Raw genomic sequence first — 72089 nt, 5'->3', positions numbered from 1 at the left:
AGTGACAAGGAAGTCATAACCAGCTCAAAAGGAGTGAAACCTGCACAAGTTCAAAGTTGAGTCAAAAAAGCGCTGACAGCGAAGAAACAAACGTGGACGCGGAGCGTCCACCGCTGAGGCGGTCTTGTTTACGCTCTCAGTAGTGGCAAAGTTCAGAGAGTGTGTTTTGGGCTTAACAAGTCACCGCTTCCCGCGGTGAAATTGTGTAGCAGCGGTCATTTTATCGCCCTCAACAGAAGCCAAATTTAGAGGACCAAAAGTTGAGCTAAAAGTTGAAGACCGCGGTTCGCGCTTGATTTTGCGCGGTCGTGGTAGTCATAGCGCTGCAGCAGTCTATATTTCGCTGTCAGCGGTACCTCCGTAGGGGCATTTTTGTCCAAAATTTAGTTGTGTACAAATAGTTCTTTTTCAGATTTTTAGGTCATCCGTTGTTGAGAGGAACACGTGAACAACCATTTTTAGCCTTTTGAGTAATTTTAGAGCTTGATTAACCATTAATCTTACATTCTTCTCTTGTAATTACTTTTTATGAGTTATATTTCATCTAAATCTTTTATTTCTTCTTTGAGTAGCTAAACCCATTAGCTAGGGTTGTGGCTCAACCCCATTGTGGGTATTTAATGGGTCTTCAATTTTAGGGCTTAAATGTTTATGGGTGAATGATATTTGGCTTGATTTATGCTTTAAATGTTGAATTGGTGGTTGCAAACACTGATTTGTGCCTTTTTGACTTAGGATCTTCTTGAGAAAGGGAGACTAAGTCTAGAAAATTCAAGCTTTGGGGTTCATTCAAGAGATTGATAGCCTCAATTAAAGGGTTAAACCTAGAGATAGTAATACCCGACTTGAGCTATATTTGCTTGCATTGTTTGAAAGCCAATTGGGGATTGAGAAAGTCAATTAGGGCAAAGTCACTCAAACTACCGAGAGGTATAGAGCGAGTAGTTACGTGCAATGGCTATATCATGATCCCAATTATAAAAAGTTTGCCCTAAGTTTTAGATCCCGTTAGATACCCACCTAGGTGCAAGTTACTTCCCTAGTGCCTTTAGACCAATTAAGAAAACCCTACAAAAATACCATACTTAGCTTATTTTCATGTATCATTAGTATTGAAGTAGAATAGTAAACAAACAAAGAATTATTGGAAGTGTAATTAAGAACATCGCACATTGCTAGATTAGGTAGCAACCCAATTCCAAACATATCTTAGCTCCCTGTGGATTCGATCCCGACCTTTTGGGTAAAAGCTGCATCGACCGCTCTTGCCACTCTATAGTGGTATAGGGTTGGAACCGATCATTGGATTCGAGGCACTGAATTCAGGAGCACTCTGATTGTCTTGTGAGCCTGTGGTTTGGGCATGTCGTTTGTCCGGAGAATAAGACTATTGAAGGCTTGGGATATCCCTAGTTACTTTGTGTTGGGCCTGTAATTGCTTTAGTAGTCTTGTATTTGCTTCAGCCTATGCTTCGTCATTTTCAAGTCTATATTATTTCATTCTTGGGCCTGTAATAATCTGTAAACAAACAATTGGGGTACTAGTGAAATTGAAAAAACTGGTATATTCTAATTCTTTCATAAAAGGGTAGAGGACATGCGTATATGGTCTATGTGGTCTAATTGTTCAACATGCCTTATATGCTATTTAGTTTCATGTGTAGAAAGCATGCCTATAGGAATCACGCACACAGGACACTTCATTTGTCAGATATGTTGCACTTGTTTCTATGTCTACTATTCAACACTCTTAGATAACATGTCTATACGACATAGCAATTCAACATTTTTACTTACATGAATACCATGACTATAGGATCTTAACTAATTAATCAATTACTTCGGGTTGTTTTTGTACCGTTTCATTTAGGCAGCATGCCTATAAGATGTTAAACGCATGCCTTGCTGATATCTAGATACCTGATAATAGGCTACTAGATAATAGGCTATACTCATGTAGTTTAGCGATCATTTACGCCCCAACTTAGCTATACTTTATTGCTATATGAAGGTTAAATGACAACAAATGGCTCTAATTATGAATTTTGTGCTTTGCAGGAGCAAGTCCTGATTATAAAGACATTAAACAGTGTTTGGAGTTAATTTGGAGCAAGGAAGGCCAATCGAAGGTGAGTGCGCATGAAAGAAGAAGGAAAAAATGGAAGACAATTGAGCTCCATGAGCGTAGTCCAACCACGGCCGCACTCAGGCCGCGCTCGTCAGGCAAAAAAGAATGCAATATGCGCGGTCTGACCGCAGTCTAAGCGCTGTCGTGCTCGTCACTCCAAGGAACTTTATTTCAGGGGTAAATTCATAAGTTCAAGGGCAACTCTCCTTAACTTATAAGAAGCCCAGTACTCCCACAAAGAAGGTATCAAGGTTTTTGAAGGATTATTGAAGGCAAGAAGAGGCAGGAGGCAAGGCGAAAGATTCGGTATAGAGTTTTACCTTTCTTCCTCTTGTTTTAATCATTAATGATGAATTCTACTGCTATGATTATGAAAATGATTATGTGTAGCTAAACTCTTAATCTAGAGTTTTGATGGAAGCTCTTGGAGGATAAATTTCTTGATATGTTAATATAGATTTGCCATAGTATTTTCTCTGTTTGTTCGCCTATATTGTGATTACTATTGATTGAAGGACCCTCAATCGGCTGTGCCTATTTAGTATGCATTACTTGGGAGAGAGTGTATATTTAGGTAGTTGTTGAACAACACCACTTCTAACGTATATTAGGGATCAATACGAAGGGTTTAAAGGTGGGATTAGGGATAACAAAACCTTGGGTGCGATCTAAGTGAGCTGTAACTAAAGCCGGCTAGCATAATTCGGGAGAATATGTCTAGTATATTATTGTAATTACTCGAGAGAGAGTTACGACAGTCAGAGTGCTCATGATCGATAGAGAAGACTTAGGCAAATTTATAGCAAACACATCGGAAAGGATTCCGAAAAGAGGGGAAATCAGAACCTTAGACCATTCTCATTCTTGCTTACAACCAGTTTATAGCTACTTTTTAATTACTGCATTTCTATTACATAATATTTAGTTAGTAAGCACCCAATTTCTTACTCAAATATCTCTGAAGATTGAATACGTGAATTTCTGTGAGTCCAATAGCTGTGATCGATAGGTTAATTCCCTGTGGGATTTGACTCTGGACTTGTTAACCGAAATATATTTGCAGCGACTGCTTTGTCCTTTTTATAAGGCATATTTGGGCGCGATTAGTTCCATGCCTATAGGACTTCAAATAATCAATTGATCAATTGCTTCTATTACTTCTAGTGCACTACTCATTTAAATATCATGGCTATAGGATTCTAATATTCCAATCGAGTATTCCTGTTATTTTCATTACACATTCCCCTATCTAAAATGCATGTCAATAAAACCAGCATTAGTAATTCAGACTGATTGTTTTCATTGCCTATTTATGCAAAACGATTAGATAACATGTCTATAGGACTTGCAACATTCAATTTGCCTATACGTTAGTTCAGAAATTACCGCACTGCCCATATAATACTGGAAATCAGAATCACATAGAAATCCTGCCTATAGGATGCAACGAATAACATCATATACTGCCAAATCTAAAAATCTGTGACTGATCGCGTGCTTTTTGTGCTTATGTGTGGAGGCTAAGTTGAGCCTTTCATTGTTATTATGTGCAGTCCTACCTGTTTTGAATGTCGCCTAGTTTTTATCATTTTGAGCATCCTAAGTAATGTTTAGAACCACTCAAATAGTAGGTCCAAAGCCTTATGGACCATAGGTATGGAACGGGTAATGCACGCATAGGACACGACTTAGAATTGAATTAGAGTGCCTTTAAGTAAAAGACTTCAACATAATAATTGGGTAGCAGGAGATGATAGTATGTGCCCGCTGAATAATATGAGCAACCCCCTACATTAAGGAAGTTGCGAAGTATTATTTATGTTGCACGGGGTGATTCTTTAGGCTAAAAAACTTAGGACCCCCCCCCCTTTTCCTTTATACATTTGTTACCTACACTTAGTTAATATAGACCAATGTAGTTGTATCCTTGTAGTCATATTAAGATTTGTACCAATTCTCATATGTTATAATAAGACTCTTCGACTTCTAATCTCTCTTTATTTATTTGATCACCTAGCCTAATTACATAATACACATAGTTTAAACTCCAGCCGGGACTCATAGTTGTGGACCTCGAAGAGTGTCTAACACCTTCTCTCCGAGGTAATTTAAGCCTTTACCCGATCTTTAGTAGCGTTGACTAGTCAAACAAAATTATTCACAAATAGGTGCCCTAATGCACCTTAAAAATTGTTAGGTGGCAATTCTTTTTTTAATACCCATTTAAAAGAGTTGTCACATGTCGAAGCCCGCTTTCACGAGAAAAGGGGGCGCAACAATTCTATTTCAATGAGGGCATATGGAATTCTTAGTGCTTCTATTATCCCCATAATCCTATAACCAGAATCCAGATAGTGTTTTAACGATTAGTTAAAACAGGAAAAGAACTTCAAGCCAGGAAATAAGATTTGTGAGCAGAATTAAAATATAATTGTAACGCTATTAGAAAAACTCCCTATATTACACCTTTTGGTCCTTTTATCAGATGTTTCCTAAGGCATGGACAAAATTTTGAGCAACCCCTAATTCATGTGATTTTGCTCATAACTTTCTAACCCGTAAAATGAAAAAAATATAACTTGACTCCTACAGAGAATACAAAATGTTTATCTTGAAATGGTATTAACAATTATATTTAATTTATGGTTCTAAAAATACGTGATTTATCTTAATACTAGTTGTTAGGTGAATGTTAAGTGTAAATGAGCAAGAAAGATAAGCAAACCCATATAGTCACAAGGTTGAGGGCCTCGAGCTCAGCGATAGAGGACCTCGAGGGCAACCTTTAACGGTTGATAATAAGCAATAAATGAACAAACTGAACAAATGATGAACACAATGAATGATGAACGCTAAAGCCGTAGAGTAATTGTTGAGCACGTTTAGGCAAGAAAAGTAGAGAATGTTCTATTATATTCAATCTTCATGCGTGTTACAAAATGACAAGGGTTATATGGGGGGTTGGGGGTCCCAACATAGTACATGTCTAATAATAATGAGAAAATGCTATTTGTATAGTTGTATAATGGCTTAGTACGGATTTGTACTATTCTTGCAGACTTGGTCAGCTCTAACCACATGTACTTGGGAGCTTTCCCTCCTTTCCATGACGATCATCGATTTGTACTGTTCCAAGATCGACCATAGTGAACCTTTTATATGTTCCCTCGAGGGACGTACCTCGGGGTCACACTTCACATTCTGCTTTGAGCTTCTCGACGTTGGGCGTGGAGAGCCACAGTAGCCCCTAAGTCGAACTTCCCAATATTGGCCATATGCAGATAGTCCCCGCATTTTTTAGAATAGAATGATATAAAACGATTATGACCTCGATTTTCTCGAGCCTCTCGTGATGACGTCATGCTCATGACGTAAGAGTTCGAAGTGATCGAGACGTCCCATCGATTCGTCTTCCCTGAAGCATTAAATATACTGCCGGTACATTTTCCCAAAAGCATTGACTATGTCGTCGATCCGTTTCCTTAAAAGCATTGATTGCGCCGTCTATCCTTTTCCAAAAGCATTGAATACACCATCAGTTGCGTCATTGTCTCTCTATAAATGAGGGATTGCTTGAACCAAAACTTCACTCATTATTTCTTCAATAGCCTTTAGTCATTTCCCTTCTCTATCTCCTTTTCTAAACTCCTATTTTTATGGTTAAACCCTGTGACCACAAGGTCATACGGCAGCAACTTTGGCAGTTATGCCATGGCTGTTTTTTCAAAGCTTTTCTCCACTGAGTGGGATTATATTGAGTTGTTGTTGTTGTTGTTTTCGTTGTTGTTGTTGTTGTTGTTGGCCTGAAATAATGAGAGAAAGGCACCAGGTTCTTTCCGTACAGAAGATATGTGGCCCTTATATCGCTGCTCATCTCTCTTAACTTCAACCTGGTGTGGCGCTTCATTCTTTCCATGGAGTGAGGTGGAAATATCTATTAACTTTTGCATCCCACACTAATACAATGTATTAAGAAGTGTCTTCACAATAGTAGTACTGACGAGACCCATACTTGCCAAGTTTTTCACCAGGTCACAATTTTCTTCGCTTGTTAAAAGCTTTTGCTCTTTGATAGGCTATAGCCTTTTCTTCATCTATTGCTGTTTTGGAGGAGGTTCTCGAAAACGCCGCTTTAAATAGCGAAATGGAGTCCCCGAGGAAAAGTTTCTCGAAGATATTGCTCTTAAGGATATACCCTCGAAAGTAGATTAGGCCTTTTGGCTATTGTTTTTTGCTTCTTTGTTCCTGTGTAAAGGCTCTTCGTGAGCTTTGTAAACATCTTTTATTAATATAAAAATTTCTTCATTTTGCCTTTGATTTGTGTTGAACTCCATTCTGCCTCCGTTTGTGAAAGTTCCAAGTATATGATTCTAATGATTAGTCCGAATACTGGACCCGGAACATAATAAACCCTTAGGTTTTTCATCGATTAATATGATGCTTCTTAAAGTCCCTTATTGTCCCTCGGACTAAGCTTGGATTGATTTGATGCGAACTTAGGTCACCGGGACTTCTGAGTCCGAGTTGAGTGAGAGCTGGGTCTCGATTTTTGAAATAAACCTAGATTTTGTAGGCTTCATTGATAGCCCTCGAGTGGGAGTTTTCTTGAGCTCAGGTAGCCTTTGGACTTGGCAACCAGGTGAGCATTTGCTCGATCATCTGAAAATAAAGATATCCCTTAAGCTTTTACAAATAGACTCCGAGTGATAGTTTGCTCGAACTCGGGTAGCTCTTAATTGAGTAAAAATCTGCTTGAATTTGATATAAAGATAGCCCTGAGGCTTTATAGATAGTCCCCGAGTGAGAACTTACTCAAACTCGGGTAGCCCTTGGGCTTAATAGTCGAGTGAGCATTTGCTCAAACTCAAAATTAGATAGCCCTGAGGCTTTGTAAATAGTCCCCGAGCGAGAACTTACTCGAACTCGGGTAGCCCTTGGGCTTAGTAGTCGAGTGAGCATTTGCTCGAACTCGAAATAAAGATAGCCTGAGGCTTTGTAAATAGTCCACGAGTGAAAACTTACTCGAACTCGGGTAACTTTTGGGCTTAATAGTTGAGTGAGCGTTTGCTCGGGCTCGAAATAAAGACAGCCTTGAGGCTTTGTAAATAGTCCCTGAGTGAGAACTTACTCGAACTCGGGTAGCTTTGGGGCCTAGTGGTCGAGCGAATGTCTACTCGAACCTGACTCGTATATTGTTCTTAATAATTTTAGACAAACTGACTCCCGATGCTTAGGTCCTGAAGTTAACATCATGACATAAGGGTTAAAGGAACTGAAGGGTTGCTTTTTGTACGATTCCTAAAATCATTAATTTGAGGCAGCCTACGGTCGGCCTCTTGGCTTCTTTAAGAGGGGTGATGCTGCCGCTGCAAATACTCGGGTTAAGACAGCATCTGCTGAGGCAAGACTCAAACTAGCTCGAGCCCTTGACCATGCTCGATGGGAATCTCAAAGGCAGGCTCTCGAAGAGATGCATGGATAGAGCATCGATTTGTCTGCTGAAATAGATAGGGTGAGCGACCTAGAGGAAGAATCAGCAGCTTTGCTTTCTTCCGATGATGTTTCAGCCAGTGGTTCGGTCAGCGGCTCAGACGAGGATGAAAATGAAGGTGAAGTCCCCGAGGGGGAGGAGGCCGTCAATGTTCCAGGGGTCGAAGGCCAAGCTGTTGAAGGCACAACTTCCGAGGGAGCTGTGTCCGGTCAAGTGACACCGACGGTAGATTAGGTTTTTGTTTGTTCCTTTTTTTTTTGTATGGGCTTCAGGCGTGAGCCTCGCAAATATGTCTTTGTGAACCTTTATTATATATATATATATATATAAGGTTCTTTGCTTTTCATCTTTTCTTGCCTTTCCTTTGCCTTTTTGGGATAAACTTTGATGTTTGTTGATAACCAGCCTGATGTGTTGGACTTATAATATAAACCTCTTAGGTTTTCATGCTCGATGAATGATTGATAATGGTTGACTATTCGAGGTTCTATCCTCGAGTAAAATTTCGACCCGGGGCTATCGACCCTCAAGTTTTTATCACATTGACCCTTAGGCTCTTTAGATCGGCCCTTAGGCTCTTTAGGTTGGCCCTTAGGCGCTTACGCATTGGCTCTTAGGTTCTTTATGTTGGCCCTTAGGCTCTTACATATTGGCCCTTAGGCTCTTTAGGCTGGACCTTAGGCTCTTGCGCATTGGCCCTTAGGCTCTTTAGGCTGGCCCTTAAGCTTTTACGCATTGGCCCTTAGGCTCTTTTAGATTGGGTCGAGGCAACCTCTAATATGGGTATTGTTTTCCCTCGTTTTGGCTAAAGACTTTTGAAGCTTTGATTATGCCTTGGCATGTTTTATGTTCGTCTGACTCTTCGACGGCTCAAACGAGAACCTCGATTATGAGTCGATATGTGACGATAGCTGAGTACCTCGGGGGTTTGCTCAAAGGCAGAGTTTTCGAAACCTTTTCATTGAAGGCTGATTGTTTCGAAGCCTTTTTATTGTTTGAAGCTGATATTATTGAAGCTCCTTTTCTTATGCCGAGGGTAGCCTGATTAACCAGGTCTTTTCGAAGTATTTGAAGGCCTTTAGTTTTATGGCGACAGTCGAATGTCTCTGAGCTGCGTTAATTCGGTCGTAGTCTTTTAGTTCGACCATAGTCTTTATGTTCAGCCGTAGCCTTTAGTCCCCGGGTGCAGTAACTTCGGCGTCTATATCGAGGGTATGCCTTTTTAAGGGTCTTACAAGTTCGAATATATAGCCTTGGCCTTAGTATCAGGGTTATGCCTTTTTAAGGTGTTATAAATTTGAGTATACCTCGTTGAGTTCTTATAAGCTCGGTATTGCCTCATTGAGGTCTTATAAGTTTGGGCATGCCTCGTTGAGGTCTTACAAATTTGATGTCGCCTCACTAAGGGCTTACGAGCTCGAAGTTGACTGATCAAGATCTTACGAATTCGAGTTTTCGATGGCTCGATAAGCTGACTATTGATGACAGTCCCTGAGTGTTTTGAAAGTTTCTAGCCCTTGAGCCGTCTTACGAGAAAGTAGTGAACTCCTTCAAAGCACAAAGTGTTTTGATAAGCAAATAAGCTTCCTCAATTACCTGACATATGCGTACATGTTTTTTGCTTTTGGAGGCTCTATTATTCTATATGGACACAGTTCATTTGACCGTTTGGTCTAATACAACATTCTCCTATCGAGGTCCTCCTAGGCATAGTTCGATTTCTTTGAAGAGGTGACCTCCCGGGGTGATGCCCCCCAGTATTTGAGGTTGATCGAAGAGAAGCCTTGAATACTTGATGAATTCTTCTTAGGTAGCATTTGGATGGTGCCTCATTAAAAACCTCACCGGTAAAACCTGTTTGGAATAAAACCCGATCAAAGGGAAAAAGAGTGCAACGCATGCTTTAAAACTCAAGGTTTTCGAGTCGGATGGTGCTTCAACGTCTCCTATAGAACACCTATAAGAAATTAGTATGGGACATATTATACCTTAGCAATAATAGCGTCTGAGCATCGATATGTTCCAATTTCTTGGAATTTGCTCGTCTTCCATGTAGCCAAGTTTGTAGGACCCTTTGCTACTACTCCGAAGACGTGGTACAGTCCTTCCCAGCTTGGGCCTAGCTTCCCTTCAGTTGGGTTTCAAGTGTTGAGGGTGACTTTCCTTAGGACCAAGTCCCCGACTCCGAAGTGTCGGAGGTTTGTTCTCATGTTATAATATCTCTCGATCCTCTATTTTTGGGCGATCCTCTGTTTTTGGGCGGCCATTCGGACTAGTGCGGCCTATCACTTTTTATCTAGTAGCTCGAGAGCTATAGTCATGGCCTCTCTATTTGAGTCCTCGGTGGCATGTCAAAATCTGGTGCTTGGCTCTCCGACCTCGACCAGTATTAAAGCCTCGGACCCATATACCAAAGAGAGTGGAGTCTCTCCTGTGCTTGACTTCGAAGTTGTTTGGTATGCCCATAGTACTTCGGGCAATACCTCTCTTCATTTTCCCTTCGCATTTTCTAACCTCTTTTTCAAGTTTTGGATGATGGTCTTGTTTGTGGACTCATCCTGTCCATTTGCATATGGGTGATAGGGCGTTGATAGGATCCTCTTTATTTTATGGTCTTCGAAGAATTTCGTCACTTTGCTGCCTATGAACTGCTTCCCATTATCACATGTAATCTCGGAGGGGATCCCGAATTGGAATATCATATGGTCCCAGATGAAGTTAATGACTTCTTTTTCTCTTATCTTCTTGAAGACGTGTACTTCCACCCATTTCGAGAAATAGTCAGTCATAAACAGAATAAATCTAGCTTTACCTGGTGCCGTTGGTGGGGGGCCGACGATGTCTATCCCCTATTTCATGAACGACCATGGTGATAAGTTTGAATATAGTTGTTCACTGGGTTGGTGAATCATTGGCGAAAACCTTTGGCATTTGTCACACCTTTGAACAAATTCTGTGGTGTCCTTCTCCATGTTGTCCCAATAGTAGCCTGCTCTGATCACCTTTCGAACCAAAGAATCGGCGCCAGAATGATTTCCACAAGTGCCCTCATGGATTTCTCAAAGTACATAATCGGTGTTCCCTGGTCCCAAGCATATTGCCAGAGGTTCGTCGAAGGTCCTTCTATGTAGTGTTCCATTCTCGCCGAGTGAAAATCGAGTTGCTTTGGCTCGAAGGGCCCTCGATTCTTTTGGGCCTGTGGGCAGCTTCCCATTTCTCAAATAGTCGATGTATTTATTCCTCCAGTCTCATGTTAGACTTGTCGAGTTGATCTCTCCGTGGCCTTATTCAATCACCGACTTGGATAACTGCATGATAGCCCCCGGGAGTATGTCATCTTTCTCGACGGATGATCCTAGGTTTGTGAGTGCATCAGCCTCACTATTCTGATCTCGAGGAATGTGGACCAGAGTCCGTTCTTTGAAGCGATGCAATATGACCTGAATTTTGTCTAAGTATCTTTGAATCATGTCCTCTCGAACCTCGAAGCTCCTATTTACTTGGTTTACTACCAGAAGGGAATCACATTTTGCTTCGACGACTTTTGCTCCTAAGCTCTTGGCCAGCCCGAGACCAGCAATCATAGCCTCATACTCGGCCTCGCTGTTAATGAATTTCAAAGTTTTTATAGATTGCCTAATCATGCCGCCCATAGGCGGTTTTAGAATAATGCCAAGCCCGAACCCTTTCACATTCGAGCCACCATCAGTGTACAGGGTCCATACCCCCGATGATGTGCCCATTTTTAGCAAGAGTTCTTTCTCTACCTCAGGCACAAGTGCAGGTGTAAAGTCCGCCACGAAGTCTGCCAAAATTTGGGAATTGATAGCCATACGGGTTGGTACTCGATATCATACCCTCCGAGCTCAATGGCACATTTGGCCAATCTGCCTGATAATTCAGGTTTGTGCAAGATGTTTCGAAGAGGGTACGTCGTTAAAACATATATACGATGGCATTGAAAATAAGGTTTTAATTTTCGAGATGCACTTATTAATGCAAGAGCTAATTTTTCTAAGTGTGGATACCTCGTTTCAGCATCTCCTAGAGTCCGACTTACGTAATAAATAGGGAATTGCGTACCTTGTTCTTCCCGAACCAACACACCACCTACTGCTACTTCGGATACGGCCAAATACAAGTACAACATTTTATCTTCCTTTGGGGTGTGGAGCAAAGGCGGGCTCGAGAGATTTCGCTTTAATTCCTCTAAAGCATGTTGGCATTCCAGAGTCCACTCAAAGCTGTTTTTTTAGCAAGGAGAAGAAATGATGACTCCGATCCGACGATCTCGAGATGAATCGGCATAAGGCCGCTATCCACCCAGACAGTCGTTGTACGGCCTTCACATTGTTCTCCACTGTGATTTTTTCAATGGCCTTGATTTTGTCGGGGTTGATCTCGATCCCCCCTATTCGATACCATGAAGCCTAAAAATTTGCCCGATCCTACTCCGAAGGCGCATTTCTCGGGATTGAGTTTCATGTTGTAACTTCTAAAGAAATCGAATGTTCCCTGCAAATGAGTCAAATGGTCTTCTGCGAGCAAGGACTTAACTAGCATGTCATCAATGTAAACTTCTATAGATTGGCCTATTTGATGTTCGAACATCTTATTAACTAGGCGTTGATACATAGCTCTTGCGTTTTTAGCCCGAAGGGCATTACATTATAATAATATGTACCATATTTTATGATGAACGAAGTTTTCTCCCTGTCCTCTGGGTTCATTTGAATTTGATTATACCCGGAGTAGACGTCGAGAAAAGTGAGGATCTCGTGGCCGGCCGTGGAATCGATCAAGCGATCAATGTTGGGCAATGGGATTGAGTCTTTGGGTTTTCTTTATTCAAGTCTTTATAATCTACACACATTCTTAACTTATTTCCTTTTTTGGGAACCACTACTATATTAGCCAACCATTCGGGGTATTTTACCTCCCTAATTGATCCTATTTTGAGGAGTTTTGTTACCTCATCTTTGATGAACGCATGTTTTACCTCGGACTGAGGCCTCCTTTTTTGCTTCACCGGTTTGAACTTGGGATTGACACTTAGTCAATGGGTGGTTATTTCCGGCGAGATCCTTGTCATGTCTAAATGGGACCAAGCAAAGCAATCAATGTTGTTAATAAGAAATTGGATGAGTTTTTTCCTGAGTTTGGAGGTTAACCTCGTTCCCAAGTATACCTTTCGATCTTGAAGATGCTTGATCAAGAGGGCTTGTTCGAGTTCTTCGACCGTTGATTTTGTTGCATCCGATTCCTCGGGGGCAACGAAGGTACAAGGAGTGAGGAAGTCTTCTTCGTCATCTTCGTTCGAATGATCATAGACCACCTGTTCCTCGGGGGTCGGCCTGTTTCCTGACTCATCCTAGATGGGGAGAGTTGATGTTGGTGTCGTGTCGCTGATCACGAACATTTCTTTCGCTGCATGTTGTTCTCCGTAAATCATTTTTATACCATCTTTTGTTGGGAACTTCATCATCTGATGAAGAGTTGATGGTACTGCCCTCATGTTGTGAATCCATGGCCTTCCAAGTAGGGAATTATACATCATGTCACCTTCGATGACCTGAAACTTGGTGTCTTGTACTGTACCAGACACGTTGACTGGGAGGATGATTTCTCCCTTAGTTGTCTCGCTTGCCATGTTGAATCCTTTGAGGACTCGAGTGATGGGTATGATCTGATGGAGCAGTCCGAGCTGCTCCACCACCTTCGACATGATTATGTTGGTCGAGCTACCTGGATCCACGAGCACACGTTTAATTTGAACATTATTCAAAAGAAAAGAAATTACCAGTGCATCATTATGTAGTTGGGACAAGGCCTCGATGTCTTCTTCTCTAAATGTAAGGACAACCTCGAGTATATGGCTCCAAGTCTACCTTTCTGTTGCGATGGACAGTTTAGCTCGTTTGAGCATGGGTCCTTGTGGGACATCGGTTCCTCTAACGATCATGTAAATGATATGTTGAGGTTCTTCTGATCCATTCTTTCCGTTCGCCTCTCTTTCTTGAAAGTGGTTCTTGGCTCGATTGCTGAGGAATTATCGAAGGTGCCCTTTATTGATTAGTCGGGCCACCTCCTCTAGGAGCTGCCTAAAATCCTCGGTCATATGACTGTGAATGCCGTGGTACTCGCACATCAAGTTAGGGTTCCTTCAAGAAGGATCTAACTGTGCGGGCTTTGGCCATCTGGTATCCCTGATTCTACCTATGGCCGATAGAATGCCTGAAACATCGATACTGAAGTTGTATTCCGATAATCGGGGTGCCTCTATTGGCCTTGAATTCCTGTCAAACCTGGTATTGCTCATCAGTCCTCGGGAATTTGGCCTCGATCTACTCCTCGATCATTTCGAGTAAATTCCGCCTTGAAGTATCTCTTCGATCTTTAAAGTATGGCTGATACATTTCTTTGCCTGATCTCAACTCCCTTTTTATAGACCTTAGTTCCTTTGCTAGAAGCCTGCTTAGATATATTGATCCAGAGGGGGCTCCCAATTGGTCGTCCTCGACCATGATCTTCGATTGATATATGTTGTGTACATCTGCCCACATCAAGGCAGGATACTCAACCAAGTTCTACTTTAGCTGCTTCGAAGCTATCGAGCTTTGCTCCTTCAAGCCCTGAGTGAAAGCCTGCACCGCCCAGTCATTGGAGACAGGTGGCAATTCCATTCGCTCCATCTGGAAATGAGATACAAATTCCCTTAACATCTCGTTCTCCCTTTGTTTGATCTTGAAAACGCCGGACTTCCTTGTAGCAACCTTGATGGCACCAGAATGCGCCTTCACAAAAGAATCTGCCAACATGGAAAATGAATCCATCGAGTTTAGGGGTAGGTTGTGATACCACATCATGGCTCCCTTTGATAGTATTTCTCCAAAAAAAATTCAGCAAGATGGATTCAATCTCGTCATCCTTTAAGACATTCCCTTTTACAGCACAAGTATAAGAGGTAATGTGCTCATTGAGGTCCGTGATCCCGTTATACTTCAGGAAATCGGGCATTCTGAATTTCTTAGGGATGGGCTTCAAAGCCGCACTTTATGGGAATGGTCTCTGCAGGAACTTCTTTGAATCTACACCCTTCAGAATCGGAGGTGCGCCTAGGATCTGATCGACCCTCAAGTTATAAGTCTTCACCTTTTTATTGTTAGCCTCTATCTTCTTTTCTCCTGACTCAATTCTTTTCGTCAATTCCTCGAGCATTTTCATGATAAAGGGGTCAGTCCCCGAGCCATTTTCATCGGGTCTTTCTAGCACTGGTTCGTGTTGTATGATTGCTGGTTCGGCGGTATTAGGGGTTTTGTTCTGACTTTGAAGTTGAGTGATGGCGACTTTCTGAGCTTGTAACATCTCGAATATTACTTGGAAGCTGACTCCTCCTTCTTCCATTCCTTGTGCTTCTTAACTTCCAGCCTGGGCTTCCCTGCGCCCATTCCTTATGGGGTCTACGCCTACTTCCGTGTTTGGAGCGTTGTGGAAGCTGATATCAACTGGCTCCACGTTTGGCACTCCCTCAGGGTTTATAGGTGGTACATTGAGCACCTATGCCGCTGTTTTCTCCAAGTTCCTCACTGTCTGAAGAGGCGCATTTTGTGTGCTAGACATGATTAAGCCTGAAATCAAAGAATCTTTGATAAGAAAAAGTGTGAAGAGTAACATGTGTTATCAGAAAACTAGCACCAACATAATCACTATTATTTTTAGCCCCACGGTGGGCACCAAACTGTTTATCTTGAAAATGGTATTAATAATTATATTAAATTTTTGGTTCTAAAAGTACGTGATTTATCTTAATACTAGTTATTAGGTGAATAATGCTAAGTGTAAATGAGCAAGAAATGATAAGCAAACCCGTATAGTCACAAGGTTGAGGGCCTCGAGGGCAGTCTTTAATGGTTGATAATGAACAATAAATGAAGAAATGATGAACAATAACTAAAAAAATGATGAACACAATGAATGAGGAACACTAAAGCTATAGAGTAATTGTTGAGCACGTTTAGGCAAGAAAAGTAGAGAATGCTCTATTGTATTCAATCTTCATGTGTGTTACAAAATAACAAGGGTCCCCTTTATAAAAGGAGGGAAATCCCAACATATATGTCTAATAATAATGAGAAAATGCTATTGGTACAGCTGTATAATGGCTTAGTACGGATTTGTACTATTCTTGCAGGCTAGGTCAGCTCTAACCGCGTGTACTTGGGAGCTTTCCCGCCTTTCCATGACGATCATCAATTTGTACTGCTCCGAGATCGACCATAGTGAACCTTTGATGTGTTCCCTCGAGGGACGTACCTCGGGGACACACTTCACATTCTGCTTCGAGCTTCTCGACGTTGGGCGTGGAGAGCCACAGTAGCCCCTAAGTCGAACTTCCCGATATTGGCCGTATACACAAAGCAAATCACTGACATACTAATGGTAATAGAAACAGAAAAGGAATATTAGATAGAAAAAATAATTTTTAGTTCCTGAACAACAAAGTTATAAGTCATGAAATAAGTCTTTCGATACGTTTGTGATTTTAAATGATCGGATTTTCGGATACAAAAACCAGCATTATCTCGCTTCAATTATCCAGCTTGCTCCTTATTCCTTATGATTTGTTCCTTGAGATAAGCTAAGAATCCACAAAAACTTACTTATATTTCTTTTGCTTCTTCATTACATATACTCCATCTTGATTCTTATGATTACCAATGTATATTTGTGCTCGTCCGGGACTTTGTCCAGTCTAAGCCATCTATAAATAAAAAATCAAATCAAAATTATTTACTACTTAGAAATAATTACATAGTAAGTTAATTTACTCACCATTTCAGCCCTTCTCGTAACGTTGGCTTTGGAGCCACCTGTGTGTGGAATCGTGTACTTTTTTCTATTTTCAACATTTCTTTTATGCATTTCCTTATTAAATTATAATTGAAACTCAATTAGAAGAACAAATAATATAATTACAAAGACGAGTAAAAGCAGTTACATAAGTACCTTTGTTGAATCTTTATATTGGTAATCAACAAAAGTAATTCATTGATCCCGCGGAATTTCATCCGGCACATTATCAATAATCTCATATCTACTTTTAAGTGGGTCTTCAGATGCACTCCACAAGTTAAGCTTATTTGCAGCCCATTTCTTTCCAATAAATTTATAAATATGGTGTCGCGTAACTAACTCGGTTGTCTTAAAGAAGAACTTGGGATTGAAGAATAAAAGAGTGGTTAGCATATCTATTACATGCAAATATAAATTTCAAAGGCATAATAAAGATATAGTTGTCCTTCCCCAAAAAACAAAAGTAGTGATATAGTTGTAAGAATGGAGCTTATACCTTTATAATTTGATCGAAGATGCAGTTGAAGTATGACATAGGTAAACTCGATCATTTCTCATAGTGAATTAGAAATAAAGCGCAGTCACACTAAAATTCCACAAAAGCCTGAAAGTAGGCCGCGTGCATCTCAAAATGGTTCGTCCAAGTAATCAAAATCAACCACAATACGTTCTTCACCCATTAAATTTAGCACTTCCTTGACTTTCACTTTGAGTTTGACATTTTCTTCTAAATTTGTATAAGAAAAAGAGATCAGATGAAGTGGTGAGAGAGAAGAACAGTGGCTTAATAGGGACTGCTGTGTACTAATAGTCAAAAGTATTTACCTATTGCTTCTACAGTCCAATGGCTCCCAGAACGCTTTCTAGATGCGGTTTGAATTGTTGGAACTGGCTGTGATGAGTCCTGTTCTGTTGGAGCCGGATGTGATGTCGAGTAAACTGACCGAGATGGCTTTGATGAAAAGTAAACTCCTGGCACCGATTATGATGCGGCCTGGTCCATTGGAGCTTGATGAGATGTTGAGTGAACTGATCAAGATGGTTGTGATGCTGGCTAAAATGTTAGAGCCGCCTGCGATGTGGGCTGATCCGTCGGAGCTGGATGAGATGTTGAGTGAACTGATCGAGACAGTTGTGATGCCAGCTGAAATATTGGGGCCGCCTGCGATGTGGGCTGAAATGATGGGGCCAGATTTGTTGTGGCCAAAAATGACATGGTCAGAGGTGTTGGCATGCATGGCGTTGATTGAAGAAAAGAAGGTGTTGATTAAGTGCCTTGTGAAGTACGTACTGATTGATCTGAATTTTATTTTTTCTGCAAATGCTTGAACCTTGGCATATTTGCAATTCAATGATGAATCTTGCAGCAGGAAGAATGAATTTAATAAGCAGGCAAAGGAAATCCGCAAAAAACTTCAAGATAGAAGAATGATGTGCAAGTCATAATCTAATTTAAGGAAATACACATCAATTTACTGAAGTTCTCTTTCTCATAGCCGGTATTATAGCATGCTCACAACCACAAGGACAATGATATATAGGCAACTGCTATACATTCAACAATGCCACGATGGTTTAACAAATAAACCAAAAAAAAGAGTCAAGAACTTCCTGTAAGGTATTAATACTGCCAATTGTCCTAAAGACTTCTCACGCAAGCAGGCTACCTCAATATTAGCAAATAAAACAACACCATGAAGCATTGCATAGTCTCTAAGGATCAAAACATTAATCTGCATACCACAATACTGTTGGATTTTGTTATTAATAACAAAAGAGGTGTGAATGGAAAATGGTAAGAAAAGAAATGGAGGGAAGTGAAATTTTGAATTATTTCACTTTACTAATGCACATTGCCCCTCATTGGAAGAAGGAAAGAAAATATTTGTGTATAAATATAGAAGCTCATCTTATAGCTCTTAAAGAGTTAAGAAGAAGTGGTGTCTCACGCCGTCGTCGTTGTCGCTTGTTCGGCTTCAGCTTGATATGGTTGATTGATAATTTTTTGGACCAAATTTATTTCCTTTTCCATTATTTAGCATTTTCTTTTCTAAATAATTTTCGCGTTGGAAGATCGCGGAATCCTTTTCGCGCATTGGAAGATCGCGGAATTATTTCGCGACCAACAGCTGAAACGTTCTATTCAATAGTTGAATAGACACCTTATCATTGAATAAGCACCTTTGCACCTATTGGGACTCAACCTTGCTGGCTATAAATAGAGAAGTTTAGCCTCATTTTCACCACCAAAAAATCTGAAATAACTCCCCTCAAACTTCTGCATTCTGCATTGTTTTTCCAAAACCAAAAACGTAAGCATTTTATGTGATTTGCTCCATCATTTAAGTTCGCCGAAATTCTGTGATTTGAAGTGCCGCTATCACATAATAGTTATTTCGTTCTATCTTAGGAGGAATTAATCCGTAACCTTGGGCATTGTGAGGGGATTAAATTCCTTAAAGAAAATACAAGAAACTTATGGGCTCAGAATTTTCTGCTTTCGTTTTTTAAACTAACGTTTGTTCATTTACTGATTTTGAATACAGAGTTCTAACAAGCTTAAGGAATTTAACGTTTTATTTCTATATTCAATCTTACTTTCTGCTTTGGGAGACTAAAATATTATTGATTTTCTCCTCCCGTTTTGGAGATTAAAATCTTCGGATTTTCTACTCCAGTTTGAGAATAAAGTCTTTGCAACTTTCTACTCAATCCGAGATATAAAAACTCGGTTGTTTGTATTTGGTTTGAAGATATAAAATTTTCACTGAGATACTAATTCTATTTGTCAATTTCTTTTACAAAAATATGACAACGAGTGCAGAAAAACATAATGGTTCTGTTGGGACTACTGCTGTAACGACAAATGCGTCTTCAAGTCGCACAACTCCTGCACCGGCGCTGGCACCGGTAGAAAAACCTGAAAAGTTTTCCAGTGTGGACTTTAAGCGTTGGCAGTAGAAAAGTTCTTCCACCTGACCACACTTAGTTTGCAGCGCTTTATCAGCGAAGACGTTCCAGTTCTGGGAGAAGAATCTCCTAAAAATGAACGATTTGTGGTCACTGAGGCATGGAAGCATTCTGACTTCTTATGCAAAAACTATATTTTAAGTTGCTAGGAAGACGTCTTGTACAATATTTATAGTGTCATGAAAACATCAAGAGAATTATGGAATGCTCTTGAAAAGAAGCACAAGACTGAAGATGTTGGACTAAAGAAGTTTGTGGCCGCCAAATTTCTGGATTTCAAAATGGTTGACGGTAAATCTGTCATAACGCAAGTTCAAGAATTGCAAGTTATTATTCATGACCTCCTTGCTGAAGGTATAAAACGATTCAATATTTTTATTCAAGATATTGCTTATTGTACTAATTATAAATTTATGATTGAAGGTATGGTCATAAATAAAGCGTTTCAAGTTGCGGCATTTATTGAAAAGTTGCCTCCGCTGTGGAAGGACTTTAAGAATTACTTGAAACATAAGCGCAAGGAGATGATGCTTGAAGACCTTATTATTCATCTATGGATTGAAGAGGACAACAAGGCTGCTGAGAAGAAGTCTCGTGAAAATTCAACAATAATGGCTGCAAATATTGTTGAGGAAGCTTCAACGAGTAAAAAGAGAAAGAAGCCGTCTGGACCAAAGAATTACCCAAGCAAGAAGAAGTTCAAAGGTAATTGCCACAACTGTGGAAAGGTTGGATACAAGGCTACTGAATGTCATGCACCAAAGAAGGACAAGAAGAAAAGTCAAGCAAACATGATTGAGAAGAATGATGAAATAGATGGTTTATGTTCCATTCTTTTAGAATGCAACCTAGTCGAAAATCCTAGAGAATGGTGGATTGATTCGGGAGCAACTCGACATGTTTGTGCTAACAAGAAGTTATTTAATTCTTATTCTCCCACTAGACCCAACAAGGCAGTGTTTATGGAAAATTACGTTACTGCAAAAATAGAAGGAACGGGCAAGATAGCTTCCCCCCACAAGTTTGAGGTAAAATGCAATCCATTCCATATGAAAAATGAAAAGGAAGGAAACTCAACTTAAATTCTTTTAAAGTGTGGGGGTGTTTGGCTAAAGTACAAGTTCCTAAACCCAAAAGGGTAAAGATTGGACCAAAATCATTGATTGCATTTTCATAGGATATGCAACAAATAGTAAGGCATATCATTTTCTGGTTCATAAATCAGAAAATTCTGACATTCATATTAATATGGTTGTCGCACCACCTTTTTACCGCGCCGCGAGGCACGTGGGGAGTTTTCTCCAATTAAAGGACAGTCGAAACGGGATTTATTTAATTATTTAAGAGTCGCCACCTGGGAATTTTAAGGCGTCCCAAGTCACCAATTTTAATCCCTGAATCGAGGAGAATATGACTCTGTTTATTATTCTGCGAACCAGAAATCCTGAGTAAGGAATTCTGTTAATCCGGAAGAAGGTGTTAGGCATTTCCGAATTCCGTGGTTCTAGCACGGTCGCTTAACTGCTTTTATTATTGGCTTAATTATCTTGATTTTTACTAAATACGTTTTTGTTGCATGATTTTACTACCGCTTTTACTTATTGTGATTAAAGACCATTCTTTTGAATCGAATTACGCGTATGTATATTCGTGTTATAAATTAAAAAGATGCGGAATTGTGTCACGCGTACGTGTACACAATAACTTTTGATAATATATTTATTAAGCAATCATTTTTCGAGATTGTGTTGAATCAAGAATATTTATTTTTCTTAAATATTGAACCGCACATCGCGGGTTTTTATGAAATTAATTTAACGTCCTCGGAGAAATCCTTTAAAATATTCGCTCGAAATTGCGCGTACGCATAATCCGAATTTGCTTTTAAATATAATCAGGGTACGCGAACGTATCCCTAATTGCGCAAAATACTGTAATGGTATTATGGAATTTCCACAAAATGTTTATTATATCACGAGAAATCTCCATTTAAGATACCCTTTAATTCTTGAAAAAGAATCCACAATTTATTAAATGTTGCCCGTCGATTAGAATTTCCGCGTATAATTTATGTTTATCCAAGGCTATTCAAATTCAAAATAAAGAATAAGAACATGATTAATACTATTCTTCACAAATACAACATATATATACATATACCAAAGAATGAGGGACATATGAAACTCACAAAATAATTTATGAAGGGAAGAATATTTTTTCAAGAACTTTTATTATTTCTATTTAGTGCAAGTCCTATTTCTAATTGTCGTTGATAAAAAATGTTGCAATTTGTATATCTCATCTTATTCTCATATACTTGCTTTTAATCTAATAGGCCTAATTATTTATTTAGGATGGTAAATAGGCATCAAATTGATAATAAAGGGAATTATTGTACAAATTGATTAACAACATTGCCTTACATGCCACATATTTGTATGTCTTGAAACATTCGTAGCACTTTAACATCATAATGAGCCATAACAACTCAACTTACCATCCACTGATGGTTCTATAGATACCTGCTATCTTATACATGAAAATAATACCAACACCATTTAACCTTATTTAACAATAGATATTACTACTGTAGTTTTCTTGATACTTCTACATTACTTTCTTACTTAGCTAACAACAAAATTAAATAATGACCAACATTCATGCCATATTCCCTACTTTGACAATTCAAATATAACTATACTAATGAGACTTCGAAATGGATAATATTATTACAAATTTTTACGCGAATTTCAAAATAAGATGATTAACTAATAGCCATAGTGTTGAATTCACTACTAGTTAACCAACATGAAATAAAACAGAAATTTAAACTAAAGGACTTAGATGAGTAAAAAGCAAAATTATAACTCCAAACTTCATTTATTTGCCGTGTTGAAGCTTTTTACAACCTGAGTTTAAAAGGTATGTACCTGGAAATGGAGGTAGAAGAAGTAAATTTCAGCAGTAGCAGCAGTAACAAAATCAGCAGAATATACCAATAACACAACAAGTCTGAACAAGACCCGTTAACCCAGATGAACAGTGACAGAAGCTTGAGGAAAATTTCAGATTTGAGCCGAACAATATTCACAAGCAAACAACGGACAGATTCTAGAAAGATAACATTTCAGATTTCAGTTTCTTTCCTCTACCCGTTTCAGATTCCTATTTCATATTTCTTTCTTTCTAAATCAGATTGTTTCTCCTCTTAAAATCTACCCAAAGTCTCACTTTTCCTTGTTCTAATCTCTCTGAAAAACTGAACTCTAAAATTTCTGTCTAAAAAAAAACTGATTTCTCTCTCTCAAATTCCCTCTTAAAATCTGATAAGTTCTCCTAAATTCTTAAAATCTGCTTTCAAATCTGATTTTTTTTCTTCTCCTCTTAAAGTCTGTTTTTAAACTATCTCTAAGCTCTCAAAGTCTGTGTGTAAAACTCTCCTAAATCAGTCCCAATCCCCTCTATCTTATACAGGTCTGTCCCCCCTTTTTTAAGTGCTGCCCGGACCCCCTTTATCTTTTAAAAACAGAAAATTTCCATTAAAAATCTGTTTTTCCACTTTAAATCCCATTAGGCTAACTTTTCCCTGATTTTCAGCAGCCCCATTATCCCTTGTTCCCCATTAGTATCTTAAATTATAACCATTAACTTCCACTTTCAGCACATTGCTATTAACATATTATCCTCATTGTTCTATCCCAAAAATGTCCCTGACCTACTGTTTTACACTGGTATTACTGCCTTAAATTCAGCATCTTAACAATACAGATTTTAAAATCTGTATAAGCTTGATTATTAATCTGATTTAATACAGCTACAACCAATCCTAAAGTTTGGACTGAATCCTGATTAAGAATGTAACCTCCTAACACAATTACATCCAATCAAACATTTGTAGAATCATACTGAATTCAGAACTAATCATCATAACAACATATTACACTGAGTTCAGTAAATAATTCAACTGAACTCAGCTTTTGAACTAAGATCAAACAAACAGGAGCATTGTCAATATTGACAATGTTCTGAACTTAATGTTCAGAAAACAACACACATATAACGTCCATTTTATGGATTTATTAAACAAGAACCAACTGATTAACAATAACTAATTAATTGATTATAGCAAAATAATCCATCCAAAACAGGTTATTTCAGTCAACATTTTCAGAAATGAAAATTCGTAATATAACTAATCGACGAACTTAATCGAGTCGATTACACACATTGTAATTAGTCACAACCAATAGAAACAATTCACATTCGAATCAAGTAGATAGGTAGGAGACAGAAATGACAGAATTAATCAAAACAAAATATGAAAAATTAACAAGCTATTAATACAGACAACAATACACGTAGAATACACAAAAGAAATAGAAAAATACCTCTGAATCTTCAAATTTATTCAGACACAGACTCAACTTGGATTCGGACATTTTTGAGGTTGAACAGACTTTATTCGAAGTATTCTCAGTTGAGAATACCTCGATTAAAGTCTCTTAGACCTCAATCCTTCACTCGAATCGGAAAAATTCCAAGATTGGAAAATTCTTAGGGTTTCAGATTTTGGATCTTAAATCCGAACACTTCTAGGCAGATTCGAAGCAAACCAATGGTATTCTAGGCACGAGGGAGGTCTAGGGGTCATTTGGTGTTAATTTGGAAGGAATCTGAGTAGGGTTAGGTTTCACTCGAATCTTCAAATGAAGATTCGAGCAGTTCTATGAAGATTCGAACCATGCTACTAACAGATCCGTGATGAGGATGGACAGGGGAAGCTCTGGTGTTATTTTGGAGGTCATCGGAGACAGTTGGTTCTTCAGGCCAACCTTCAATCGAAGATTCGAGACATTGGGGCCTGATTCGAGGTATATGGGTTATGGATTTGGAATGGGGAGGTTGAGAGGAGTCGAGGGTGTTAAGGTGGGGTGGTTTGGACTACCGGAACCGCCGTGAGGCGATTTCCGGTAGGTGGTGCACGGTGGTGGAAGGTGGAGTTCATTTGGTCTCTTGAAGGAGACGATGAACAGGGCCGAAGGGTGGGGTGTTTGGTCTGGGGGGCTGGGGTGTGGATTGGATTTATATACGAGTGGGGTGGATTGATCTCATCCGTTGGATCAATTAAGATTCACGGTTGAGATCAATTCACTTAACCAAATGTCGTCGTTTGGTTAAAGGTCGGGGTCAGGCTGGATCGGGTCAAAGTGTCGGGTAAGGATTATGGGTTAGGTTCGTGGGATCTCAGCCATTGGTTGGATTTAATCCAACGGTCTTCGATAAACTAAGACCAAACGCTGTCGTTTTGCCTTGTTTGAATTGGACCGGTACCTGGGCTGTTTTGGATTGGGCTGTGGGGGTTAAAATGTTTTGGGCCTGGATTTTAATCCAGGTCCGATTTTGTATATATATATATATATTTTCATTTTTTTCTAATTTAAATTTCTAATTTTAATTGTAAAACAATTTTAACTTCAAAAATATATTAATTACTCTATAACAATTATTTAACACATAGATAAGACATCAATCACACAGTGGAATATTTAAAATAGAACTATTGCATATTTTTTGTAATTTTATTTAAATTATCTTTTAAATGCATAATTAAATCCTATATGCATGCAATATGTATTTTATTTTATTTTTTCATTTTATTATGACAAAGTAAACACTTACGGACATAACACAAGTATTTAACACTACGCAAATTCAAAAAATTACACAGTAAAAGAAATTTATTTCATTTTTTGATTTTATTCTGGAGTAGTTTTCGTAAGGCAAAAATCACGTGCTCACAGCTGCCCCTCTTTGTGCGGAAACTCGAAGAGTTTTTGTGCAAAGATAAAGTGAGCGGATACGAGCGATTTTTGCCCGTTCGAATACTCCGTGGGAAGCATTTTTACAAAGATTTGACCGAACCTCTGCTTCAAAGGTTTCCTACATATCCTTGGCTATAAAGGAATCAGGTCAATGTAGTTCGGGAATTTTGGGTAGCTGGGACTACCATGGGACTGTGATGTTACTGCTTGCTGACCTCCTTATTACACCTTACTTCAAAGGTAATAAAAAAAAACTAAACTAGATTATGGTACAGGAATTATAAAAATCTTATCTAGATCATGCCCTTGCGTTTCTTGCTGTCTTGATATCTTGGTGACTCTTGGGCATTTGGCTTATTCCGTATTCCTTTTCATTTTGTCCCATATTTTCTTTTGGAACTCTTGTTATTTCTTGCTGGGGATTCTGTTGGACTCCTCTGCTTTATTGATTCTAAGTGTGCTCCTTTTTCATATGAGCGGGCTTTTGATTTCAACACTTCAATTTCATTCCCTCGTTCTTCAGGTGGGTGCCTTGACTGCTTCTTTTCTTTCTTCATCCTCATTCTCCAGGTGGACGCCTGACTTCCTTTTTTCTTCATCCTCATTCTCCAGGTGGACGCCTGACTTCTTTAATTCTTCATCCTTATTCTCCAGGTGGACGCCTGACTTCTTTTTCTCATCCTCATTCTCCAGGTGGATGCCTGACTTCTTCTTTTCTCATCCTCATTATCCAGGTGGACGCATGACTTCTTCAATTTTCATCCTCATTCTCCAGGTGGACGCCTGACTTCTTCAATTCTTCATCCTCATTCTCCAGGTGGACGCCTGACTTCTTTAATTCTCATCTTCATTCTCCAGGTGGACGCCTGACTTCTTTTAATTCTCTGTCCTCATTCTCCAGGTGGACGCCTGACTTCTTTTAATTCTCATCCTCATTCTCCAGGTGGACGCCTAACTTCTTTAATTCTTCATCCTCATTCTCCAGGTGGACGTCTGACTTCTTCTTTTCTTTGTCCTCATTCTCCAGGTGGACGCCTGACTTCTTCAATTCTCATCCTCATTCTCCAGGTGGACGCCTGACTTCTTTTAATTCTCATCCTCATTCTCCAGGTGGACGCCTGACTTCTTTAATTCTCATCCTCATTATCCAGGTGGACGCCTGACTTCTTCAATTCTTTGTCCTCATTCTCCAGGTGGACGCCTGACTTCTTCAATTCTCATCCTCATTCTCCAGGTGGACGCCTGACTTCTTTTAATTCTCATCCTCATTCTCCAGGTGGACGCCTGACTTCTTTAATTCTTCATCCTCATTCTCCAGGTGGATGCCTGACTTCTTCAATTCTTCTTATCCTCATTCTCCAAGTGGACGCCTGACTTCTTCTTTTCTCATCCTCATTCTCCAGGTGGACGCCTGACTACTTCTTCTTATCCTCATTCTCCAGTTGGACGCCTGACTTCTTCTTTTCTCATCCTCATTCTCCAGGTGGATGCCTGACTTCTTCAATTCTTCATCCTCATTCTCCAGGTGGACGCCTGACTTCTTCAATTCTTCATCCTCATTCTCCAGGTGGACGCCTGACTTCTTCAATTCTTCATCCTCATTCTCCAGGTGGACGTCTGACTTCTTCAATTCTTCATCCTCATTCTCCAGGTGGACGCCTGACTTCTTTAATTCTCATCCTCATTCTCCAGGTGGATGCCTGACTTCTTTAATTCTCATCCTCATTCTCCAGGTGGACGCCTGACTTCTTCAGTTCTTCATCCTCATTCTCCAGGTGGACGCCTGACTTCTTTAATTCTCATCCTCATTCTCCAGGTGGATGCCTGACTTCTTCAATTCTCATCCTCATTCTCCAGGTGGACGCCTGACTTCTTTAATTTCTTCATCCTCATTCTCCAGGTGGATGCCTGACTTCTTCTTTACCAGGTATTTCCTGACACCGATATTGTATTTGCCCCTGTTTTAAATCAAAGAAAACTTTGTTAGTTTAAAGCAGGGTGGTTAATTGGGGCATTATTGCCGATGGTGAGGCTTCTCTTCGTTTCTCTTTGTTGCCTTGGAATGGTTGAAAAGACTGTTTTGTCCTTGTAATTGATCCTTGACTATAGGATTCCCCTCTGTATGTTTTCCTTCAAACCCTTTTAACTGTACTCATATGTCCCTTCTGACTTTGCTGATCCATTTTTAATTTCACCTTTCTTATACCCATATCTTTTATCTCCCACCTTTCGTGGCTGTATTTTGTAACCTTGAATCTCGGTAGTATACCTTGACATTCCTTCTTATTTGTTTGGAATAAAACTTATCTCAAAGCTTTTAGAAAAGTAAGATTATTAGTGACGAAACACGTTGATTTCGACAATTATAGAATGAAAAGAAAAATCCAATTTTGGATGACTGTTGGAGAAAGAATAAAAACTTATCTGATTGGAGTTACTGGCACCAATGATCAGGGTATGCATTTCGGATTAATCAACCCAGTCTTTTAATCAATCTCCTTTCAATTGTCTCATTTTTGTTTTTGCCAAAATTTCCATAACCCAACTTCATTTTTCATTTCACAGACCTGTTGGACTTGTAACGTCTTAAAGAGTTTTCACCGATAAACTTTCCTCATTTGTTCACTTCTCACTTCCTTTTCGCCTTATGGTGCCCACGAAAGTTTTCACCAATAAGACTCTCTCATTTTACTTTTCTCTCAACTTCCGTCGCCTTATGGTGCCCGTGTGGGTTTTCACCTATAAGACTCTCTCATTTTTACTTTCTTTTCTTGTTTGTACCCGAGTGTTATGAGCCATCTTCATTTGCTTGACTCAGCATTTTTCTAAGATTGATCGAAAGGTCTTTTTGGTATGGGGTTAGAAATGGAAAAGGTATTAAAAGTAAAATAGCTTTGGTATGGGTTAAAAATTACAATTCTTGGAATCTTTCTCTTAGTTGCAATACAGTTTCTCTGCCCCAGTTTTTGATTGGGGTTGCTTGACATAACTTTTTGTGCACATTATGTATATTGTGCACCCTATGACCGAGCCGTGAGGCGCCTACGTATCCTTCTTTGAGGAATCAGGTCAAACGTAGTTCACTTAATAATAGTGATTTTTTTTTAAAAAAAATTTCATTGCTTCCAAGAGGGGGGTAAGAAAGAAACAAGTATGGCTCAAAGGGAAAGCAAATGGTATAGTGTTTGGATAGCAGAATAAATTGCCTTTGTCATTCCAATCTTCGAAATAGTGCTAAATACAAACATTCAAAAAGTTATGCATAATATCTCTTTACCGCGTCAGAATTGATCGACATATCTATGCATTTGCCTTCAATATCTGTTAAACATAGTGAACCATTCGATAATACTCTGGTCACAATGAATGGTCCTTGCCAATTCGGGGCAAATTTGCCTTTTGCTTCAACCTGATGTGGAAGAATACGTTTCAGCACATGCTGACCTACTTCAAACTTCCGGGGACGCACCTTTTTGTTGTATGCTCTTTCTATTCTTCTTTGATATAATTGACCATGGCATACTGCGGTCAATCGTTTTTCATCAATCAAGTTTAACTGTTCTAGACGGGTTTTGACCCATTCATCATCATCAATCTTTGCTTCGGTGATGATCCGAAGGGAAGGAATCTCAACTTCTGCAGGAATTACTGCTTCAGTGTCATATACCAACAAATAAGGAGTTGCTCCTACTGAAGTGCGAACAGTAGTGTGGTATCCCAATAATGCAAATGGTAATTTTTCATGCCATTGTTTTGAACCTTCTACCATTTTCCGAAGTATCTTCTTTATGTTTTTGTTGGCTGCTTCTACTGCTCCATTCGCCTTGGGCCGATATGGGGTAGAGTTGCGATGTGTAATCTTAAACTGTTGACATACTTCCTTCATTAAGTTGCTGTTAAGATTAGCACCGTTATCTGTGATGATCACCTTCGGGATTCCGAATCGACATATGATATTTGAGTGGACAAAATCGACCACAGCTTTCTTGGTCACTGATTTGAATGTCTTGGCCTCAACCCATTTGGTAAAATAATCGATAGCTACCAGAATGAACCTGTGTCCATTGGATGCTGCCGGCTCAATTGGTCCAATCACATCCATGCCCCAGGCAACGAAGGGCCATGGTGCCGACATTGTGTGCAACTCGGATGGTGGAGAATGAATCAAATCTCCGTGTATTTGGCATTGATGACACTTGCGCACAAAACTGATACAATCTCTCTCCATGGTAAGCCAATAGTAACCGGCTCGGAGGATTTTCTAGCACTTCTTGGCTTGCTCATTTTCCTTCCCCCTTTTTTTCTAATCATCACTCTTTTCTTACCTCTCATTTCTTACATCTTATAATTTCACCTCTCTTTTTTTTTCTTTTTATTTGTTTCCTTCTTTTTTTTCCTTTTTCTTTTAATAAAATAAAAAAATGATTCGATCGAACCCTATGTAGGTTGCCTACGTATCATGACGCCGCATAAATCAGATCTTTGTGTAGTTCGGGAAGATCAGGAATAAAGGAAACAAACTAACATTCTCATTTTCTCTTTGTTTTTTTTTTATTACCTTAATGACTACTCTGATGAGAAAAGAGAAATAAAAGAAGCAAATCCTTTTTTTTGAATTTTCTAGACTTAATGTTCTATAGCCTATTCTAAACTCAAGCTTAACGAGCATATTTTTTTTTTTGAAACAAATACTCTATGGGAATTATTAAGGAAAAACCCTAGAAGAGAAAAATATTTTCTGATTCTTTTTTTAAGGACGGAAGTCTAAATAATAAACCAAAGAAATCTTTTATTTGGTCATGTTTATTAGTTACTAGTGATTATTGGTTTTACTAACTTGTATACATTGCCAATACTCTTTGACTGCTCCAATAAAGTATATCTGCCCCAACATCTCTTTCCTCAGTCCAATAAAGAAAAGGAAGACTGCAATGTTGATCTAAATTTGAGTTTCAAGTACACGGAAGCTTGAAGAATTACACTTATTTACTTACAGTACTTAATAGAACCTAGATTTATAGCAATGTCTTATTCTGGCATGATTTTTATACTTTGTGTTTTTTTATGCAGCCAAGTGATGCGGAGAGTAGACCCTTTTCGCCCATGGATGCAAGAAGATCATGCGGTGATAGTAATTCTAGTGACAACCATTGATTTTATTGTAATTATCTTAGATAATTAATTGTGACAATATAGTTGTGTGGTTCGAGCGGATGTTAGAATATTGGAGTGAATGTTTTGTGTTTAAATTTAGTTATTGAGTCTAATGATGCTACTTAATGTTGACAATTTGGTTTTAAAGACTAATGATATTTTATGATAATATTTTATGTTTTTACGATATGTATCGATTTCTCTCAACTTTAAAATATTTTTTTTGCTTTGAGTATGATTTACAACTTAATTAGTGATTTTGTCAATAATATATGAATTAAAAAAAATTCAATGAATCACTGAGGTTATGACTGCCGGGAGCTGTAAATATAAACTAATAAAAAATAAAAAATTATATTGCGAAAGTTTCAAACCGCCACAATTCATAACTGAAAATTATTTTAAAAAGATTCACTTTTAGTTTTTGCTGGGGTCAAACGCCGCGAAGTAACCTCCGCTACTTAGTTCTGACGGTCAACAAAAAAAATTCGCAAATTGATTGCGGCGGCCCTTATTGTGGGGGTTTTAATGACTGTCGCAACAACATATTGCGGGGCTTTCATGCCGCCACAAACCTTAAAAATAACCCCGCAATAAGGGCTTTTTTGTAGGATTGGGAATGCAATATGGCTTCTCCAATTGCTCTAACAAGATATGGATCGTCTGGACAAATGAGGTTGACGTGAATATTATCAAGGACGAAGAACAATATATTCTCATCAGAGTGGCACACCTTAATGATCCTGATTTTTTCCAATCAGTAGTCTATGCCAAATGCTCAGGAAACCTCAAGAAAGAGCTATGGGATGACACGAGAGGTAGTACTGACAATATTCAAGGGCCATCGGGAGTCATTGGGGACTTTAATGTGATTACTACCAGTGAAGAAAAATGGGGGGGGGAGGAGAAGCAATAGAATTGAGGACAACTTGGATTTCGTAAATTGCTTGGAAGATTGTGGTCTTCAAGATGCAAGATATAGTGGTTCTATCTTCACATGGTGTGATAACAGGAATCCTCCTACCACCATTTGGAAGAGGCTTGACAGATTGGTGTATAATTAAAACTGATTTGATGCTTTTAACTCTTCCTCTGTTACTCATTTATTCAGAGCTTGCTCTGACCATGCCCCTCTCATGGTTAGGATGAACAATGAGACTGTTAACACTACTAAGTATTTCAAATTCCATAACTTCTGGACTGAACATCCCAACTACATTAAAACAGTCCAGAATGTCCGGGAAGAAGTTCATGGGAATCCTCTTTACATTCTCTTCCAGAAACTCAAGGGCACCTCTAAGACCCTCATTATATGGTCTAGATACACTTTTTGGGACATCTATGAGGAACCTAAAAAGCTTGAAATTTAGATGAGGAACTTAGAATAGAACTTCCTGACTGCCAACAATGTTGATAATAGGAATGAGTTGTCTAAGTGTAGAGCTGATTATACAAGGTACTTAAAGCTCCAGGACTCTATCCTTAGACAAAAAGCTAGAGTCAAATGGATCCAAGAAGGTGATGCCAACACAACCTACTTTTATGCCATCATCAAAGACAGAAGAAGAAGGCTATCCATTAAGAAGATCATGGATGAGCAGGATCAATGGATTTAGGGTAATGATGCTATAGTTGAAGATGCAGTTGTTGGACCAATTTTGACCCTCCCTTTTTAAATTAATTAATTTATACTTAATAATTCAGTGCATTTCCACCCTCTTCTATCTAATTGTTTGTTTGAGTGATATGTACATGCTGTTTTTTTTCCTATTAACTGCAATGTTTGTCATTAGCATATAAAGTGTTATCCCAATTCATGTTTAAGTGTTGTTGATCTGTGATCATTCCTTATGTTTTCAGACTCTTTTAATTGGTATTGACATAACTGTTACATGACTCTAATGACCTGCATCTCTGAGCCTAAACAATCTACATAATTAAGTTCCTTTTATGAGCCTTAATAACTTTCAGATAGCTAACATGATTAAGTTCCTTTATTATGTTTTGATGACTCCTATTAGGGATGTACATGGACCGGGTTGGTTCGGTTTTTATCAAAACCAAACCAAACCAACTATATCGGTTTGGATTGGTTCGGTTTTGTCGGGTTTTTCGGGTATTCGGTTTTTTTTTGTTACATGAATATTATTTCAATCTTACTTTGTTAAAATTATAGATAAAACTTTGATAAGTGAATATATGTTTAGTAAATATGGAAAAAATTGACAAACATATGATCTATAAAATTATTGTAATGGGAGAATTTTTTTAGTAACACGTGATAGTTGTTTTCTTAGTCGTCTAACAATAATTTTTCGTTAATAAGCTTTCAAGGTTAATACATGAGAGGATCCCAAATATTTCTACATTTTCTAAAAAAAATTCACTATAAAGTCTTAAAAATATAAATAAAATTTATATATTTATATGTCGGTTTGGTTCGGATTTTTTTACTCAATACCAAACCAAGTCAAACCAAACCTAGTCGGATTTTTTAATCGGTTTGGTTTGATTTTTCGGTTTGGTGCGGTTTTTCGGTTCGGTTTTTAATGTAGTACATATATGTAAAAATCTCTTAGATTTTATTTATGGAATTAAACATTTACCCCAAATAAATCATTACCTGAACCAAACAAGAACTGACAAGAGCTTGGAGGTGGAACATGAGATTATGGATTTTTGTTTGGATACAATTAATTAGGAGAGCTACCATTAAATACTTGGGAATCCTTTTGAAAGGGAAGCAAGCTTCTTGGATGGTGAGGAACGTATTGAAGCTATATACCAGAAAATGAGAGATAACTATCAAAAAGTTCCATGGATAAGGCTGATTAGTAACATTATGGTGCACCAAAATAGATTTTCATACTCAACCTGGTAGCTGATGGAAAACTAAGCACCAGAGATAGGGTACTGTGATAGATACATTTATATGTCCTCTCTGTAACTCTGCTAATTCTATACTTGGAATAAAATATTGCTCTGGCAAAGCTTAACAAAGAGGGTTATGAGTTGGCAACATGAAATGTCATGGACAGAAGCTAATCGGAGACGTATCAGAATGCAGGTTTAGAGGTGCTTCAAATGGCTATTACTGGAAGTGTGTATTATATCTCTGGCAAGAACACAACATGAGAATATTTCAAAACAAGCAAATGCAATCTTACTATCTTAATACACGTAAAAGGGGTCTTTTATTCCTTTAATTTGAAAAGTAGAAAATCTTACAAGTAAATAGAAAGTTTTACATGTTCTAGGAAGGTGTTTTACTAAGACTTTTGAACTCAACGACTTGTCTAAGGATTTTTTTTTTTTTTTTTTTTTTTTTTTTTGATATACAGCATTTCATTAGATTGGTAACTAAACATGGTGTTCATGTAGATACGTAAAATAAGCATGGTTTTTTTTTTCCAAAGAGATCAAGAAAATAGATAAAGTCGAGGGCTGTAGAAGATCAGAAGGGAAATGATCATAGACGCAAACAATGTACGTCCCCTGAAAGTTTGCTTTGAAGGGCCTTTACAATGTCTTCAACATTTACATCGAATCCATTCTCCATCTGCAAGGAACGTAAAATAGATTAATGATTCAACATAAATGTTTGATTAATTTCAAACTAAATGACAGATAAAATAGTTACTGCCAATTTTCTTTTGGCATTTAAACGGTCCTTTTCAATAAGTATACCTCAGAATCATCTGACGCAGATCATAAAATCAAATTTGTGAGGTTGACCTACCAACTTCTTGAATTATTGTGTCGTGGCAACATAGGGATAATTGAATCCTTTTGAAGATTAGTGTGGTGAACTTAATGATGTTTTAAGCGTCAATACCACATAAGAGGGGTGATTTGTGTGGTACCCAATTTTCGCTTAACTGAACTATAGAAGAAACTGGTTCTTCTAGGTGTTCCAACTACTACTGTTTGCGGAATAATAAATACAGAAAATAAAGAATACAGAAAATTTTACGTGAAAAATACCTGGCTCAAAAGGTAAAAGAACCATGACCTACTACTTAGTAGGATTTTCCCAAACTTCCACTAAAATCACTGAGCCAAAATAGCATTGACAAAAATCCTTTGTAAACCTAAGGATTAACTCTAATCCCGTTGTGGCACACAACCTCAACTGTTGCGACAACTTCAAGTTAGCTATAACTTGAACACTCTAGGTACCTAATACAATTGCTTCTATGAAAGTTGAAAGGTACAATTTTAAACCACCTACTACAATTGAACTAGAATAAAAGATAGACACAATCGAACTGGTTCTTCTATCTTGTTCAAGTAGCTTCAGGAGTGCACACTCAAATCACATATAAATTGCTTGGAAAATCGCCTTGCTCTTTTGCTCTCAATTTAGTTTAGCTTCTACATATGTGCATTACCTGTAAAAGAGAACAACAGTTACATTTAATATATTAGTAATTAGAGTTTGATTGGGACTCAATTGTTGCTCTTCTATCGTGGAAGAGTTCATGATGATCTCAAACTCTAACACTATCTTCATCCTAGATTGTATTCTCTTCATATAAGGAGACTTTTTTCCCTTATCCAATATGCAACCTTTTCGATCAGATCAGGAGATATTGCTGCTTGATCAGTAGGACTTATCTCCTTCACGTGCATCTCACATGTATAGGTTGATCATGATTGTTGCTTCACAAGATGGACCTGGTCCATGACTGAGTTCTTTTGTCAATCTTCAAAACTTCACCTGTTCTTGGGCCAACAAATTCCCCCTTGTTGATGATGACAAACTCTGTGCTTTTTACTGATTTGGAACATGTAAGAACTCAGCTTAACCATAAATATTAAACTTAGAAAATTCACTTATCATCAAGGACCAGGTTAATTAGGTTATAAATATCACTTATTTCAGAATATGTAAAGCACAATGTCTCTTTTCCCTTTTGGCATCATCGAAAAGTTGCATACAAAGTGTGATTCCCAGATTTTAATAAGTACTCGTGGCTATTGGGGCAACTGCAAGTGCAATCATGGTGTAATCATCAGTAATCAAACAAACATATTTAAACTATCAAGGACAGATTAATCATTGAACAAGAGCGAAACAGTAGTTATCATTGACAGAGATATGTTGCCACCAACAATCCACAAAAAGAAAGAAAAACATCCAAACCATGAGCAAAAACAAAAGATAGATAAATCCCTTATCTGGGTCACTGTGGCACTAAACAAGTTCAGGAGACAAAAGCTAGGAGTCCTAAGGCTTGGAGGAACTAGAGGGTTAGGTTTGGGTTTGGGGAAGATTCAGCATGTTGTGAAGAATTCCATCATTCTTCTCCTTTTCTTTGGCAAGCTCAGTTCTAAGACCGTCCCTCTCAGATTCCACTTCAGTCACACAAGCCTTGAGCCTAGCTATTTCAGCATCCTTGGCTGCACATTCCTGAACCAGAGTCCTAACTTTGCTGTTGATGGGTGCCTTCTGGGATGAACCAAGTTCATTTGGGATGACATTGACTGCATAGTCACAAGCAAGAAGAGTATTCATGCCAAAGTGATCCTTGCTCGAGGCCATTTCCCATTTCTTCAGAGGCACATTGAGCATGTCCAGAACTGTGGTTAGAATAAAGCCATAGGGAGTAGCATGAGCCTTGGAGCCATTTATGACCCTGTCTAGTAGCTTGATAATGAAGGCATGCCAGTTGATTTGCTTTCCTCTCTCCATGCACTCCATAAGAACTAGATCCATGTAATTTGCAATGTGCCTTCTCTCCTGTTTGGGCAATAAACACTTGTTGACAAATTCAAACAAGACCTTGTGCTTAGGCCTCATTTCACTTTTCTGCACAGCCCTGGCTTCATACATATCTTCTGAATCATAAAACCTCCTGGTGATTGCAAGAGCGGTAGGGAGGGAGTCCAGGCAGGGCCACCTTTGCCTTGTATAGTCATCAAATCCTTCAGAGGGTATGTCCAGGATCTCTCCCAGTTTCTTTGCATCAAACTGCACTTGAACTCTTTTCACCAGGCTACTAACATTGCCATCCTTAACCGCATCATTTGCCATAAATTCAATTAGCTCATTTCTGGCTAGCCTACCATCCATCTGAAGGACCATGTCCTTCCATCCCGGAGCAGCTAAAACATCCACCAATCTCATTATTCCTGGCTCCACCAGGTCTTTCAGCAGTCTACCCTTTAAAATCTTTTGCCAAACATGGCAAGCTTATCCTGTTCCTTCTCAAAATCATTTTCTTTTTATTCTTCTCCTCCACTCCAGTCATCATCTTCAGAAATTTTTGATTGTTTGTTTTTCACTGCAGATCTTGTCCTCTTGGCTAGTGTAGGTTCAACAACCTTAGACATAGAGGAAGACTTCTTGGAGGAAGTCTTGAGCTTTTTGGGTTTGGGGGTAGGAACCTCCACTGATGTATCCCTTTCTTGATGGACCAGTTCCATCCCCTCTTCCTCAACAGCCTCTGAGGATTATGCAATCTTTCCCTTTCCTTTATCCATTTTCATTTTCTTTTTCTTACTTTCAGCCAAAGCCCTTTGTAGATCAGCTTCACTCTGTTTCTCCCTGCTTCTTATGGCTCTACCCTTTGGCAATGAAGATGTAGTAGGTGTTGGGGAAGAAGCCTTTCTTTTCTTGGAAGGCTTATGAATATTTGGGGCTTTTGTTGTGGGAGTTCTGCGTTTCTTTGGGTCATAGCTTGCCCCAACCTTTTTCAGCAAGTCTGCTAGAGTCTCTTCAGTAGATGAAACAGGTTCATCTCTATGTGTGCTCAGATGAACCAACCCCTTAGCAGCTTCCCCAGAACCACTTTCCCCTGACTTCATGCCACTCTCTTCTACCCTTCCTTGTGCAAACCCACAAATAGCAGGCACTACTCCTTTCCCATTTCCCCTCTCTTCACTATATGCACCCTCTCTCTTTTTTTCTTTTTCAGAATTCTTTTTACCTCCACTCCTTCGTGACCCTGGTAATTCTACATCCTTAATAGACCCAACCAGAACAAACCTAGTTTCTAGATTTTCAGACATAGAAGAAATTACCTTAGATGGAGATTCTTGAGTCTTTTCAGAGTTAGAAGACCCAGGTTCTTCCCCCTCAGTAGCGGATTGATATAATTCAGAATCATAACTGGAGTCGGAGTTTTGGGCATGGCTTGACTTCAACTTCTCATTTAATTTCTTCCTTAGAGCCCCAGATGCTACAGTCTTTCGAGCAAGCATTTTCATCCTTCGCAGTCTAGGCTTTGGAGATGTATTGAGTGGAGGAGGTGTGGATGAATTTGAGGGAGTTGGTGGTGGAGGAGTTCCAGGATTGTCTTGTGGGTTAGTCATGATCATTGGTTTCTTGAGAGAATTTAAGAATTAGAGTTTTGGAGAAGAAGGAAAGTGAAAGTGAAAGTGAAGAAATTTTTTTGACGGTTTGGAATTATGAAGATGGCAGGAGAAATGATGAGTATTTAAAGAGAAATACACATTTAATAGGTAACGACAACTTTTAGCAGTGGTCAATTAGAGGTCTAATCAACCTGAAATTCCAGATTTTGAATGATCGGTTTATCTTCCCTAGATTTTAGGCAAATTTTTTGGTTTAGAGTTCTAGGCAGACGGAATTGGTTCAAAGCTAATGGATAGAATTTTCTAGGAATTGAACAATTATAGGACTTCTGCTCATGATTTAAATATTAATCTTTCTAATTGTGCAGAGTATAGAAAATATACCTTAGCTTTCATATGAACCCATACTGATGAACCATGTTATTCATTTAGAAGTCTCTTGAACATGCCTCAAATTCCATACTAGAGAAAATTTTGTAAGAGATCAGCGAGTCATATAAACATGTCACATGAGTATACTAATTAAAGTATGAAGCTGAGTACGAATTAATCTGGATATTTACACAAGTTTAGAATTCCTAGCCAATTTTTTTTTCATTTTTCAAAAAAAAAATCTTATTTTTTTTCATTGTGCATTCTGAGCTGGACTTATTAGGTGATATTAATCATCCCTAATTCCAACCCGTTCCTCTCAAAGTTTTCTCCACTCAGTGCTTTAGTAAAGATGTCAGCAATTTGTTTATCAGTAGCATAAAATTCTATGGAGATCAATCCTTTCTCATAGTTATCTCTTAAGAAGTGGTGTCTAACATTTATGTGCTTAGTCCTCTTATGATGAACAGGGTTCTTTGTCATACTTATAGCACTATTGATATTACAGAATATAGGAATGCGACCAACTTCAATGCCAAAATCTACCAGCTACTATTTGATCCATAGTAGTTGAGCATAACAAGAGGTAGCAATAATATATTCAGCCTCAGTTGTGGATAAAACCACTAAATTTTGCTTTTTAGTGGCACATGATACAAGACATGAACCAAGAAAGTGAGCCATACCTGAGGTGCTTTTCCTATCCACAAGGAAACCTGCATAATCAGCATCAGCATATCCTAGTAGATTGAAATTACTACCTTTAAGATACCAAAGACACAGATTAGTGGTGCTTTTCAAATATCTTAGTATCCTCTTGACAACAGTCAAGTGAGAGTCTTTTGGATTAGCCTGAAAGCGAGCACAAAGCCCTACACTGAAAACTATGTCAGGTCTACCGGCAGTAAGATACAAGAGTGAACCAATCATACCCCTATACAACTTCTGATCAACTGATGAACCAGGTTCATCTATGTCTAATATAGTGGTAGTTGCAATGGGGGTGTCTATTTTGATTCATCCATTTTAAACTTTTTGATCAGCTCTTTTGCATACTTCTGTTGATGGATCATGGTTCCATTTTGGCTTTGTTTGATCTGTAAGCCTAAGAAAAAGTTAAGCTCACCCATCATACTCATTTCAAACTCACTCCCCATTAATTTTGCAAAATCCTTACTTAGTTTATTAGTGGTGGCCCCAAAGATTATGTCATCAACATATATTTGTACCACAAGGAGATCCTTACTTTTTTCCCTTAAGAATAGGGTACTGTCAATTTTACCTCTTTTGTAGCCATGTTCAAGCAGGAATTTGGACAGTCGTTCATACCATGCTCTAGAAGCCTGCTTGAGTCCATAAAGAGCCTTGTCTAATTTGTACACATGCTCAGGACATTCCTTGCTCTCAAACCCTGGAGGTTGTTTCACAAACACTTCTTCTTTCAGGTAGCCATTCAGGAAGCCACTTTTGACATCCATCTAATGGAGAGTGAATTCCATGTATGTTGCAAAGGCTATGAGGAGTCTTATTACCTCTAATCTTGCAACTGGAGCAAAAGTCTCATCATAATCTATACCCTCATCTTGGCTATAACCTTGGACCACCAGTCTTGCCTTATTTCTTGTAACTGTTCCATCTTCATCAAGTTTGTTTCTGAAGACCCATTTTGTGCCAATAACTGACCTGTCTTTAGGTCTTGGAACTAGATGCCAAACTTGACTTCTCTCAAACTGATTGAGTTCATCTTGCATTGAATTCACCCAATCTGCATCCTGGAAAGCCTCAACAACATTTTTAGGTTCAATAAGAGATAAGAAGGCATCAAAAGCACACAGATTCTTTAATTGTGATCTAGTTTTGACTCCAGATGTTGGATCAGTAATTATGTTCTCAATAGGATGAGAACTTTGATACTTGTGAGGTTTCACAACAAGCTGATTTCTGCTAGATGTTTCTACTATGTTCTGTTGCTGAGGAACAGGGTCATGAATAGGTTCTTTTAGGGGATTAGTTTCTCTTTGATCAGTTCCCCCTGTCAGGTCGCCCTAGATGGAAGAACCTGTTCTATCACCTGTTCCTTCTTTTGGTGCCACTTTAACTTGTGCTGAGACTTCAGTCAAATCCTTTACCAGTCCAATGGCTTCATCTTCATGTTCCTGTCTATCAGAGAAAATGTTAGTTTCATCAAGCACTACATGCACACTTTCTTCTACACACAAAGTTCTTTTATTGAACACTTTATATGCTTTGCTATGTGAAGAATATCCCAAGAATACTCCCTCATCACTTCTGGGATCAAACTTACCTAGGGAGTCATTTCAATTATTGTGCACAAAGCACTTGCATCCAAATGCCCTAAGATGGGATATATTTGGTTTTCTCTCTTTTAGTAACTCATAGGGAGTCTTATCTACAAGAGATATAGTCATGCATCTATTGATAATATAACATGCAGTGTTTACAGCCTCTGCCCAGAAGCTGTGGGGCAGTTTACTGGAAAGAAGCATAGTCCTAGCCATGTCCTCAAGAGTCCTATTCTTTCTTTCAACTACTCCATTTTGTTGAGGAGTCCTAGGTGCAGAAAAGTTATGATCTATACAATGCTCATCACAAAATTCAGCAAACTTAGCATTTTCAAATTCAATTCCATGATCAGACCTAATGGATGCAAGTTGATTACCTAATTGTTTCTAAGTTTTTCTAACAAAAGCAATAAACATGTCAAATGCTTCATCTTTAGATGTTAAAATAGTACCCAGGTAAATCTAGAATAATTATCAACAAGTACCATCACATATTTTCTTTCCACCTCTGCTTAAGGTTCTCATTGGACCACAGAGATCCATATGGATCAGTTCCAACGTCTTGGTTGTGCTTACCAGTTTCTTGTTTTTGAAGGATGATCTTACCTGCTTCCCCCTTGCACAAGCCTCACAAACTTTGTCTTCCTTGAATTTGATGTTAGGTAGCCCTATCACCAAGTCCTTGGAGACTAATTTGTTGAGCTGATTAGACTAGTATGACCAAGTCTTTTGTGCCGCAGGAGGGGATCATTATCCAACACACTTAGGCAGGTGAGTTCATTTTCTGAAAGAGTAGACAAATCTACAATGTAAATATTGTTAACTCTTTTTCCCTGCAAAACAATCTTGTCAGTGGTATAGTTAATCACAAATCATTTGGTAGAGGTAAATGCTACAAGGTTACCTCTGTCACACAGTTGTGACACACTGATCAGGTTGTATTTCAAGCCATCTGTCACACCCTTTTTTTAAAAACCACACTAACCCTCTTAAATAAATAAAAAGATTTTGTAAAGCTCAAAAGGGTTTTCAATTAGAAAGTGACAAAAATTCGTATTCAAAAGGATTAACTCAGAGTCGTCACCTGACATTTGATTTCGGTGTGTCAGGTCACCGTTTTTCTAAAAATAATTTTTTTTCCTTTTAAAACACTTGAGACTCCAAAACTAAATCTGCACCAGAGATTTGGGTAAGGGGTTCATTTGACTTGGGGAGAAGGTGTTAGGCACTCCCCAAGTCCCGTAACTAGTATGGTTGCATACTTGATCTAGTTGGCTTTTAAAACATTCAATTGAGGTAGAAAACACAGAAAAGGAAAATAACATACGAGAGGCTCGAGGTCGTCCCCACCTAAATAAAAGAAAGAAAAAGAAAATAAAAGTAAAAATACTACAAGTTTCTACTTTTGGCCTCCATTTACATTCACTTCGGGGTATTCCCCTGAAATAAAATATATACAAATCCCTCGGGGCATTCCCTGGATAAATTTAACTAAGGGGACGACATCTAGCCTCAAAAGAAGCTAAAAATACGAACGTCCTATATGTTTGCCTACCCAAATATGGTCGGCCTAAGCATGCTCCTAGCGGACAATGTAATTAAATAGACAAATGAAAGAAATGTAAATAAGGTAGAAGAAAATTCTAAATCATGCTCATTCTTTTCTTAACTTCTCATTTTTATTATTAGACCGAGCCCGATAACTAAAGCATGGAGACAAATCAATTGCTAATGGGCTTCGGCCTCTCCCCATTTCCACGGCCGAATTCATCATTCATATAATTTCACATTTGATAAGCACTGAAGCATTCAGACAGAGCCTCTCAAAGAATGAGGACTAAAGAAGAACATAACATGATAGTGTAAAAAAAAGTGAATTGAATCCATTAAGAAGAGCCATTTAAAGACTTCCAACCACTGCGATTCTTATTAGTCCCTCATCATTTAAACCCATTTTTAATCAAGCCTAAATTTTACTCAATCTTAAAATGGCACAAGACAAACTAGCAAGACACTTAATTAATATGGAGAGACAAGACCCAACAAACAGAGAATAGACATACAATTCACACAATGCAAGAACTTTAAGATTTCACATGACAACATGTTACCACCATAAACTTTACTTATGAATATGCATACTGCAACATGAGAAATCAAATGAAGGGTTATGAACTTGAATATGGGACACATTTGACATTGTTCATTTACACTAGGTGACCACTTAACAAGAATCTCAAATTCATGTTCTTATGGATATTACTTTGAAATCTGCAAATTCACCAATGAAACTCATTTTTTCAAAGAAACGTGTCAAGCACCGACACTGAATGTTAACATGCCATAGAACTTTATTCTGGAAGAAAGACACTCAATTAATTCAATCGAAATTAAGTTCAGCATCGAAGGAAACTGACAGACATATTCAACTCAGATAACAGGTAAAAGTCCGCTTGAAGATACCCTTAATAAATTAGCAGATCGCAGTGGTAATAGACTAGTTCTGGAACAAACATAGTAATCCATTTTTGCTTAGAAAGTCCACAAAGGGCTGACCATGAGTTTAATTCACATAAACCATGAAACCATCTTTTGAATTCTATAAAATTAGTCAACATGAAGTGTTATATGAACGTTAATTAAAATGAACTGAAGTAATAACTCAATCTAAACGCGGCATGAAACAGTCTTCAAAAGAAATATAGCAATTGCATTTGCGAATTTCGACAATAGGAATTATTTGTTCACATAAACTAAATGAAAGAACACACCTCCAAATCACTAAAGCCTTAAACGAACCCATCAGAGAAGTATGAAGAAAGGGGCAACATATATTGTGACATGAAGTAAACAGGGAAAGAACTAACAGATTCTTGACATCACCTAGATTTAAACTCATCTTTTAATGGCTCCTCCAAGGCTTCAATTCATCATTATAACAGTAAAAGAATAGAAGAAGATGAGACGAACCTGAATGCAAAAAGTTTTAATTAATTCTGGAAGTCGAATACAATGGAATGCGGCAACAAGATTAAGCAGAAACTGCAGCTATAACTCGAACTGAAACTGGATTGAATTTTCTTGGCGCGAATGGAACCGCAAATGAACCTCGATTTGAAAGCAATGAACAGCTCGAACGATCTCGACTCCACGGCAAACCTCAATCAAACTCCATCTTGAAATCCAAAATCGAAATGGAAAGAAGTAACAGAAATATTATGTATTTTTTTCTGATTTGTTTTTGCAATGAAAGTAAAAGAAACAGAAGCAAACCAAGGAAAAGGAACAAAAATCCCTGAAAACCCTAGCCCTCTTCTTTTTCCCAATTTTTCTCTGATTTTTTCCCTCTTCAAGACTGTCCGAAAACTTCCAAATATATATCCCCTCCCGAATCTTCTTCTCCTCTTCTCCAAGAAAATCGATTTTTTATCTCCAAAATCTGAAAAATCCCCTAAAAATCCGAAAGCCTTTTTCGTGTAAACGGGTTTTAGGTAAATGGACGCTTAGTATCCAAAGATCTCGATCCTATGGCTCCCATTTAACAATCATCCATTTATGAATGGCTCAGATTCTTCAAAGAAATTGAGAAGAGCGCATGAGATGAGAAGAAAACGCGTTAAAATCAGACGCTAATAATGAGGGGGGACCATGAGGGGATCATGTGAGTTAACTCGCCGGGTTTGGACGAGTTCCGGTGAGTTTGGGGTGGTAGGCGCGCGGGCATAGGTGTGTTGGAGAGGGTTAGGCGCCGTTTGGTTGAAGTGATTTAGGGTTGGGGAAATATTATCAGGAGCTTTTATATGGGGCTAAGGATTAATTAGGCCATTGGATTAAAAAGGGGTGAAGGGCTAGGATTTACCAAGAAAATGGGGCGGGTCATTGGGTAGTCCGGCTGGTCAAAGGTTTGGATGGTTGGGTTGAAAGGGTTATGGGATTGGGCTGCCCAGATTTGGGCCTCTTTTAGCATCCGAATTGGGCCTATAATTTGGGACTTTAACCCTTTTAAATCTACCAATTAAAAAAACTTAAACATTTTCTTTATAAAAATGATTTAAAATTAATTATGATTAACTAAAGTAAAATATATTATACTATGAAACTATATTTTTATATATCATTTTTTATATAAATTATCATATTCAAAAATAAAAGTGAAAATCATGGTAAAAACAAAAATATATTGCTATAAAAATATCAATAACCTAAACTAAAAAAAAACATGAAATTATTTTTGTATTTTTCAATTTTTGTGCCTTAAAAATAGAATTAAAATTAGTAATAAAGTAAAATCCTATAGAAATAAACTCCAATAAATACCCTAAAAATACTAGGACTATTAAAGGTAATTCTAATGCACGGGTCAAAAATTACATGTCTACAGCTGTCCCTCTTTGACGGGAAGTACGAAGTGTTTCCAGACAAAGAACAACAAGACATGTTTTGACCCGACCCTTATTTAAAGAGACAAAAACTAAAAGAAAAGAGAATGTGACCGAGCCCTGGTATCTGAGCTGCCTACATATCCGTGGTTATAAAGGAATCAGGACACGTGTAGTTCACAAGTGAGAAGGATGATGGAGTACCGAGGTGGAGAGTCGAGTGAAGTGCCGCCGAGGTTCCGATCTACATCAAAAATAAAAGGAAAAATTATAACAAAAGTAAAATAAAAATACAAGATCCTATCTACTTCTTGTCTTGAATCTTCCTTGAATCTCTACTCGATCTTCAATATAAAACCGAAAAAATGGACCCTGTTCTTCAGGCGGGCTCTTTATGCTTCTTAAATTTGCGAATTGAAGTAACTCTGAAATGAATTCCCTTGTTCTCCAGGTGGGCGCCTGCCAATAGCTTGACTTTGGTATAGATTCTAAAATGAGTTCCCTCGTTCTCCAAGTGGGCGTCTGCGACCAACTTGAAACTTGAAATGCATTCCTTCATTTTTTAGATGGGCGCCTGCCGTTAAAGCTTGAAACTTGATATGGATTCCCTCATTATCTAGGTGAGCGCCTGCGACTAACTTGAAACTTGATATGGGTTCCCTCGTTCTCCAGGTGGGTTCCTGATTACCAAAAACTTGAATTGTATTCCCTTGTTATCTAGGTGGGTGCCTGATTACCAAAACTTGAATTGTATTCCCTCGTTATCCAGGTGGGCGCCTGATTACCAAACTTGAATTGTATTCCCTCGTTCTCTAGGTGGGCGCCTAATTGCTAAAACTTGAAATTGTATTCCCTCATTATCCAGGTGGGCGCCTGATTGATAAAACTTGAAACTGTATTCCCTCGTTATCCAGGTGGGCGCCTGATTGCTAAAACTTGAAACTGTATTCCCTCATTATCCAGGTGGGCGCCTGATTGCTAAAACTTGAACTGTATTCCCTCGTTATCCAGGTGGGCGCCTGATTGCTAAAACTTGAAACTGTATTCCCTCGTTATCCAGGTGGGTGCCTGATTACCAAAAACTTGAAACTATATTCCCTCATTATCTAGGTGGGTGCCTGATTACCAAAAACTTGAATTGTATTCCCTCATTATCCAGGTGGGCGCCTGATTACCAAAACTTAAATTGTATTCTCTCGTTATCCAGGTGGGTGCCTGATTACCAACAACTTGAATTGTATTCCCTCGTTATCCAGGTGGGCGCCTGATTACCAAAACTTAAATCTGTACTCCCTTGTTGTCCAGGTGGGTTCCTGATACCAAAAACTTGAAACTGTATTCCCTCGTTATCCAGGTGGGTGCCCGATTGCTACAAAATAGTCAAAACAAAAGAAATTTTTCTGCCCCAGTTTGGGATCTGGGCATATTTGTGAGTGTTAATCGGATCATGTTACCTATAGAGCTCTAAGAATTTAAAAGCTAAATCCCATTATCCAGGAGGGCCCTGAAAATTTCGAATTAAATCTCATCTTAAGAGTGATAACTTTAAAGCTAAATTATATTTTCTAAAGGGAGAACTTACGCTAAAACTTAAAACTAAATCCCATTATCCAGGAGGGTCCTGAAAACTTTAAATTAAATCCCATTATCCAGGAGGGTCCTAAAAATTTCAAAACTAAATCCCATTATCCAAGAGGGTCCTGAAAATTTAAAAACTAAATCCCATTATCCAAGAGGGTTCTGAATTTTTTTAAATTAAATCTTATTATCCAGGAGGGTCCTAAAAATTTTAAACTAAATCCCATTATCCAGGAGGGTCCTGAAAATTTTAAACTAAATCCCATTATCCAAGAGGGTCCTGAAAACTCTTAAAACTAAATCCCATTATCCAGGAGGGTCCTGAAAATTTTAAATTAAATCCCATTATCCAGGAAGGTCCTGAGAACTTTTAAAATTAAATCCCATTATCCAGGAGGGTCCTAAAGGCTTTTAAAATTAAATCCTATTATCTAGGAGGGTCCTGAGAGATTTTAAAAATTAAATCCCATTATCCATGAGGGTCCTCAGAGATTTTTTTTAAAATTGAATCCCATTTTCCAAGAGGGTCCTGAAAATGTAAAAACTAAATCCCATTATCTAGGAGGGTCCTGAAAATTTTAAATTAAATACCATTATCTAGGAGGGTCCTGAAAATTTAAAAATTAAATCCCATTATCTAGGAGGGTCCTGAAAATTTTAATTAAATCTCATTATTCAGGAGGGTCCTGAAAATTTAAAAACTAAATCCCATTATCCAGGAGGGTCCTGAGAACTTTTTAAAATTAAATCCCATTATCCAGGAGGGTCCTGAGAACTGAGAATGAACTTATCTGAGCCATGCTCTCATCTTGGAGGATTCTGAACAAAATTTCTTGCTCCCTGAACCATGCTTTTCCATGGGAGGTCCCTGTGGATTAAAAAATTTTCTTGCCCCTGTTTTGGACAAATAAAATCTTGTTAGTTTGAAAATGTGGTGGTTAGTTTGTGGCATCATTGCTGAGTGTCTGCTTCCCCCGCTGCCATGCTTCATTCTGATTAGCTACTTCGGGCTAGCAAGGAGTTGTTTGACCTTTTGACCGGAACTGGACCACAAAACCTCTGCATGACCTGAATCTCTCACACTCACTTGTTGCATTGTGTTTTCATTTTGAAAGTTGCTAGATCTTTGTATCTTCTCAAAATTCAAGCTTCACTTGATTGCATGAACCTCACTTATCACCATACTGCTTACTCTAAATCAAGTCAATTGTGATGTTCCTGGCCGGACTCCGCTTTGTGCCATTTAGAGGTTGTTAGTAAGCTTTGAAATCCTTTCCTTCTTCTTCAACAAGGGCTAACTCGAAAGAGACTCATAAAGATAGACTCAAAGTGAAATGATTTTTGACAAAAGGAACAAAGGAAAATTTGAACACAGATGACTATATGAAGAAGAATGAGAAAAAGAAGACTTATCTGAGGGAAGCAACCAGCTCCAATGATCATGACATGCATTTCGGACTGATCATCCTAATCCGTCCAACCAATCATATTTTCGGTTCATGTCATGTCTTCATACTTCAAAACCGGGCTTTCACTGATCCAATTTCTCTGTAAAGTCATGAGCCTCACTCGACTTGTAGTGCCCTGAAGGGTTTTCACCAACAAGCCTCTCTCATTTATTCATCTCTCAACTCACCGTTGACATACGGTGCCCGTGAGGGTTTTCACCAATAAGACTCTCTCATTTTAAATTTTCTCTCTTGCGCCCATGAACAAAGTGTTACCCATGATGTAAATCATACCTCTATCTCGCTTGACCTGACATATTTAAAGATTGATTGGAAGGTCTTTCTTTGGACCGTAATGTAGGCTTTTGGACGGGGTTATAAAGAAAGGGTGGCATGAAGGCTCAAACTAACTTAAGATGAAAGGGTCAAATTACAACTTTTGGAATCGAATCTTTTCAAAACCAAAACTTCTGCCCCAGTTTCTTTAGGTCTGGGGAATTTTAATTTTTATTTTGATGGGACCGAACCGTAAGGCTGCCTACGTATCCTTAAAAGGAATCAGGTCGAACGTAGTTCAAAAGAAAGTTGTTTGTTTTTGTTTCCCTTTTTCTTTTCTTTTTTCTTTTTATTCTTTCCTTTTTTTCTTCTTCTTTTCCTTGTTTTTGTTTCTCTTATTTTAACTCATTCATCATCATTGTTTTTTCATTCTCTACTTCTACTACTGATTCCAAAAGAAGGGTATGAAAGAAAATAAATAAAGCTCAAAAAAGGGGTAACAAAGGATGAAAGTGTTTGGGTAGCGAAACAAAATGCCTTCGTCATTTCAACTTTGAACATTCCAAGTACAAAATACGACTAAAGGTAAGAAAAGAAATCATACATAGTACCTCTTAACTGCATCAGAATTGATAGCCCTATTTACACATTTGCCTTCTGTGTCTGTTAGATACAAAGCACCATTGGGCAACACTCTTGTCACAACGAATGGCCCCTGCCAGTTTGGGGCAAACTTGCCTTTGGCTTCCGCCTGATGAGGAAGGATGCGCTTCAATACCATCTAGCCCACTTCGAATTTTGGGGGACGCACATTTTTGTTGTATGCTCTTGCCATTCTCTTCTGATACAATTGACCATGACATACTGCAACCAATCTTTTCTCATCAGTCAAACTCAACTGCTCGAACCGGGTTTTGACCCATTCATCATCATCCATTTCAGCTTCTACAACGATTCGAATGGATGGAATCTCAACTTCTAAAGGTATAACTTCCTCAGTTCCATATAACATCGAAAATGGAGTTGCACCTACTGAAGTGTGAACAGTAGTGCGATAAACCAGTAAGGCAAAAGGAAACTTTTCATGCCATTGCCTAGAACCTTGCACCATCTTACGGAGTTCTTCTTTATGTTCTTGTTAGCAGCCTCAACAGCTCCATTTGCCTTGGGGCGATATGGACTGGAGTTTCGATGCATGATCTTGAACTGTTGGCATACCTCTTTCGTCAAATGGCTGTTGAGATTAGCAGCATTGTCTGTGATGATCACCTTGGGAATTCCGAACCGACAAATGATATTTGAATGAACAAAATCCACCACTGCCTTCTTGGTCACGGACTTGAAAGTTACAGCTTCAACCCACTTGGTAAAGTAATCATTGGCCACCAGAATAAACCTATGCCTATTTGACGTTGTCAGCTCAATTGGTCCAATAACATCCATGCCTCAAGCAACAAAGGGCCAAGGTGCAGACATTGTGTGTAACTCAGATGGGGGAGAGTGAATCAAATCAATGTGTACCTAGCATTGATGACACTTGCAAGCAAAACTGATACAATCCCGCTCCATGGTGAGCCAATAATAACCTGCTCGAAGTATCATCTTTGCCAAGACATACTCGTTCATATGCGGCCCGCAAACTCCACAATGCACTTCGACCATGATAGTTGAAGCTTCTTTAGCATCTATGCACCTCAGCAATCCTAAATTCGGAGTCCTCTTGTACAAGATTCCTCCACTCAAGAAACATCCACTAGCCAGGCGTCGAATGGTTCTCTTTTGGTCACCTGTAGCATGTACTGGATATACCCCCAACCTGATGTATTCCTTGATATCGTGGAACCAAGGTTTGCCATCGATTTCCTCTTCCACCACATTACAATAAGCAGTTGATCATGAACTTGGATATGCACAGGGTCGACATAAGCCTTGTCCGGATGGTGTAACATTGACGCCAGAGTAGCCAAGGCATCAACAATCTCATTATGAATCATTGGAATATGTCTAAATTCAACTGACCTGAATCGTTGACAAAGATCATGCAGGCACTATCGGTACGATATGAGCTTCAAATCTCGAGTCTCCCATTCTCCTTGAATCTGGTAAACCAGCAAATTTGAATCTCCCAGAACAAGTATTTCCTGGACTCCCATGTCTATAGCTAACCTCAAACCCAGAATGCATGCTTCATACTTAGCCATGTTGTTGGTGCAATAAAATCGAAATTGGGTTGTTATAGGGTAGTGTTGCCCTGTTTCAGAGATAAGTACAACCCCTATTCTGACCCATTTCATGTTAGCAGCTCCATCAAAGAAGAGTTTCCAACCTGGCTTTTCATTATGGTCAACCTCGTCAACACACATGACCTCTTCATCAAGAAAATAAGTCTTCAGTGGCTCATATTCATCATCCACCGGATTTTCGGCCAAGTGGTCGGCCAAGGCTTGGGCTTTCATCGCGGTCCGAGTCACATAGATGATGTCAAACTCTGTAAGTAAAATCTGCCATTTTGCAAGTCTTCCCATGGGCATAGGCTTCTGAAAGATATACTTTAGAGGATCCATACGAGAAATGAGGTAAGTAGTGTAGGACGACAGATAATGCTTCAACTTTTGCGCCACCCAAGTTAGGGCGCAACATGTCCTCTCAAGCAGAGTGTACTTGACCTCATAGGGAGTGAACTTCTTACTGAGATAATAGATTGCTTGCTCCTTCTTTCCCGTGACGTCATGTTGACCCAATACACAACCAAAAGAATTATCCAAGACTATCAAATAGAGAATTAAAGGTCTTCCATGCTCTGGTGGGACCAGCATAGGTGGATTCGACAGGTACCTCTTAATCTTATCAAATGCTTCTTGACACTCATCAGTCCACTTGACTGCAGCATTCTTCTTCAGCATCTTAAAGATGGGCTCACAGGTTGTCGTGAGTTGAGCTATAAACCTACTGATGTTATTTAACCTTCCAAGCAAACTCATCACCTCTGTATTGTTCTTTGGTGGCGGTAACTCTTGAATGGCTTTGATCTTCGATGGATCCAACTCAATACCGCGTCTACTGACCACGAATCCCAGTAGTTTCCCAGACGGGACACCAAATGCACATTTTGCTGGATTGAGCTTGAGGTTGTACCTGTGGAGCCTTTGGAAAAACATCCTCAGGTGTTTGACATGATCAGACTGCTTCGTTGACTTTCTGATCACATCATCTACATAAACCTCGATCTCCCTATGTATCATGTCATAAAATATGGTGGTCATCACCCTCATGTAAGTTGCCCCAGTATTCTTCAAACCAAATGGCATTACCCGATAATAGTATGTTCCCTATGGCGTGATGAATGCTATCTTTTCTGTATCTTCCTCATCCATCAAGATCTGGTGATATCTAGCGTAACAGTCCACAAAAGACCCAATCTCATGCTGGGCACAATTATCGATCAGAATGTGAATGTTCGGCAATGGAAAATCATCCTTTGGACTTGCTTTGTTATGATCACGGTAATCAACACAGACCCTGGTCTTTCCATCCTTCTTTGGTACTGGCACAATGTTGGCTAACCAAGTGGGATATCGAGTGATCTTAATGACCTTTGTAGTAAGCTGCTTTGTGATTTCTTCTTTGATCTTCACACTCATGTCAGTCTTGAACTTTCGCAACTTTTGCTTGACAAGAGGGAATGCTGGATTAGTTGGCAATTTATGAACTACCAAATCTGTGCTCAGGCCCGGCATATCGTCATATGACCATGCAAAGACATCTTTGTACTCAAACAGTGTTTTGATTATCTCCTCCTTAACTTGCGGTTCTAAATGTACACTTATCTTGGTTTCCCTATCATCATCCTGGTCCCCTAAATTGATTATTTCGGTTTCACTCAAATTAGGCTTTGGTTTTTCTTCAAATTGTTTTAGCTCTTTACTGATTTCCTCAAATGCTGCTTCTTCATCATATTCTATTTCATCATTATATTCTACTTATTGGGTTGTTATTTCAGAAATAGATTGGCTTTTAAGACTCGGCTGTAAATTCTTCATGCATGTCATGTCACTGCACCCAGTATAAAAAGAAATGTACAAAAGAAAAAAGAAACAAAATAAAACACTATTAAGAATAACGGAAAACGGGAAATTTCATTTCATTGAAAATAAAAGGATAAAAGGGTTTGAACGTCAAAACAAGCAAAAACTAAAAATTTGGATTACAACTCTGGAATAACCCAGATAACAGAAAGGAAAACAAAGCAAACTACCAAAACTCCTTCCTGGTGGGGGATAGGAGTAGCTTCCCAATTGCTAAGCTTCATATTTGGGCCAACGAGCTGCACATCTGCTTTACTAGAGCCCTCACCAACTTCTACCATATTGACCTCATTGAACAGACTTTGGAACCTCTTGATCAGCTCTTCATCAACATCGACCATAGGTTTTGGGATTGAGGAGGTTGGAGGTTTTTCGGTCCCTGGCTTGACAAAAGACTTAGAGATGTGTGGGACAGGCTTGGGGAGCGACCATACCTTATATTTTAGATTTTTAACCCTTTTCACGTCCTTCTCTGTGGGTGTAAATCCCAAACCAAACGTACCAGGATTCCCATTGGGGTGCATTGGATGCACAATACCCTACAGAGATGAGCCCAGACCCTTGCCTGGAACAAAACCATTCTTCAACATTTCATTCGCAACTATGATGGACGCGGAGGATAGCTTAGGACCCGAAATGCATTTTCCTTCGGGAATTTTCTCGACAGACACTGTTTCAAAAGTCTGATAGACCCAAGGTCCCTTATCATCTTCAGTTTCAATAAATGGAACAATTGTGTCATTGCAAGCTGACAAGTCCTCATCACCGTGCACAACTATTTCCTGCCTGTCCCATTCAAACTTCATCATTTGGTGCAGAAAAGACGGGATTGCCTTAGCAGCATATATCCAGGGCTTGCCCAACAACAGATTGTAGGAGACAGCCATATCTAACACTTGGAATTTCATGGTAAACTCAACTGGCCCTATCGACAATTCGAGCATTATATCTCCAACAGAATATTTACCTCCCCCATCAAAGCCTCGAACACACACACTGTTCAAGTGGATTCTTTCGGTGCCAATCTTAAATTTTTGCAGAGTAGACAGGGGACAAATATTCGCACTAGAACCATTGTCAACCAAAACTCTTGAGACAATAGAATCTTCGCATTTCACCGTGAGATAAAGTGATCCGATTTGCTTCGAAGATCTTGCCAGATATCTTTTCCAAGTGGTTCACTGTGATCTTATCAGGAACATGTGCCCCATTCAAAATCTTCATCAAGACCCTGCGATGTTCATCTGAATGTATTAGCAAAGACAAAAGAGAATCTGAGCTGGTGTTTTCCTTAACTGCTCCACAATGGAATAATCTTGCACTTTCATCTTTTTCAGGAACTCCTCAGCCTCTTCCTCAGTGATCGATTTCATTATTGGATTTGGCTATCCTTGAATGGCCTGGCTTTCCTTAATTCTTCTGGGGTGAAACATCTCCCAGAACGAGTCAATCCTCCAGTTTCATTAACTTCTACCTCTATTTATTTTCCTTTGTATGTCACTATCACTTGCTTATAATTCCATGGAACAACCTTGGCGTCCACCACTGGCAGCTGGGTTACTGGTTTTATGATAATAGGGGTAATAGGAGCCCCCTTCACAACTATGATAGGCTTACTTGGAATCCCTGGTACTACCACATTTGAACTTTCCGGACTTGCTCCGATATCTTTCGACAGTCCTTTCACGACCAACACCGGTGGTTTTGAATTGAGTGAGCTCGGCTTTTATGTCATCCCTTTAACTGTCAAGGGCGTTGCTTTGGTAGAGTCTGGAGCTTTAACCAAATTAATTTCACTAGCCCGAATCATCATGACGGACTTAGAAGACTTCTTGGGCTCCCCATCCTTGTGAACTATTTCAATCATAAGTGTCTTTTTATGGGCTGACAAAGGGTTTTGGTTGATGTTTGTCACGTCTGGGCTTTGGACTACAATTTGGTTTGTATCAATGAGCTCCTGGATTGCCCTTTTCAAATGCCAGCACTTCTCTATGTCATGCCCTGAAGCATCAGAACAATAGGCGCACCTCAGGGAATAATCGAGGTTCTTTGGATGAGGATTTTGTATCTTTGACTCAATCGACCTCAAGATGTCCAACTACCTTAACATTTGAAATAGACTAGCATAGGATTCTACAAGCGGGGTAAAAGTTTGTTTTCTCTGTTGCCTCTCTCTTTTATACTCTGGCCTTGATCGAAAATTTGAACCATTAGGGTTTTGGTAAGGTTGTGGAGGTGGATAGGCATTTTGTGGAGCTGGGTAGGTATTCTGTAGGACTGAAGCACGCCATTGTGGGTAAGGAGGGGGTTGAGCATATGCATGTGCATGGTGAACAAGGTATTGGGATGGCCTGGCTGAGTATTGGGGGTTTGCGGGGAAAAGTAATGATGGGGTGGATTATATGGAGCTTGGGCGTAGGTTTAAGGTCGGGGTCGAGGATGGCTGTACTTATGAGGTGAACCCCTCTGTCCATGCCATGATCCGGAGACAACCATAGCGACATCTTCCTTCTTCTTCTTGCCTAGCAAACTTTCGGTACCACTCTGGATTGCCTGGGTGGTTGCTTTTATAGCAGAATAGCTCATGATCTTACTCGACTTGAGCCCCTCTTCCACCATTACTCCCATCTTGACCACATCATTGAAAGATTTACCAATGGCTGAGATCAAGTGGCCATAGTAAGTGGGCTCCAGGGCTTGAAGAAAGTATTTAACCATCTCGTCTTCTTCCATCGGAGGATTGACTCGTGCAGCTTGCTCCCTCCATCGAAACCCATATTCTGTAAATCTTTCACTGGATTTCTTTTCCACCTTTGTCAAAGATAGGCAATCTGGAACAATGTCTATATGTACTGAAAGTGCCAGGCGAAGGCCTGATCCATATCGTCCCATGTGTACCACCTGCTAGCGTCCTGGCGGGTGTACCATTCTAAAGCTGCCCCATTTAGGCTTTGGCTGAAGTATGCCATTAGCAATTCGTGTTTTCCCCCGGCGCCCCTCATTTTACTACAATAACCCCTCAGATGAACTACATGGTCCCCATGTCCGTCATACAAGTCAAACATGGGCATCTTGAACCCGACAGGCAGTTGAACATTGAGGAACAAACACAAATCCTTATAGGCCACACTCACCTGGTTTCCCAACCCTTGCATATTTCTCAATGATTGCTCCAGACTCTCAGTACCTTCCTAAACATCTCTTTTTGCTCTGCGTTCTTGGGTGGTTTGTCAGTTTCAACATGCGGCTCAAATTGGGGAGTGTAAGGATAAAGATCTGGGGCATTGAAGGTGGGCTCCGGTGCATAGTAGTGGGCATCTGGAGCGGGGAATGCGGGCTCACTAGAGGATCGGTGGAGGGTAGCTTGTGGAGGGGGTACAAAAATAGGAGTAGATGTCGGAGCAGGGTACGAGGTTGTTTTGGCTGGTGGAGCATGAAAAGTTTGGGCCGAAGTGTCGGGGTAGTTGTGGTAAGGGGTAAAGCCAGTGCATATTGTGGGGAAAGATCAATGGTACTGGGCATCTGGGGTTGAGAGAGTGGTGGAATGGAAGCAGGGTTTTCTGTGTAGTTGGTAGGGAACGAGGGTGGAGGGTGTCCCTTAATCCAGGCCTGATACATTTCCTCCATCTGGTGCTTCAACCTCCGGACCTCCTTGTGAGCACGTGATTTTTGCCTCATACGAATTACTCCAAAAGAATTCCCAAAATTAGGTCTTTTCTTCAATTATGTGTTATTTTTAGGAAATATTGCACGATTTTCCTGATTGTTTGCATATGTTTGTGTGCATGTTTAATTTTATTAATGCATTAAAAATACAAAAAATATAGCATTTGCATTTAAGATTTGATTTTTACATTTTTGGAATTAATTAATAATTAGGTGTTTTACAAAAATGAAAATTCACAAAAAATAACATATTTTTGTATTTTGGTCAAATTGTGTGATTTTCTTTTAATATAGTGTTTAATTACTTGTGATAGGTATTATTTAAAGTTAATTAATATTTTAAAGCTAATTTAGGTCTTTTATAATTTAATTTAGGATTTTTAAGTTTTAATTTAAAAAAAAAAGAAAATTGAAAAGGAAAAGAAAATAAGAAGAGGAAAATCTGGTTGGCCAATTTAGTCAGGCCCAAAACAAAAACCCACCCCAGACCTAATCCCCACTCTAGCCTAACCCGTTCCCTGCCCGGTCCGCCCCTACCAAAACCAAACGACGTCGTTTGGACATGCTTTGATCAGGGCCGTCGATTTTATTTGATCGAACGGCCCAAAGCCTTGCCCATTACCCGACCCGACCTATTTCATCTGAGACCGATCCGGTCTCTAACTCACTCAAATGACGTCGCTCCATTTAGTCAGATGATCCAAGCCGTTGATCTCGTTTGATCGAACGGCCTGGATCCAATTTCACCCCAGTATATATTTGTCCAAACAGACCCCACCCCCCTCAGAACACCCCCCTCCTATCACTCGTCTCACATCGTCTCTTCAGAGACGGGTAACCCTAGTAGCCGCCACCCTTTTCCACCACCCTAAACCCGGCGGCGCCAGCTCCAATCCGCCTGAAAACCACACCCCATGAACATCACAAGCCCCTCATACCAAATCCCTGTTCCAGTTCCCTCGAACATCCCTAGAACTATTCGAATCTAGATTTAAAGGGACGAACCCTAGCAGCCGCCACCATTCACCACCTCCTTCCGGTGGCGGTGCTGGCTCCAATACTTCTCAAATTAACACCCTGAAGCCCCCTCCCTCTCCTTTTCCTCAATCCACGACTCGTTACCCTCGAATTAAACCAGAACTTGTCGAATAGTGAATCTAAGTTTTAAACCTAAAATTACAGAGTCAAGATTCGTTGTTACTTTAAGCTAATTTTGACTTTATCTGGTTTTAAAAATTTAAAGATTCGAAGGTTTTCTTCAATTACTAATGGCCGGTGAGTCTTTGTTCTGATTCTATGTTTATATTCTATTAATTTTATTCTGATATTCGTCTTCCTCGTCTCTTTTTCTTTTTTTGGTCAATTTCATTTGAAATTCGATCAGCTCTTTGTATAAATGATTTCTGTTCACTATTGTTTCTTTAAGACTGGTTTTGTGGATTTGTTTCATATAATTGGGATATCAGCTTACTTTGAAATGGTATCTCGTTTTAATCACTTAGGCAGAATAACTAGGATTAGTTCAATAATTTGGTCGAATGTGTATAATAATCAACTGATTAGTATAAGTTAATGCAAGTGGTCACTAATTGAGAAGCTTCTAATAGTGGTAGGGTAGAAATTGCATTACTAAATTAACTAAAGGCACTAAATTGAGTGGATAATTTAAAAATGAAAAGATAAGTTGTAGTGGAAAATGCACTAATTAGATGCCCATTTAAGGGGGCTGAAATTCAGAAGAACACACAGAAATAGACACAGAAGAGAGAGGCTGGTATTTAAAAATACAAAGAAAAATAACTCTGAAAATACTTGGAAAAAAAACTGGAAATTTCAGTTTCATTGATTTCTATTTTCTGGTTTTCAATCTCGAGTTGGCTGAAACCATCTGTGAGTTTAGAGGTTTTGATATTTTGAAACAGTTTCTGATTCTCTTGGGTATTGAAGAATGGTTTGAGTTGGGTTCCGAAAGTGTTGTTAAAATATTTCAGTCCATATTGTAAAGCTGTTTTTCTTGGGTTAAAAGTGGGCCGTTCCTTCCTGTTTCTGCTGACCACTGATCTTCCATTTTCTTCGGTGTTTCTTTGCTATCATCAGGTACACATTGTAAAGCTATTGATTGTTGAAATGTTGGATTTGAAGAATAAAAAATGAGAAAGAAGGATTTGAAAGTCCCACTTCAACTGTCCTTTATTCCATTCTGTTTCACTTTAGATTTCTATTCGAGCATGCTATACTGTTTAGATAATCTGTATGTTAAGTAGATATCTTCACTTGTAATTGAATCGGGACTGTTGTGAGACTAAAAAAACTGTTTTGGTACCCACACATGTGGAAGTAGTCTGATAATTGTACTTGGTCTCGCTGAAATTAGTATTGAGTCATTCTTTTGGTTTGATATTAGTTTAGTCGTATTCAATGGCTCATGTAAACATCCATCAGTTCGGCTGAATGTGTTCTTGGATTCTTGAAGCATTGCAATTGTGATTAAAAATAAAAGGGTCACAATATTGATAGCTACTGCATATTTCTTAAATAATTATTGGACTGCATTCAATTTTCTCATGTGCTCTTTCGTCAGTCATCAAGTATAGTAATTCATCATCATTGTTGTGTTCCATTTTATATTTGGATTCAAATCTGTTTAAGTGTAAGGGTTCAAGGCTGTTGGGATTTTGAAGTGAATCATCTGATGGGCCAATGATCTTAAGGGTCAATTAATGTACCGAAGAATCATGTTGTAGCTATGAGCATATTTTTGGTTAATTTTAATGCCAAATTGTCCATTTGGAAATCCTTGAGGTTTTGCTTAGCTTAATTTGTTTCGAATTTGAGGGAATATGTAACTTGCATTGTTGGATTTGATGTGGATATCTCGTTTGATTTTCCAATACAGAATGTATGCCAGGAGATTCGAACTTGAGGTTTGTTCACGTATCCTCTTGTTTCCTCAAAGATACGAACCCATTTTGGGCCTGAACAGTGGGATCATTTTAAATTGAAAAGAGGTCCATCGCCTTTAGACAACCTCTTAATGTGAGGACCTGGATCTAGGCGTCAATTTGGAGAGTATGTTACTGTTTTGTTTAAGCCACCTTCAATTATCATAGTCAGTGGAGGCAAGCCATATTAGTAACACCAATAGTCTATGGCTCCTCAACTTTAGTTTGAAAATCCTTTTATATGGAATTGAGGTGCGCCGCGCCAAATATAATCCCAAATGTGTGGCCCTCACTTAATTATATCCCTTAAAATTCTTAGAACTTGAGGTATTCCATTTAGCAAATTTTTCATGGCCCTCGCAAAGTTAAAAACGCGTAGTTACTTTAGGCGCGTTATTTTAATAATATTACTTTCCTAAACTCGGGTGCGCATTTCATGTGACCCAAATCCAAATCTTAACAACGGTAAATAAAATGTGTTGCGAACCGCGGGCGCATTTATGTAGCATGACTTACGATGTGTTTTAAATAACTTTGAATTTTTTCCCGAAATATTAAAAGCGGTTAAAATAATAGCATCCTTTTTCTGCTTTTGCTTTTGCTTTTGGCTATAGTATCTTGAAATATCAGATTGAAGTGTTTGTGCATTCAAGTGATGGAGTAAAGATCCTCTTTCAGCATTACACATTACGTATAACACAAATTAGGGTAAATGAACGCAATTGTGAAGTTTCTTTCTCTGCTCTTTGTTTGGCATGATTGATTCATTTTTTTATGCATTTAATTAGCAGATGGTTTATTTCCATACTTGATCCTTTTGTTAAAAAATTATTGAGCAACCGAACCTCATATTTTGGTTTGAAGCAATGAAGATTTTTGGCTGCTTGGATTTAGATAATTCAAGTCTGATTGGCCAAGAGCTAATAAAATTTTACAAGCTAGTTTCATCTTTCTATAAATAATCTATCTCTTTTTCTATATTAATTTCCATAACATGGCCTTCACAATAATCTTAAATTAGCTTTAGGAAAAAATAATTAATAAATCTTGTAGTTTGCTTTAGGCTCGATTTAGATTAGTATTGTGATTATGTATACGTTCGCGTAACATAATTGCAAATTTAACTCTAAAAAGACTCGAGGGATGCGTTCGCGCAACCTCAATCAATTTTTCTTAAATAAATAAACAAAGCGTTATTAATTGGGGACACGTTCGCGTGACATGATTTTTGATGCGCCAAAAGAAAAGAGTATACGTACGCGTAACTCAATTCTTTAATTACGAATAAACTAAGTAATTTAAAAGCGGTAAAAATATAATTGCACATAGGTCTTAAAAATGAGTATTTAAATAATTGAAGCCAAATATAAATTGCTAAGCGACCGTGCTAGAACCACGGAATTCGGGGGTGCCTAACACCTTCCCTCGGGTTAATAGAATTCCTTATTCAGAATTTTTGGTTCGCAGACTTCAGAAAGAAAGTCAAACTTCCTCGACTCGGGATTTTAAACAGGTGACTTGGGACACCATAAATTATCCCAAGTGGCGACTCTGAATCTTTGAAAAAACAAATCCCGTTTCGATTGTCCTTTAATTGAAAAAACTCCCTTATACCCCCCTCGGGTGTAGGTTAAAAAGGAGGTGTGACAGCTCTGGCGACTCTGATGGGGAACCGAACCCAGAATCTCTGGTTCAGGGTTCAAGAATTTGAGCTTAGAATAATTGTTATATTTGGCTTTATTTATTATCTGGTTTATTCACATGTTTGGGATTAATGTGCTAAATGTTGCTTTTTACCGCTTTGATAATATTTGAACTGTATATATAAACTGTTACAAAACCCTTCTTCTTTCTGAGTCTTCTGAATTTATGGTGCACACGTGCGCGTGGCCCACCTTTCTGTTAGAAGTCATACCAAATAGAACGAAGTTGGGCCAAGTAACTAGGCCGGGTAGACTTTCGTGCTCCCGGTATGTTGCTCCCACTTCGGCTCAAGTTGTCCGCTTGGGTAAGCCAGGTCTAGAATAGTATACCCCAGATTCTACACTTAGAATAACTCAGCTTCATGCCGGATCCCTAGTAAGAACGTTTGTTTGCATCATGTGCATTTGACTTCGGAGACTCAACACAGGGGTTGGGCCTGTCTAGGACAGGTGTACCCTGAAATGAAAGACCATCCTGATGCATCTTACTTGTGCATTCATTTGTTTCGGATTTGCATGTTGACCAGCCTATAGGAAAAGTTAGAAAAGGAAAATCAAGGTGAGGACCGAGAAAGAAAATTGGCTATTTTTTGAAAAAAAAACAATTTCCAAAATATTTTGAAATTATTTTAAAAATAGTTTTATTATTACGAACTACGTAAGTTTATTCTCGTCGGATGTGAGATACGTAGGCAACCTACATCGGGCCCAACTAATTAAAAATAAAAAAATAAATAGATAATAAATAATTAAAATGTGGGTACGTAAATGTCATTGTGTTGTCATAAGTAAAGGGCGATGCCATTCTTGTCCAAAATATGCCGAACGTCACCAAAAGGGTGCCGGAAGGCTGTTTTTGCAAGAACAGCCGCCTTTGGTCGTTTATTTTTTTAAAAAAAAAATAAAAAAAAAATTGCCGGTAAGCAAACACAACCATTAAATCAGAGACTTCATTTCTTCCACCTTCCCTGTACGAGTAGTGAAGAAGTATAGAGCACTTTACTTGGTTGTTGACCAACGGAAAGCATGGGAGAAAAAAGGAAGAATTTACGCAATTTCTTTTCTAAGAAAGAGGCTGCTCAAGAAGTTTGACTAGTTGCTCCTCCGACCCGGAGTGGATTCTAGGGGAAGGGCAGAGCCTCACCTTGCAGTAGGAAGGTGTTCGTTGTTGGGACGGGTTCAAACTGGACTGAAGGGAGGAGGAAAAAAAGAGTCCTCTCTTCCTGGTCCTATCGAACCAGACACTGAATACCTGGGGATTCATCACTGGCTAGGGCTTTCGAATCAAAGCATAACATCCTTAACGGCCTCTATTCCTGACGTGAACGGCCGCTTTCTTGGAACTAATTCATAGGCACTTTCCATTAGTTAGACTTCACACACTATATAAAACTTGCTTTTCCTTTTTTTCGTCGAGATTGGGTTGGTGTTCAGTGTACCGCTTGTGACGCCTATGCTTTGCAAGCCTACATAGGGTACAAGATCGAAAAGAATGCATTGGATGGATGCCCAGGCATTGAGAAGGAAGGACGCTTTCAGAGGCGAAAGGCCATGGGGAGATACCGTCTGTGATCCATGGATCTCCGATCGGGAAACCGTATCCAAGCTCCGTGGCTAGTCTGCGCTCTTTGGACTTTTCAAACTTAGCGAACTGAAACCTTTCATTACTTCTTTTAGAAAAGATCATCAGAGAGGAGACAACCCGCTCAAAAGACCCCAATTTTCCAACCAAGACAATCAAAGATAGCCGGCGGGGGCGGGCATGGAACATGTTCACAAGGATCTTGGCATGATGGAAGGCCTAGGAGTATCGTGGGAGCACGAGGGTGCATGTGGAAGAGTGGCCAAGACAATGCCAAGAACACGTCAGGCCATGGAAGCACAATCTTGCGCTATGGAAGGTTCTAGAAGGTTCCGGAGTGATCTAGGAGTTGGTGGAAGCTCCATGGAAGCACAAAGGAGTGGTGGCATTTTAGAGGACTCTAGAGAGTCCTAGGAAGCTGCCTAGGTCGGCCAAAGGGGCTGCCATACAAGCTACAAGAAGCTAGCATTCTATAGAAGGTTCTAGAATGGCCTAGCGTGGCCTTGCCCTTTAAATCCCTAAACTAAATAGGACGCTTATAATCGCGATCATGCCGCATCAGCTCTTTCAGTCACTACTACCTGTGTCGCACCTACAGTGGCAGAGAGTTTGATAAGACTCTCGGATAAGAAAGATCAATCCTGAATAAGCTTCAGCTGATTCTCATTATAAATCTTTTTATAAGCAAGGAGCTATCTATAGGAAGATACTTCTTTGCCAGGTCAGTCTGGTCGGAAATCTTTTCGGCCACAGCCAGCAGTTCGCTTTCCACTTCCGAATACCAAAGAGCGATTGAGAGAAGAGCAGTACGTAGGACTTAAAAAGAGGGTTCCTTCCTCTCTTCACTCTCCGAATTTCGATCCTCACCTTTCTGGTGCCAAAGGCCTACCCTTCCACTTTACAGGAAGTTCTAAAGGAAGAGTTTTTGTTTTGTTTGTGGACAAACGATATCCGGTCAGGCCTATGGCTGGATCCTTTTAGATCTACGGGCCGGCCGGCCCCGGCCGTTTACATGAGCATAGGGAATCTATACTCGAGCGTTCCACTGGGCCCCTGACAGGATAGGTGAGGAATCACTCTGGATCTTCTTTTTTTGGGCTACAACTTCGCCGAGCCGACTAGCATCCCTTTCCACTGTGCTTTTTTCTCCCATGCTTTCCGTTGGTCAACAACCAACTAAAGTGCTCTATACTTCTTCACTACTCGTACAGGGAAGGTGGAAGAAATGAAGTCTCTCTTTTTTTTGGGGGGAGCAGAGCAGTCAAAGAATGAACCAAACCAAATGATTGTTCTAGAATGGCTATTCCTCACAATTGCTCCTTGTGATGCAGCGGAACCATGGCAATTAGGATCTCAAGACGCAGCAACACCTATAATGCAAGGAATAACAGACTTACATCACGATGTCTTTTTCTTCGTTATTCTGATTTTGGTTTTCGTATCATGGATCTTGGGTCGTGCTTTATGGCATTTCCACTATAAAAAAAATCCAATCCCGCAAAGGATTGTTCATGGAACTACTATCGAGATTCTTCGGACCATATTTCCTAGTATCATCCCTATGTTCATTGCTATACCATCATTTGCTCTGATATTTTTCTTTAGTTAGGTAGTTCTCCCGACCGTAAGACCCTTTATGAGTAAGGTTAATCGAAGGCCGGGGAAAGTTTATTGGCAAGAGGGAACCATTTCTCACCCAGCCCTACCTACCCTATGTATTCGAGGGAGAGGCTGGAACCGAAAAAGTTCTTCATCAAAGTGTTTTTTTATGAATTTTTAGAAATATTAATGATTTTTCAAAATGAGTCTTGATTTTGTTTTTTTTAAAATCACTCACAGGTACAAAATGAGCACCATCCAAAACTAACCATTCACAGATGTAGATGAGTTTCTATTTCGGCTTCAGATGTGGTGGTATGAGTTAGGAGGAGATGGTCAGAAATGGGTCATTAAGTATTTGGGAGCTCTCACAGATATTATGAAAGTTAAACCACGTCATGATTTGATTACGGCACTAGTGTCTTTTTGGGACCCTGTTCACAATGTCTTTCGCTTCTCTGATTTCGAGCTTACTCCCACATTAGAAGAAATAGCTGGATATTCCGGTTTTGACGGAGATTTGAGAAACCAGAATCTTATATTACCAAAGGCTCCCTTAGTACACCGATTCTTTGATCTTTTGAATATCAGTAATCGAATCAGAAAAAGCAACGTTGTCAAAGGGTGTTGTTCTTTCAACTTCCTATATTCAAGGTTCAAAAAGCTGGATGGATTTGAAATTCATGAAAAGGGCCTTACTAACAAACAAAACAAGGACACCTAGCAGATTCACCGACGCTTCGCTTTCATGGTAGCTTTTCTAGGAATCATGGTCTTCCCAAACAAAGGGCAGACGATTGATATTCGCATAGCCAGAGTCGTACAAGTCCTCACTACCAAAGAACATCACACTCTTGCACCGATCATTCTCTCAGACATTTTTCGGTCGTTGACTTTGCGTAAATCCGGGGCAAAATTCTTTGAAGGTTGCAATATTTTGTTGCAAATGTGGTTGACTGAACATCTCCGACGTCACCCCAAGTTCATGCAGTATGGTCCAAGCAAGGACAATTTCATCGAGAGTTATGAAGAAAGAATAAAAGATAATAAATCTCCAGAAGGGGTGGAAGCCTGGATATCCCATTTAAGATCTTTAATGGTGAGTCAAATTGAGTGGACTTTGGGATGGCTCCCGGTAAAAGAGATGATACACATGTCAACCTTGAAGAGTTATTTGCTGCTGTTGGGTTTAAGAAGCGTCCAGCCGTATGCACCACAGAGAGTTCTAAGACAGCTAGGGAGATACCAAGTGGTGCCTGATGATGAAAATTTGAGTGCGCAAGTGATTGAACTACACCCCGAAGCCACTATCCCTGAGGCTTTAATCCAGCAGATTTGGAATGGTTGTCGATACTTGAAAGATGATACCCAAGTTCCAGATCCTGCGAAAGGCGAGATAAATCCGGGTTATGCTAGGTGGTTTGAGAAAAGATCCCGTGTGGATGATGCACCAGAACCTGATCCCAGAAGGCCCATTAAAAGACCGCATGTTCAAGCCTTTGATGACAAAATCCAAGAACGGTTGGCTTGGGGTGAAAAGGAAAAGGGGTACAAAGCAACTATTCATGCCTTAGAAGAAAGCCTGAGGAACCTCAATTTGGAGAAAGACTTACATACACAAGAAGCAGAAGGTGAAAAGAAGAGTCTGATTAGCGAGAATAAAACTCTCCGCGCTCAGTTTCAACAGATGAAGAAAGCCTCTGAAGCGCCAGTGAGAAGTTGGAAAGATCGGAAAATCATTGCCAATCTAATGGAAAAAATGCAAGATTATGACTCCATTTTGACAAAGACAGAAAAAGCCTTAGACAAAGCTAAGGAAAAAAATCTTACAGTTAAATGAGGAGGCCATATCAAGTAAGGAACGCCAAGTAATGAGATTCGAAGAAGAAATGGCTCAATTCAAGAGAGAGAAGGACCATTGGATACATTCAGAAGCTCAACTTCATGCACAGTTAGAAGAAATGAGAAGGTACAATAGAGAACATCAGCACGCAGATATTGATAGGGAGAAAGCACAAGCAAGACTCGATCAAGCCAGACTTCGAGCTCAATTGGAGTCAGCTTTAGATTGCGAAGACCACATAAGAGATATAACCACCACTCGTCAATAGCGATTGCAAAACCAAGACCAAAATCTCCAAGATTTCAGAGCACAAATCCATGATTTGGCCATTTATACTTCTCAAAGTTACGTGAACTGCCAAGGGATGGATTATGAAAGGTTTCTAAAGCATGCACCTACTTTTGCCCGTCATCTTGCAATAGAGTTAGAGAGGATGTACCGTACACTAGGAGGTCAGCCGGGTCAAGCCCCATCGTGAGCAGATGTTCCAGTGATTAAAAGCAAAAGATTGTGGAGTGAAGCGTAGTCATAGCTGTTGGAACTTTTCATATAATAGTCATGTTTTAGTTTAAGTCCATGTTGAGTCTTTTAAACCATTTTCTTAAAGTGTTGTCCAAATGTAATGTCATTTCTGTCTTTATACTGTTTCGCTTGTTAAAAATAATAAATAATTGTGTCCACCAGAACTACGCTCGGTCTGATTCATGCAGGGTCATGATACGTAGGCAATCTTTATAAGATTCGACAACAACTAAAAGAAAAGAATAAAATTAAAAAGGGAAGGGAATAAAAGATAGGCGTGAGTGACCATAAAAGGGAAATGTCAGAAAAAGATGGGATGACACAAGCAACCGAGAAAATACATGGTAGAAATGACTAATTGCCTAGGTTTATTGCATCCCTATGTGTGGTTGTTTATTTGTTAAAACTCTGATCACTAACAAGTTTGGTTGTCATTATTACAAAATTCAAGCAGTTAGTTTATCTAGAATATACTGACACATTATCATTACCAAACTAGATCAAAAGGACCAATACTAGAAATCATGTCTATCCCGGATGTCGACACAAGTGTTGAGGTAGAGGAGTTGGACGTCAGTAAAATGAAAGAGGAGATGCTCAAACTTAAGCAATAGATGGCCGAGATGTATCATGTCTGGTATAAAGGACAATCACCCCCAGCTTACCCTGCTTCCACCCCACCACTGGCTCAAACTCAGGATCATCCTGCCACCGATCTATCCCCGAGCTTTCCGATTTACCAGCACTACCTAGGCACCACTTCTCATACACTACAATCTCCACCCCTTAAACCAATTCCATACCCTCCTCCACCAGTAACTCATGTCTTCGTAGCACCTCCACCGGTTACACTCCACAAATCTCTTAGCGAGCCTATGTTCCAGGCCCAGGACAACCAATACTACCCTTCGGATCCCACTTTCAAAGCTCCAGAAACCCATTCATATGCTCCTCACTTTGACCTCTCGATAGAAGCTGATAAACCAGTCAAAAATACCGAACAGGAGGAGATGTTCAGGAAAGTTAAAAACTTAGAACAATCATTCAGAGACATGCGAGGGTTGGGAGGGCAAGTCAGCGTGGCCTACAAGGACCTATGTTTGTTCCCGAATGTGCAATTACCGACAGGTTTCAAGATACCCAAGTTCGATCTATACAATGGACATGGCGATCCAGTAGCCCACTTGAGGGGTTTTTGCAGCAAGATGCGGGGAGCTGGAGGAAAAGATGAATTGTTAATGGCTTACTTCAGTCAGAGTTTGAGTGGATCAGCATTGGAATGGTATACCCGCCAGGACCATGGGAGATGGTACACATGGGATGATCTGGCGCAAGCATTTGTTTATCACTTCCAATACAATCTTGAGATCATTCCAGATCGACTGTCCTTGACTAAAATTGAGAAGAAGCACAGTGAAAGCTTCAGAGAATATGGTTTCCAATGGAGGGAGCAAGCAGCAAGAGTAGATCCCCCAATGAAGGAAAGTGATATGATAGATTACTTCCTACAGGCTTTGGAACCTACATACTATGGCCATTTGGTCTCAGCTGTAGGAAAGTCATTCAACGAAGTAGTAAAGATGGGGGGCATGGTAGAAGAAGGCCTCAAATCAAATAAAATCATGAGCTATTCGGCTATCAAAGCAACTACTCAGGCTATTCAAGGCGGCATAGGAGGGATTGGGAAGAAGAAGAGAGAGGAAGCAGCAATGGTTGATTCAGGAACTTGGTCCGGATCCGTAGGTTCACCTTACCACTACAATCAACCTCGACCCCACCAACAAACTTATCACCACAATCCACCCCAACACTACTATCCCCCACCAGAACCTCATTTTTGTGTCCACCATGCACAAGCATACAACCAACCTCCTGCCCACGCTCAATGGCGTGCTCCTGTCTTACCAAATACTTATCCACATCCACGAGCCTACCAAAATACTCCCGGACCAAGTTTCAGGCCTAGTCAAGCACTCAAGGGTGAAAGGTTGCAGAAAAAGAAAACCTTTACTCCGTTGGGAGAATCATACACCAGTCCATTCCACAGGCTAAAACAGTTAGATATGCTAAGGCCGATACATTCCAAACTGCCAAATCCTCCTCCAAAGAATCTTGACTATACTGTCAGCTGTGAGTATTGTTCTGGTACTCCGGGTTAGGATACAAAAAGGTGCTGGCACTTGAAAAATGCGATACAGGAGCTTATTAATACCAATAGAATTGAAGTTCAAGCTCCCGAGGCGCCCAATATTAACAAGAATCCAATGCCAGCCCACCAGGAGGCGAATTTGATCAAAATAGTGCATGCGGAGGGGGAACCCAAGAAGCCATCACAGACCGTCATGATGATTCGGTCTAGTGGAGTCAAGATAGATGAACAATCAGCAGATGAGAAGTTGGTGCTCAAGCAGAGCAAAAAGAGTGTTGAGCCATCTGTGGTAGTTGAGAAGGGGTCTTTAAGCAAAGTTGCAACGAAACAGGAAGGGGTAATGGTGATTGTACCGGGAACGGCCAGCAAACCCATCTGAATCGTGGAAGGAGCCGGCGCAGATCGGGTTATTATCAAGCCAGTAACCCAGTTACCAATAATCAACAGCAAGGCTATTCCATGGAATTACGAACGGGTAACGGTGATGTACAAAGGGAAGGAAGTCAAAGAAGAAATCTATGAAGTACAGGGTTTGACTCACTCAGGAAGGTGTTTTACTTCCGAGGAGTTAAGAAGAACTAAAAATAATCCAACGCTAGTAAAGAAAGTCGTAACTGAAGAAGAAGCAGAAGAATTCTTGAGGAAGATGAAGGTACAGGACTACTCTATCGTGGAACAATTAAGAAAGATGCCCGCTTAAATTTCCCTATTGTCATTATTGATCCATTCGGACGAGCACCGTCAAGCTTTAATGAAGATCTTGAATGAGGCACACGTTCCCGATAAGATCTCCGTGAATCACTTGGAAAAAATAGCCAACAAAATCTTCGAAGCAAACAGAGTCACATTTTCTGATGATGAATTGCCTGTAGAAGGTACTGAGCACAACAGAGCTCTTTACCTCACATTAAAATGTGAAAACTCTGTGGTGACCCGGGTATTGGTTGACAACGGGTCAAGCACAAACATCTATCCTCTCTCCACTCTAAGCAAGTTGAAAATAGAACATGAGAGGATCCATAAGAACAGTATTTGCGTGCGGGGATTTGACGGCGGAGGTAAAGATTCAGTTGGGGACATAGTGCTGGAGCTGACGATAGGGCCAGTCAAGTTCACAATGGAGTTTCAGGTGCTGGATATAGCTGTTTCCTATAACTTACTATTGGGTCGACCATGGATCTATGCCGCTAAAGCAGTCCCATCAACACTACACCAGGTAGTCAAATTTGAATGGGATAGACAAGAAATAGTTGTGCATGGGGAAGACAACTTATGTGCTCGCAGCAATGCCATTGTACCAGTCATTGAAGTGGAAGATGACCAGGGACCATGGGTCTACAAGGTTTCGGACACGATGTTGGTAGAGAAAGTTCCAGAGGGGAAATACATTCCAAATCCAAAGATAACCGCCACATCAGTCATGGTAGCCTATGAGATGTTGAAGAATGGTTTTGTACTAGGTAAAGGTTTGGGCTCGTCTTTGCAAGGCATCATATAGCCGGTGTCTCTTCCCGAAAACTTGGGAACATTTGGTTTGGGATTCGAGCCCACTGCCACAGACATAAGAAAGGCTAGAAAGCTAAAACAGAAGGCATGGGTCCTTCCAAAGCTAGTCCCACGTCTTTCCAAATCATTTGTCAAGTCCGGTACCAGAAGTCGTCCGGTAACAACAATTCCCAGTTCTATGATTAATCCTGACGAAGAGTTAATTGAAAGATTTGAAAAATTATTTGATGGTGTGAACATGGTGGAAAGTGGTGAAGGTCCTAGCAACGCAGAAATTCAATTTGTTGGGCCATAAATATAGCTTAATAATTGGAAAGCCACTCCTCTTCCCATTCGAAAAGAGTCTTGGTAGCTTATTTTGATTTTCCTTCAGTTTGTCTGGATCATTCCAGGGTTGTAATCCAGATTTTTTATCTTTCAGTCAGTTTGAAGTGTGCAAACCTTGTTTCATTCAATGAAATGCAGTTTCCCTTTGTTTATCATTCTTGATAGTTTTTCTTTTGTTTTTCTTTTCTGTACAGTTCTCTTTACGCTGGCTGTAGTGATATGGCACGCGTAAGGAATCCTCAGCCCAGTCTTAAAAATCAATCTGATTCCGAAATAATAGTTCAAGAAGTAGGTTGTGATTACAAATCAGAATACGATGAGGATGAGGCCTTCGAAGAGATTAGTAAGGAGTTAACTCACTTCGAAGAAAAACCCAAACCTAACCTGAATGATACAGAAGCCGTTAATTTAGGAGACACAGATAATATCCGAGAGACTAAAATAAGTGTCCACCTCGAGCCAAAGGTCCGGGAAGAGTTAATCAAAGCACTCATCGAATTCAAAGATGTTTTTGCATGGTCATATGACGACATACCGGGCTTGAGCACTGATTTAGTGGCCAACCGATCCAGTGGTTCCTCCCGTCAAGCAAAAGTTGAGGAAATTCAAAACTGATATGGTGTAAAGATTAAAGAAGAAATCACCAAGCAGTTGGATGCAAAGTTCATTCGGGTCACTCGATATCCTGTTTGGTTGGCTAATGTCGTACCTGTGCCAAAGAAGGACGACAAGATCAGAGTATGCGTCGATTACCGCAATCTCAACAAAGCTAGTCCGAAGGACAACTTCCCACTACCCAATATCCACATTTTGATCGATAATTGTGCCAAGCATGAGATAGGATCTTTTGTGGATTTCTATGCCGGGTATCATCAGATTCTAATGGATGAAGAAAATGCAGAAAAGACGGCATTCATCACGCCGTGGGGAACTTATTGCTACTGGGTGATGCCATTCGGTTTGAAGAACGCCGGAGCAACTTACATGAGAGCAATGACCACAGAGTTTCATGATATGATACATAAGGAGATTGAGGTATACGTGGACGATGTGATCATAAAATCAAAGCATCAGGCCAACCACGTTGGGGATTTGAGGAAATTCTTCTTAAGACTTCGCAGGTACAACCTCAAGCTTAACCCTGCCAAGTGCGCGCAAGTGCGCGTTTGGTGTTCCATCCGAAAAGCTGTTGGGATTCATAGTCAGCCGGCGAGGCATCAAGTTGGACCCATCAAAGATCAAAGCCATCCAAGAATTGCCACCTCCGAGGAACAAGACTAAAGTGATGAGTCTGTTAGGGAGGTTGAACTACATCAGCAGGTTTATTGCTCAGCTCACGACAACTTGTAAGCCTATTTTCAAATTGCTGAAGAAGGATGTTGCGGTCAAGTGTATTGATGAGTGTCAAGAAGCGTTTGATAAGATAAAAGGATACTTGTCAAACCCACCCGTGCTGGTTCCGCCAGAACCAGGAAGACCTTTGATTCTTTATTTAACAGTCTTGGAAAATTCATTTGGCTGTGTAATGGGGCAGCATGACATCACCGGCAGAAAGAAACAGGCCATCTATTATCTTAGCAAGAAGTTCACAGCTTATGAGGTTAAGTACACTCATCTGGAAAGGACATGTTGTGCCCTAACTTGGGTGGCTCAGAAATTGAAACATTATTTGTCATCCTACACTACTTACCTCATTTCGCGCTTGGATCCGTTGAAGTATATCTTTCAAAAGCCTATGCCGACAGGGAGACTTGCGAAGTGGCAGATATTGCTCACATAGTGTGACATCATTTATGTGACTCGGGCTGCGATGAAAGCCCAAGCATTGGCCGATCATTTGGCCGAAAACCCGATCGATGAAGATTACGAGCTATTGAGAACTTATTTTCCCGATGAAGAAGTGATGCATATCGATGAACTGGAGCAAATTGAAAAACCAGGCTGGAAACTTTTCTTTGATGGGGCTGCCAACATGAAGGGAGTCGGGATAGGAGCTGTGCTTATTTCTGAAACAGGGCATCACTATCCTGTTACGGCTCAGCTTCAGTTTTATTGCACCAACAATATGGCT

General features: G+C 39.5%; 1 protein-coding gene across 2 annotated transcripts; it reads right to left on the bottom strand.

Annotated features, from left to right (window-relative positions):
• Positions 1-34416: 34416 nt before the first annotated feature.
• On the bottom strand, positions 34417-44189 carry LOC142181631 (uncharacterized). Of its 2 annotated transcripts, none has more exons than XM_075254890.1 (2): positions 43384-44189; positions 34417-40270 (listed from the first exon to the last, which is right to left on the bottom strand). In XM_075254890.1, the coding sequence occupies exon 2, from the start codon at positions 36546-36548 to the stop codon at positions 35673-35675; it is 876 nt and encodes a 291-aa protein (XP_075110991.1). In that variant the 5' UTR covers positions 36549-40270; positions 43384-44189; the 3' UTR covers positions 34417-35672. The 2 variants fall into 2 exon arrangements, with proteins under 2 accessions (XP_075110991.1, XP_075110990.1); XM_075254889.1 differs by having other exon boundaries at positions 34417-40266.
• Positions 44190-72089: the final 27900 nt, after the last annotated feature.

Source organism: Nicotiana tabacum, chromosome 6 (assembly GCF_000715075.1).
Source record: "Nicotiana tabacum cultivar K326 chromosome 6, ASM71507v2, whole genome shotgun sequence".
In the NCBI taxonomy this organism is placed as follows: Eukaryota; Viridiplantae; Streptophyta; class Magnoliopsida; order Solanales; family Solanaceae; genus Nicotiana; species Nicotiana tabacum.
Note: the sequence above shows the minus strand (reverse complement) of the source record. Positions and strands in the feature narration are given on the sequence as shown.

What these genes read in the sequence shown, in the direction of transcription:
- LOC142181631 (XM_075254890.1), bottom strand. Translation starts at nt 36,548, where the DNA reads ATGAGATTGGTGGATGTTTTAGCTGCTCCGGGATGGAAGGACATGGTC.